Consider the following 72,089-nt stretch of genomic DNA (forward strand, 5'->3'; position numbering starts at 1 on the left):
ATCAGAATAAGCTGTTTACCAGCCAACAGCATGTGGTGTAAATATCACAAAAATGACTGTCTATACTTTACATGGTAAAGCATTTTCTATAGTCTTAAATGTACAAGAACATAAAATCCTATTTAAAAAAAAGTTATTAAGCAGCTTCATAATCAAGTTGGGTTTCATTACCGTAAGAATTTGGCAAATGTTTCATTCCCTGTAATATGCCTTTTTTTTTTTTTGTAAGAATTAACTATACAAAGGAAAAGAAAAACAAATTGAAAGCAAATAGCCAATATGCTATTAAGTTATTTTAAACTGAAAGAAATAACTCTCCCCATGAGGTAAGGCAATTAAGTAATTTGATTGTATTAAGCTGCATTAAAAATAATCTACTTGATTTTAGGTATAAAGGTATGACTCTTAAGAAATCTCACAATGATGAATGTTTAAATTAGTTCAGAGAGCACAAGCAATATTTTACCTTGACAAAAATATTTGCTTTGTCATTTTCTTCTTACATGCTTTCTCTTTAAAGAATGAAAAAAGAATCTCTACCATATAACTCCTGTGTAAATTAGAACTTTTTCCCCCCAAAATTAGTTATCCCCTCAGCTTTGCATACGATTCCTTTTATATCACCCAACAGATATGAGAGCTGATGATGGAGAGGTGACAATTAAGGTAATCCAAATGTATGTTAAATGTCTAAAGGGCTGTCTTTGATGTAGGTGATCAGAAAATGCTTTGTATTCAGCTACTACTTCTGTACAGTGGTGGTCCCCAAAATGCATCTTTGCTTTCACCTATAAATGCGACACTGTCTCCCATAGCATCCTCACAGGCAAGCTAAGGAAGTGTGGGTTAGATGAGAGGAGAGTGAGGTGGATAGAGAACTGGCTCAACAACAGAGTTCAGAGGGTTGTGATCAACGGGGCAGAGTCTGGTTGGAGGCCTGTCACTAGTAGTGTTCCCCAGGGGTCTGTACTGGGTCCAGTCCTGTTCAACATATTCATCAATGACCTGGACGGAGGGATAGAGTGTAACCTCAGCAAGTTTGCTGATGATACCAAGCTGGGAGGAGTGGCTGATACACCAGAAGGCTGTGCTACCATTTAGCGAGACCTGGACAGGCTGGAGAGCTGGGCCGAGGGGAACCTGATGAAATTCAACAAGAGCAAGTGCAAGGTCCTGCACCTGGGGAGGAACAACCCCATGCACCAGTACAGGTTGGGGGCTGAACTAGTGGAAAACAGGTCTGTTGAGAAGGACCTGGGAGCGCTGGTGGACAGCAAGCTGACCCTGACCCAGCAATGTGCCCTTGTGGCCAAGAAGGCCAACGGTACCCTGGGTTGCATTAAAAGGAGTGTGGCCAGCAGGTCGAGGGAGGTTATCCTCCCCCTCTACTCTAGTGAGACCACATTTGGAGTACTGTGTCCAGTTTTGGGCCCCCCAGTTTAAGAAGGACAGGGAACTGCTTGAGCAAGTCCAGCAGAGAGCTACCAAGATGATCAGGGGACTGGAACATCTCCCTTATGAGGAAAGGCTGAGAGACTTAGGTTTGTTCAGCCTGGAGAAGACTGAAGGGGGATTTAATCAATACCTACAAATATCTAAAGGGTGGGTGTCAGGATGATGGGACTAGGCTCTTTTCAGTAGTGCCCAATGACAGGACAAGGGGCAATGGGCACAAGTTGGAACACAGGAAGTTCCACCTCAATATGAGAAAAAGCTGCTTTACTGTGAGGGTGATAGAGCAGTGGCACAGGCTGCCCAGAGAGGTTGTGGAGTCTCCTTCCCTGGAGACATTCAAAACCTGCCTGGATACGTTCCTGTGCCCCTTGCTCTAGGTGTCCCTGCTCAAGCAGTGGGGTTGGACAAGATGATCTCCAGAGGTCCCTTCCAACCCCTACCATTCTGTGATTCTGTGAAACAATTGTTCTGACAAATCACCTGCATTCTTGTCTACAGTATTGTGATGGCAAAATAGCAATAGAGATCATGTAAGATTTAGCTGAAAATTAGTAATAGCACATATACATTTCTAGAAAATACCTTTAAGAAGGCACTAAATCTTCTGTTTGTGCTCCCATATTTTTTTAAACAAATAAATTATTTTCATAATGACACCTGTACTATTTGCAGCTGAACAGACACACTGCAGTACGCCTCAAAACAAAGCTGTAAGTTCTAATATCATCATACAGATGTGCTCACTTCTGGAAGGACAAAAGCAAACAAAAAACCAAAACAACCCCAAAATAACCCAGTAAGTGAACCTGTTATCTATAACATGGCAATGTTCCTTTTAGGAACAGAAAAGTAGCATGCATTGTTCAAATACTTTAAAAGAAATATTCATTTTAGGGATATTAGTAAGAAATTGTTTTAAATAAAACCCAAGAATCTCAAGCAGTGAGCAAATAAAAAACAAACTAGTCAGTGGGCATTTAACCTAAGAACCGTAAAACTGTATATGTTTAAAAATCCTTTTTCTCTAGTTTTCATTTACAACAAAAGAAATTCTGTATATTTATGCACTATTTCCAAGCATATCAAACAATACGCACTGAGATTTTTGTGGATTTTTTTAACCCACAAATTAAAACAATACAAAATTCATCAACGAGCAGTATTTTAAACAACCTTCAATGCACATATTCAGCTTTTTTTTTTTGATAGTACAGGTCTACATCATTCATTTTCTACTTATTTGTAACAGCTTATTACAAAACTTAACATAAATCATTTTACAAATAAGTACAGCCATCATGGAAATAATATGGATTTTCAGAGGTGAATAGTTCTGATGGCATCTGCCTTTTCATGGTATAATTACTGGTCCGTACTCTCTTGCTTTACAGCAAGAAATCAACAAAGCTATCACAAGAACTGGAAGAGCTACTAGTACTATCACCATGTTCAGGTTGATTGCTTTGACATTTTCTTCCTCATTCTGGGAAATAAAAAGCTTTGGATTTCATTCCTTAGTTGAGTCAGAGGCCCATTCTTCACTTTAAATCTCTTCTATTTTAATTGAGAGGTTTTCGTCATTTGGTTGACAGTTCCCATTCTGTTGTAGTTTGACTTCATCTGTCCTTTGCTTATCTCTGTTGCCTGCTTCCTTGTCAGTTCCTGAATTCGGATCCTCTTTAGTGTGATCTTTGTCCTACCAAAGATGAAATTATTAAAAAAAAAAAAAAATCATACTCTTAGCATTACAGGATATGACTTCCAAACAATTTTTGGTATTTTGTTTGCCTCAATTTTTACATGCCTATCTTGTCTCAGCAATTTTCATAATAGAGGTATCAGGTTATTTTTTCTGTTGTGTTTTTTTTGTTTGTTTTGTTGTGTTTTCTTTTTAAAAAGCTTTCTTTTCAATTGGCTGAAGTTAGGTTCTCATAACAACCTGTCATCCAAGAAATCACTGCATAGTCATCTATCTTTATCATCAATATTCAGGTCAAGCAGAACAAGCAGCATCATGGGACCTATGAGAATCAGCTCCAGAAATTAAGACTTCACCATATTTTCTAAATAAAACAGGATTACAATTTTTCTTTCATATTTTTTGTCACATAACTGATAAATTTTAAGAGAGTTCTTGGGTAAGACAATTACTTAAGCATGTGGACAGAGTCACCTAAATCAGCTGTTTTATAACAGTTGAATAATTCTGAGTATCACAAACTACTCTTTAAAGGCATGCTGCTTTTCAAATTCTAAGATTAAACACTTTGAAAATGGTTCTTTTCTTAATCACACCACCTTCTATTTTGCAAGGGAAAAATCCCATACTACTCTTCCCCAAATCTTCAACTTTACTTCTGCAGAGCCCAATATGCAGCCCAGGACCAAAGTGACCAGGGAGAGGCAGAACTGAAGAGTGAAAGTTTATTAAAAATCTTTTCAGCTGTGCTGGTTTTGGCTGGGATAGAGTTAATTTTCTTCATAGTAGCCAGTATGGAGCTATGTTCTGGATTTGTGCTGGAAACAGTGTTGATAACACAGGAACATTTTTGTTACTGCTGAGCAGTGCTTACATAGTCAAGGCCTTTTCTGCTCCTTACCCCAGCAAGCAGGCAGGGGGTACACAAGAAGCTGGGAGGGGACACAGCCAGGACAGCTTACCCAAACTGACCAACGGGATATTCCATACCATATGATGTCATGCTCAGTATATAAAGCTGGTGGAAGAAGGAGGAAGGGGGGGACATTTGGAGTGATGGCGTTTGTCTTCCCAAGTAACCATTACGCATGATGGAGCCCTGCTTTCCTGGAGATGGCTGAACACCTGCCTGCCCATGGGAAGTAGTGAATGAATTCCTTGTTTTGCTTTGCTGGTGTGCACGGTTTTTGCTTTCCCTATTAAACTGTCGATCTCAACCCATGATTTTTCTCACTTTTACACTTCTGATTTTCTCCCCCATCCCACTGGGGGAGAGTCAGCGAGCGGCTGTGTGGTGCTTGGTTGCCAGTTGGGGTTAAACCACAACACAGCCAAACTAATCCTGAACCCTGCTGCTCAGTTACACAACCTGCTTCCTGCCTGCTCACACAGATAGGCAGCCAGCCAACTCCTAACATATGACACAGAACAGAAAAGAGAGCGAAACCAAACCAAAGTGTTTCCGTAACCGATTCATACAAGCTCCTATAGGTCCAGTAAGTTCAAACACACAGACTTCTCAAACTGGCCTACTAACATCAACTGGAGAATGATTTTCATGTCTCTGACTGGCAAAACCTAAACCCGAGTGGCAATAATTTGGTAAGGAAAACAGGAGAAAAAGGAGGGTGAGGAAAAGAAAAAAAAGAAAGGGAATTGCAATAATTGTTCCACTTGCAGCACTCCACTCCGCTTATCACTTGGTGACACAGCTTACCTTCAAAGTAGTAGTGCTTTTGTCAGATTTCTCTTTTCCCTCTATTTCTTTACTATTTTTTTTCTTGGAGGTTGAGTGTTCCTTTTCTCTTCTTTCGTTATTTGTATCCTTTTCTCTTTTTTTTTCTTTCTTGTTTCTGTTTAAGAAAATTTTTACTCAAATCAGAATTTGATCCAACAGCAACAAATGTACTACCAATCCATACACTGAGTGTACTGTACAGTAAATTGCACAGTACAGTAACTAAGAATGTTGGTATCGTGGTGTCTCTCATCTGGGGGTTTACACAAAAAAAACCAACCACCAAATAAACCATAAACAAAAAAACCCCAAAAAACACAAAACCCCCCAAAAACCAACAACAAACCCACCAAAAAAACCCCACACACAACCAAAACCAAAACCCAAAACATAACAAAAACCCCTTCATAAAGACAAGGGGATTTTTTGACTGGAGAGAGCTAAAGAATGCATGAGTTCAGTACACATGGTATTTGCAAAGAGAAAACCAAATTAGTTTGTATCCAGTGAAGGCCTTTTATTGATTTGAAGCAAATTTGCATCACTAACAGATTTAAAACTCTCTAGGGGAAAGCATACCAAAGATCAAATCTATGAAGGGTTTTTTTGTTTTGTTTTAAATTAGAACTGAATCATACTGACCAATTGAAATTATCTGAGGCGACTAGTGAAAAGGCAGTAAATCAATGAAAATACTTCCCAAATTGTTTTCAATATATGTATCTGTATCCACCTTCTAGTGTTCTGTTTATTGAAAAACAAACCTTTTCCTTAGAAAATTATTAAAGAGCTTCCTGCATAACAAAAAAAATCCACAAGAAACAAAAACTGAGTTAGCCCCTTTCATAACACTGATCTCTGTCACGTTTAAATTTAACAGAAATACTGTAACTTTTTCCTCCTTTACTGCTCATTAACTTTTATGTTTACATCAAACTGACCTTCTCTGAGGACTCTGTGAAGACTTTCTTTTTGTTGTTTTAGATGTTTTAGGAGACTTGGAGGGACTTCTGCTCTTCCTTTTACGCCTTTCTCTGGAGGACCAAGAAATTCAAGAAGAAAAATAATAAATTCAGGAACTGCATAAAAAACCAGAAAGCTCTTAAAATGATCTGACACAATTAAGTAAATATCCTTGAATTTAACATTATATATCAACAACAATATATTAACTGTACAAAGCAAAAAAAAAAATATTCATATGTTTCAGTTTGATGGGAAAGGGGAGAATGGAAGTGGAAAGTAGGAAAAAAAAAAGTTGTGCCCTTTCAGATTTTAGTTTTATGTTTATCCTCACATGCTTGTACTTATACCTGATAACTATGGAAACACACTGAATTCACTAATCCTGTATTAAGAGTTTCTTCTGTTAGGAAAAGAAGCCAATTGAATGAAAAGCCACGTTAAGACAAAAGGCATAACTTGAGCAATACAAACTTCAAAATGTAACATTACAAGCTTAAGATCGCTGGAATTTCAGCTCAGCGTGACTGAAGTTTAATTCCTGAACACACGAGCTAGCATTCCTATTGGTTTAGAAGCAAACAGTGCAAAAAGAAGCTCAAGCTGTTGTCAAAATCAAAATGAATAAGTTAATATCTATTGTTTTCCTAGCAGTCCATGCTCAGCAAACCTATAATGCACTGAAGAGCATTTTACAAAACAGCTGTTTTACACAGATGTATGGAATTTGAAGTTGCTGTTATGGAGTCTGAGCTCAATTAGAACAGAACATTAAATAACTGGTTGCAAACATACTGAGGCACATGTTAAAATAAAGTAAAACTGAGAAAGTAAAGCTTCATTCCACATAAACGTAGAACCTATCTCTGTCAAAGTAAGATGACCCTTTCCTATCACCTCTTCACAGAGCAGAAAAAGCAGACAGGAAGAACCATCAAAAAGAAAAACAGGGAAGTTAATAACTAATTGACAGGGTACTAAAAGATACAGCACAAAAGCTGCACTTATGCATACCAGCTTTTGCAATTCACACCTAATCTCTTTAATATTTAGAAAAGCCAAGAAAACAAGTTATTAGATAAATTACAAAAGGATATATTAAGATATACCTAGTATCACTATCTGGATTCATACTCTGAGAGTATCATCTAGCCTGACCTCCTGAAGCTGCACAGGACAAAAGTTCATAACTATTTTGTTCAGCAAGCTCTTAAGTTTATTTCATTCTTTGAGAAATAAAAATATAAAGTAGCCTCAAAATCATGGAAAAAAACTCCCACAATCATTGATCAGCTGTTCACTGGTTAACATGCACCTCATTTTGAACATCCTCACATTTATCATCACCATGGAAATGAATATATTACTCTGACAGTGCTCCCACTTGGTCTACATTGAATACATCCCCACTTTATTTTGCTTTCCTGCATACGTATCCGTGAGCAACCAAGTGCGTGCCTGTGGAATGATTACTGGGGGTGAGATTACTGAGGTTGAAATTATTGAGGCTAAAATTATATCCACATTTCATAAAAGTTAACTTCCAGGATGGAATGCGGTTGGCATGCTGGAAATTGGTTCAGTGATTGTCCCCTAAGCAACACCACCTGCACTCTTAGATGTTAGGAACACTGAGGGAGCTCAGTGTCCTAATCTAAGGGAGATAACTGGAGGAGGGAGTCAAGCGAAGGCTTCATGGCCAAACTCGTCCATAAATCACTGCAGATCTGGGGGCTGGACAGAACCATGGAACCATGCCTGGACATCATGCCCTGTGGGTGAACTTTGCTCATTATAACCTCATTATAATACTAAAACACACACCTCCATCCCAAAGTTACCTGCCTCCAAGGTACGACCACCCCTCACTGAGTGTGCCCTCTGAATTTCTTAGTCTATACCTTTAAATCGAAGCGAGGAATTTCTACACCAATCAATAACAAAAGTATGTATGACTAGAGTCACTCAAGCTCCACCTAAACATAAAATAGTATAAAAATGACCCCAAGAGAGAGGGACGTTAGGGAAGGTACCATTGCAGACTACTGGGATCAGTCGACAGGCTGAACCTCTCTTCTCCCCCATAGGGACACCTTTTGGGAAAGACTCGAACACTTGGTTATACTGAGTGATTCCCCAGGAAATTTAGAAAACAAGCTTGTTATCTTGTGTTTTAGCGCTTTATACTTGCACGTGCTTTGCAGACAGTGTATTTATCACTGGCAATCCGATAAGAACCTGTATCTCTGTTGCTTCAAATAACTGCACTATTAGTGAATCTGGCCATGAAGTGTTATTGAGCACGACTAGACTAATAGTGACTGTCCTGTTAGTGACTCCTTCGCGGACTAACAGTGCTGAATTGGGTATCGCTCAGAATCTAAGCCCAGCTGCCCCCAGCCCCTCTGACATCTGAGGACCAGCTGGATTGCAAGGGGGTTTATTTCCTGCCAAATATCTTCATCTATTAACACAACAGTGCCATAGTAATTGTGTTCAAACTAGAAGTTGTTTATTCATGAAATCTAATTTTTAGTTTCTGCTTTTCATGTTTCAAGTTGAAGAACTAAGCTGTGTCTGACAGCATTCCTCTCTGTTACATTTGTCTATACAAAGATTTTTGTGCACCTGTTTTTATTATCACTCTTAAGCAACAACACTAATACAGCAAAACTTAAGAAAAAGAAGTTTGAAAACTTTGATAGTGATCCTGTGTCTATAAATCATACACAGAACTAACATTCTTGTCTGAAAGGAAAAATCCCACAGGCTCATGACTGGAGGCAACTTCCTGTTGATTTAAATAAAGTTAACTAGAAACGGCTCCAAGCTTTGCCTTAGACCAACACTGGGTCTAGCATTGCTAGGATCTTTTAATTCTGAGACAGACAGAAGCTTTGGGGCAGAAAGATTTCTCAATACCTGTCTCCAACTAGCAGTACTTGGAAGAATGGTGGCAGTGTGAACTAACTTCCTGGAAAGAGAGGTAGCTTTCAGCCTCTTCATATTCTGTTTGCCCCTAATAAAGGCACATATTTTGGTTTTGACCCTGATGGAATCTGAGCCTTGCTAATGCCAGCAGAAATTGCCAGTGGAATATATGGGGGGTCCCTCTGTCTTCTTCAGGTAAAAAAGAAAAAAGCAAAAAATTAAGAAAAAATCCCAGACAGACAATATTAAATGGGTAAGACTGACTGGACTTGATATTACCACCTTCAGGTTGGGCCATTACTGGGTTATGAAGGAAGATACTGCTTCAGCCATCAAGAAGTCTTCTCTTTGGACAAAGTCCCTACCATTCTCCTTTGCTAGCCTGTAGATGTCTCTTGGAAAAGAAGCCTGATTCTCCTCTTCCTCTGGTCTGTGTCTCTTCCTTCAGCTAGGAATAAAAAATAGCCATCTGATTTCTAGTACTTGCATGCTGTGTGTCAGTAAAGCAAGGTGAGCTGCCACCTAGTTCTTAGAAGGTCCTATATGTTCTATTCCACCCTCTTCTCCAAAAAGACTAGAAGACTATTTGTCTAATATTTTACACTCTTCAGAAAAAGGATCTGCATCTTCAAAAACAGTCCCAACTCAATGCTGCAGTGTAAATCCAGACAGCTAAAATGCCAGGTTGTTGGATAATCTTCTCCTGAACAGTTTGTAACCATTTCAACTAGACCAAGTCAATCACCAAAGCAAACAGACACCCCTAAATACAAGCTAACCAGGACTTGGCAGGCCAACCTATTGACACATACTTTTCAGAATAACAGAATTATTGAGGTTGGAAGATCCCTCTAGAGAACACCTAGTCCAGACCCCCACCCTCCCAAAAGAGGATCAACTAGAGCAGGTTACTCAAGGCCATGTCCAGTCAGGTTTTTAATATCACCAAGGATGGAGACTCCATAATCTCTCTGTGCAACTGGTTCCAGTTTTCCCAGGAAACACACAATTTAAACATTAGAAAAAACCTTTCATTTCCCATATTTCAAAATACGCCCACTGCCTCTTGCCCTGTCACTGGCCATTACTGAGAAGAGTTGGGCTCCATCTTCTTCACACACTCCCCTGATAAGATACCCCACTTAGCTTTCTTTTTTCTCCAGGCTAAACAATCCCAGCCCTCTCAGCCTCTCCTTGTATGATGGATACATATGAAAAAACAGTGTATTTCTCTCATCCTCAGTCTTCAAAAAGAACATTGTCCCTGTGCAATAGAATCTGTAAAAAAAAATTAATTTAATATCAAAGTAGGGCTTTGCACTGTGAGTCCATTAGAAGAGATGCACTAAATTTCACTAGAATTCTCTGCCCAAGTACAAGACATTTGAGCCCTCTGTGACGCTTTCTTAAATAGTGGGATCTTAAAGGTAAGCATAACTGTTGCGAACTAGAGTATGAATTTTTTGTAGCATTCAGCTAACTACACTTGCTATTTCATATAAGGAACTGGGTCTTCTACACATTACTGTACTGGGTTTCTGTGGAAAGATTTTGGTAGTGGGGGACTACAGGGGAGGCTTCTGTGAGAAACTGCCAGAAGATGCCCACATGTCCAATAGAGCTAGTGCCAGCCAGCTCCAAGATGGACCCCACTGCTGGCCAAGGCTGAGCCAATCAGTGACAGTGGTAGTGCCTCTGGGATAACATATTTAAGAAGGGGGAAAAAAACTGCTGCAAAACAGCAGCCAGGAAAGAGGAGTAAGAATATGTGAGAGAAACAACCCTCTGCAGACACCAAGGTCAGTGAAGAAGGAGGGGGAGGAGGTGCTCCAGGCACTGGAGCAACCCCTGGTGAAGACCATGGTGAGGCAGACTGTGCCCCTGCAGCCCATGGAGGTCCACAGTGGAGCAGATATCCACCTGCAGCCCATGGAAGACCCCATGCTGGAGCAGGTGGATGTGCCCGAAGGAGGCTGTGAAACCATGGAGAGAGGAGCCCACGCTGGAACAGGCTCCTGGCAGGACCTATGACCCTGTGGGGGAAACATGCCGGAGCAGTCTCTTCCTGAAGGACTGCACCCCGTGGAAAGGACCCAAGCTGGAGCAGTTAGTGAAGAACTGCAGCCTGTGGGAAGGACCCACTTTGGAGAAGTTCGTGGAGGACTGTCTCCCGTGCGAGGGACCCCATGCTGGAGCAGGGGAAGAGTGTAGAGGGGGAAGGACCAGCAGAAACAACATGTGATGAACTGACCACAACCCCCATTCCCTGCACCACTCAGGGAGGAGTGAAGTTAAGCCTGGGAAGAAGGGAGGGGTAGGGGGAAAGCGGTTTAAGATTTGGTTTAATTTCTCATACACTACTCTGATTTGATTGGTAATAAATTAAATTAATGTCCCCAAGTTGGGGCAGGCAACACAAGAAGAGTACAGAGACCTCAATAGGTCTTGCAGGGAGAAAATTAGGCAAGCAAAAGCCCAGATGGAACTCAACCTGGCCACTGCTGTAAGGGATAACAGTGTTTTAACAAATATATTAACAACAAAAAGAGAACCAAAGAGAATCTCCATCCTCTATTGGACGCAGAGGGGAACATTCCCACCGAGGATGAGGAAAAGGCTGAGGTACTAAATGCCTTCTTTGCCTCAGTCTTTAACAGTAAGACCAGTTATCCCCAGGGTATTCAGCCCCCTGAGCTGGGTGGCAGGGACAGATCGCAGAAGAAACACCCCATAATCCAGGGCGAAGTAGTGTACGACCTGCTGCTCCACCTGGACACTCACAAGTCTATGGGGCCGGATGGGATCCACCCAAGAGTACTGAGGGAGCTGGTGGAGGAGCTTACCAAGCCACTTTCCATCATTTATCAGCAGTCCTGGTTAATAGGGGAGGTCCCAGATGACTGGAGGCTTGCTGATGTGACACCCATCTATAAAAAGGGCTGGAAGGAGGATCCAGGGAACTACAGGCCTGTCAGCCTGACCTCAGTACCGGGGAAGATTATGGAGCAGTTCATCTTGAGTGAGCTCAATAGGCAAGTGCAAGATAACCAGGGGATCAGGCCCAGCCACCATGGCTTCATGAAAGGCAGGTCTTGCCTGACCAACCTGATCTCCTTCTATGACAGGATGACCCACCTAGTGGATGAGGGAAAGGCAGTGGATGTTGTCTACCTGGACAAAGCCTTTGATACTGTCTCCCACAGCATCCTCCTAGAGAAGCTGGTGGCTCATGGCTTGGACGGGTGTCCTCTTCGCTGGGTAAAAAACTGGCTGGATGGCTGAGCCCAGAGAGTTGTGGTGAACGGAGCTAAATCCAGTTGGTGACCGGTCGCAAGCGGTGTTCCCCAGGGCTCAGTATTGGGGCCAGTCTTGTTTAATAACTTTATCAATGATCTGGATGAGGGGATCGAGTGCACCCTCAGTAAGTTTGCAGATGACACCAAGTTAGGGTGGAGTGTTGATCTACTTGAGGGTAGGAAGGCTCTACAGAGGGATCTGGACAGGCTGGATCCATGGGCCGAGGCCAATTGTATGAGGGTTAACAAGGCCAAGTGCCGGGTCCTGCACTTGGGTCACAACAACCCCATGCAACGCTACAGGCCTGGGGAAGAGCGGCTGGAAAGCTGCCTGGCAGAAAAGGACCTGGGGGTACTGGTTGACAGCTGCCTGAACATGAGCCAGCAGTGTGCCCAGGTGGCCAAGAAGGCCAACAGCATCCTGGCTTGTATCAGGAATAGTGTGGCCAGCAGGAGTAGGGAAGTGATTGTGCCCCTGTAGTCGGCACTGGTGAGGCCACACCTCAAATGCTGTGTTCATTTTTGGGCCCCTCACTACAAGGAGGACATCGAGGTGCTGGAGTGTGTCCAAAGAAGGGCAATGAAGCTGGTGAAGGGGTCTGGAGAGCAGGTCTTATGAGGAGAGGTTGAGGGAACTGGGGTTGTTTGGTCTGGAGAAGAGGAGGCTGAGGGGAGACCTTATCGCTCTCTACAACTACCTGAAAGGAGACTGTAGTGAGGTGGTGTTGTGGTTCAGCCCCAGTCGGCAACTAAACACCACGCAGCCGCTCGGTCACTCCCCCCACCCCTGTGGAATGGGGGAGAGAATTGGAAGAGCAAAAGCAAAAAAAAACCCAACCAAAACTTGTGGGTTGAGATGAGAGCAGTTTAATACTTAAAATAAAATAATAATTATTATGATATAAACAATTATGATAATATAATGAAAAGGGAAAAAGGGAAAAAGAAACACAAATTATACAAACGCTCACCACCCGCCCACTGATGCTGCCGGTCCCCGAACTGCGATTGCTGCCTCCCTCCCCTGGCCAGCTCCTCCCAGTTACATGATATGGAATACCCCTTTGACCAGTTTGAATACTCTCTCTTAGCTGTGCCACCTCCCCTTCCGGCTTCTTGTGCACCCGACAGATCATGGAAAGCTAGAAAAGTCCTTGACTAGTATAAGCACTACCCAGAAACAGCCAAAACATCAGTGTGTTATCAACATTATTTTCATACTAAGTCCAAAGCACAGCACTATGCCAGCTACAGTGAAGAAAATTAACTCTATCCCAGCTAAAACCATGACAGGTGGGTGGTGGTCTCTCCTCCCAAGGTACTAGCGATAGGATGAGAGGAAATGGCCTCAAGCTGCATCAGGGGAGGTTTAGATTGGATATTAGGAAAAATTTCTTTACTGAAAGAGTGGTCAGGCATTGGAACAGGCTGCCCAGAGTGGTGGTGGAGTGACCATCCCTGGAAGTATTTAAAAGACTTGTAGACATGGCACTTTCAGGGCATGGTTTAGGAGACATGGTGTTGTTGGTTTGACGGTTGGACTTGATGATCCTAGAGGTCTTTTCCAACCTTAATGATTCCATGATTCTAAGTTGAGTCTGTTTTGCCCATGACAGTAATTGCTGAGTGATCTCCCTGTCCTTGTCTTGACCCCTGAGCCTTTCATTATATTTTCTCTCTCCCTCTCCAGCTGAGAAGGGAGAGTGATAGAGTGGCTTCGTGGGCCCTGGCATCCAGCCAGCATCAACCCACCACAATTACTTATCTAATTTAACACTCCTGAGGCATACAGGCAGCATATGTTATGTTTTCAAAGTTGACAGAACTATCTCTACTCTGTGCAAATATTCAACCCATGAAATAATGTTAACAATGCATTAAAATAGGAGCCTGCATATGCTTAAAGAAGCCACAGTATTTTGCCCATAAACCTCTAAAACAACATGGACATTTCATATAACCCAAACAGAATGTTTAGAAACCATTACAGCCTTTTCTGCATTATATGAACTATGAACTCCTGAATTTTTAGGGCTATGGAGTTTTGCTTTTGTCCAGGGAAGTAATTATAATATGTAGAACTTTTCCCAATTCATCAAGCATTTCATTCTCTGAAGGCAACAGATAAAATTTGGGATCTAAATTTGACATGTGATATTACTGAACTCTGTAATTGCTGCAGTATTCAGAAAATAGTTTTTCCATCAAAGTTTCTGAACTTAAGTTTGCTGCAATGCTTTTAGAATATGCCTGAATGAGTCCACTTACAGAGCTTATAATCAATCTCACAGCCTCCTTTTCCTGTACTGAATTTATCCAGACTTTCACCCAGTTTACCCTCCCTCAGAGGCAAAAACAACAGCTAGATTAACCTTGACTGCTTTCCTGTTTACTATCAGCATGGTTAAGGAATGTTATTTTTTACTTGTTTCTGGGCCATCTAACCAGCTAAACAAAGTATCCTTATCTTCCAAATGAGATACATTCACTTTCTGAATAGCTAGCCAGCCAAGTGACATGCTTGCTTCATGCTGTTCAGCCATCCAGCCAAGAAAATTCATTATTCACCATCTTTAAGGTAGCCAAGTGGCAAATACTAACACCCAGCTGTTTGTAAGCCCAACAAATTGCTCTATAGACCAACACTGTACAGTATGTAAGTAACCAAGAAAGTATGTAACAGTGACTCAAACTTTCATCAGGACAAAGATGATGTTTCATGTCCCTCTATTGTAACTTTTGGATGATTCCAACACAGAGAAATGGCGTAAGAACCATCTACTTACTGTTCTCAAGGACTATACTATACAGTTATGTGAAAGGCAAGCACCAGCTGCCCAACAAGAAATTATTTTCTATCAAGCATCATACAGAGCTCTTTGTAATAAATTTTACTTTATAGGGAAATCTACAAAACAGAAAGAATACAAATTGAATTAATAAGTGACATGGTGATATTGATATATAAAAATTATGATGTGCATTTTTCATGGTGTGTCACTGTTCTGACAAAACCGAAGAAACATGAAAAAATTCTAAACAAACCTGCTGGAGCTACGAGATCTTCTTGAAGAGCTATAGCTTCTTGGGGGTGTTCTGAATCTCTTCTCTTTCTTCTTTTTATCATCTCTCTCTCTTTCTCTTTCTCGCTCCTTCTTCTCCTTATCCTCATCTTTTTCATTTTCTTTGTCTCTGTTCTTCTCTTTGTCCCCTACTTTGTCCTTATCTCCCTCCTTGTCCTTCATCTTCTCTCTGTCCTTCTCCGCCTCTTTCTCAACATCATCTTTTTCCTTGTTCTGGTTTACCTCTTCCCTGTCTTTTTCCTTCTCCTTATCTTTGTCCTTTTCCCTGTCCTCATCTTTGTCCTTATCCTTGTCTCTGACTCTCTCTCGATCTTTGTTTCGCTCTTTCTCTCTCTCCTGGTCCTTCTCCTTGTCTTTATCCCTGTTTCTCTCTTTATCGCGCTCTCTTTCCCCTTCTTTGTCTCTGTCCCGGTCTCTCTCCTTCTCTTTGTCTCGGTCTCTCTCTTTCTCCCTCTCTTTGGCCTTTTCTTTGTCTCTTTTCTTCTCCCTGTGAAAAGCCAAACACAAATCCATCAATTCATCTTTGAACTTTCCAATAAAAATTACAGATAACTCTTTAGCATACATTAATTGTCCAAGAGGAAATATGTGTTTCTGTTGAAAAATAGTAATTATTCAAAATTTTAATTATCCACCCCTCCACCCCTGTTTACCATTGTCGTGGTTCAGCCCCAGTCGGCAACTAAACAGCACGCAGCCGCTCAGTCACTCCCCCCACCTCTGTGGGATGGGGGAGAGAATTGGAAGAGCAAAAGCAAAAAAAAAATTGTGGGTTGAGATAAGAACAGTTTAATAATTAAAATAAGATAATAATTATAATAATTATTATTATAGTAATAACAATAATGATAATATAATAAAGAGGAAAAGGGAAAAAGGGAAAAAAACCAAAAACACAAACGATACAACTGCTCACTACCTGCTGACCGATGCTGCTGGTCCCCAAGCCACGATTGCTGCCTCCCTCCCCTGGCCAGCTCCTCCCAGTAAACATACCGGGCATGATGTTACATGATATGGAATCTCCCTTTGGCCAGTTTGGATCCGCTCTCTTAGCTGTGCCCCCTCCCCTCCCGGCTTCTTGTGCACCTGGCAGAGCATGGGAAGCTAGAAAAGGCCTTGACTAGTATAAGCACTACCCAGCAACAACTAAAACATGTGTGTTATCAACATTGTTTTCATAATAAGTCCAAAGCACAGCACTATGCCAGCTACAGTGAAGAAAATTAACTCTATCCCAGCTAAAACCATGACACCCATGGATGGAGAGGCTATATTGCTAGGAAAAATTTTGAAACCAAATAGGCGAAGGGGGGGCCAAAATCAAATCAAACTGTGATCTTCAAAGTTATGTTGTTACACTTTGAAAAAATATGCCTTTTCACCTCACAGCTATGTTACTATACATACATAAATTTTCTACATTTTGTCAGGAGTGAGACAAACTCTACAATTTGTAAATCCATTCTTTACTAAAAGTGTGTCCACGTAAAATTGACTGCAGATTAACCACCCCCACATGAATAATGACAGCTGACTGGACAGAAGTCTATTCTACAGTGTTCTTTCACATAAATATCCTGGAACTGCTTGGAAGTCCAACATCAATTAATACACAGAAACAAACAGGGATAAAATTTCACCAAATTCCCTCAAAAGACAAATGTAAGGTCAAAACTCAACCAAGACAATTCAATCATCTGTAATATCATTAGGAATTTGAAAATTATTGAAAAAATTGTAAGACATTAAAAACAAGCAAGGTAGCAGAACAAGTCAGCTTCTTTGGGATAGGCAGAATGATACATGTTCATAAAAACAGTGAGGAAAATTCCAATAGACGTTCTAGTAGTCAAGCCAAATAAAAATGTATTAGATCACATCTTTGGCTGGAAGATTATGTTTTGGTAAAGGATTATTTGAAAGCGTGAGACTCCGAACCATCTTTCCTTTCTAGCAAAGAGACACACAACTCCTAGACCTGCCTCCAGGACATGTGAAAATGAGCAAATGTGCAGAGAGAGAAAGAGGAGAAAGCACAAGAGAAGAAGTTGATCAGCAGACCTTTTCATATCCAAGAGAACCAGACTGACAGATGTTGCTGTTTCTATTGGTATTGGTACCTATTCTAGGATTTTTAAAGATTCTCAAAGAGACTCCTTCAGACATGAAAGGCCCTGCACACAGCCCCCACCTTTCTTCATTGGAACAAGTGTTTGACTACTAATAAATAGTAGGCTTGTTTCATGGTCTGTGACCTGAAGACTTTGGTTCCCATCGGGTTTTGGCAAATACCTCTTTAGATGTCTCACAGAAGGAATGTAAGATCATAAAGATGAAACAGTACACAATCCCTGCAATAGCAAGGGGTCTCACAATGACCCAAGAAGTACCTTCCAGTTATTTATCACAGAGATTTCATTAGACTTGCCCCTTCCGGTGAGCAGATATCTCAAAAAGCTACAGAAAACAGCAATAGATAATCAAAAGGATCCATCAACGAAGCCCAGCTACGTAGCCTACTCCTAACTGTTCCCACCGAGGTCCACGGATCTGCAGTCCTCTTTCCCATAAAACTTCTCCCCTCAGAAAACAAGAGACAACTGCACAACCTAAGTATGAAGCTCCCTTTAAATGAGTCAGGGGAATTACAGACATGAAGAAGGAAGAAAAGTACCAAGGCTTCTATTCATGAAGCTACTCTCATAGGCATTTTTGTTTTGTGAATATTCACTATTTCATCCCTCAGAAAACTACATTATCACTCAAGGAGATGAAGGAATTAACTTGTTGGAATTTCACAGTTCAATAATTAGATAATCAGACTTAATAGACTAGGCAAAATATAGATGTATTAGATCCTGAAATGTAAATATGCCACATAACAGATGTATGCATTTCTGCCTACAGCAGTGTATGGCCAATATGAAATAGCCAAAGGCAAAAATAAAAGCTCATGCTCAAAAACTTTACACATATTCTCAGAATGTGGGATCAAGTTCAGCCTGAACCCATCCTTCTCAACAGACACAGACTGAAGAAGCATTATCCACCTTTTTGTGCATTGCACAGGCTACATGGAACATACCTAATCAGTTGGTTAAAGTCTGACAATTAAAGTTACCTATTTTCAATCAGTTTGCATATTGGTATAAATGTAGACCAGATTTTGGTATCAAAGTTTAGGTACCTCAGTACTGTGGTTTAACCCCCGTAGGCACCATGTGAGTTACTATGAAGAAAATTAACTATATCCCAGCCAACACCAGTACACTCAGCATAAAAATTTACTTTCTATTATTCTGTCCCACAAACAAACCCCAGGGACAGGCTAAAGCATTTAGAGATTCCATCCTTTGCCATCACCTAAAATGTTTATTAGACTTTTCAAAAAACTTTGTACTGTGTGCTAAGAACAACAGTATTATTTCTTAGGAATGGAACTCACCGAGAATGAGAGCGACTTCTTGATTTCCGCCTTTCCCTAGATCTAGACCGTTTTTTCAGGGGACTTCTGGACTTGCATCTGTCCTTGTGTCTTGAAAGCGATCTGTTGCCAGATCTACTTCTATATGAACAACGCCAGAAGAAAAAAACTTTATTATTGAAATTTCATAAAACTTATGTTAACCAAGAAGGGAAGAAACCCACATAAATCTTGCCTCACTACTGTGATGGGTTGACCCTGATTGGATGCCAGGTGCCCAGCAAAGCCACTCTATCACTCCCCCTCCTCAGCTGAACAGGGGAGAGAAAATATAATGAAAAGCTCATGGGTCAAGATAAGGACAGGGAGAGATCATTCAACAATTACTATCACAGGCAAAATGGACTCAACTTGAGATTAGTTTATTACAAATCAAATCAGAGTAGGGTAATAAGAAAATAAAACCAAATCTTAAAACACATTCCCCCTACCCCTCCCTTCTTCCTGGGCTCAACTTCACTCCTGATTTCTCTACCTCCTCCCCCCAAGTGGCACAGGAGTACGGGGAATGGGGGTTGTGGTCAGTTCATCACACGTCATCTCTGCTGCTCCTTCCCACTCACGCTCTTCCCCTGCTCCAGCATGGGGTCCCTCCCAAAGGAGACAGGCTTCCACGAACTTCTCCAAAGTGGGTCCTTTCCACAGGGTGCAGTCCTTCAGGAACAGACTGCTGTGGCATGGGTCCTCCATGAGGTCACAAGTCCTGCCAGCAAACCTGCTCCAGTGCAGGCTACTCTCTCCATGGGTCCACAGGTCCTGCCAGGAGCCTGCTCCAGTGCGGGGTTTCCACAGGGTCACAGCCTCCTTTCGGCACATCCACCTGCTCCAGCGTGGGGTCCTCCATGGGCTGCAGGTGGATATCTGCTTCACCGTGGACCTTCATGGGCTGCAGGGGGACAGTCTGCCTCAACGTGGCCTTCACCACAGGCTGCAGGGGAATCTCTGCTCTGGTTGGTGCCTGGAGCACCTCCTCCCACTCCTTCTTCACTGACCTTGGTGTCTGCAGAGTTGTTTCTCTCACGTGTTTTCCCTCCTCTCTCCAGCTGCAACGGCGCAGTTTGGGGTTCCCCCCCCCTTCTTAAATATGTTATCCCAGAGGTGCTACCACCATCACTGATTGGCTCGGCCTTGGCCAGCAGCGGGTCCATCCGTCTTGGAGCCGGCTGGTATTGGCTCTATCAGACATGGAGGAAGCTTCTAGTAGCTCCTCACTGAAGCCACCCCTGCAGCCCCCCTGCTACCCAAACCTTACCATGCAAACCCAATACATTCCGCCCCTCACCTCTGTGAATCACATAATTAAGAATTATCATTAAAATGCACACTCATCACAGTCTTCCCAAACTTCACTCACATCAAGAAAAAAATAATTCCCCACATGAAAATCAAAATAACATCATCACAGCACCGAACCAAAGTGGACAATTTACACACAATCCACCCCTTGTCCCTTCACCACAATTACAACAGAAATTCCCCACGACCATTCCACTTTTCACACTCTAGCTTTGTTCAGCCCATGTTTTGCCTGTTGCTTCTCCCAATTACTATCCTATCTTGAATTCCTCATGCTCCACATCAGGCACCAAAAAGGACTGCGGTGGTTTGACCCTGGTTGCACACGAGGTGCCCACCAAAGCCATTCTATCACTTCCCCTCCTCAGGAGGACAGGGGGAGAGAAAATATAATGAAAGGCTCGTGGGTTGAGATAAGGACAGGGAGATCACTCAGCAATTACTGTCACGGGCAAAACAGAACAGAGTCAACTTGGGGAAATTAGTTTAATTAATTACCAATCAAATCAGAGTTAGGTAATGAGAAAATAAAAACTAAATCTTAAAACACCTTCCCCCCCACCCCTCCATTCCTCCAGGGCTCAACTTCACTCCCGATTTTCTCTAACTCCTCCCCCTCAGCAGCGCAGGGGGATGGGGAATGGGGTTTGCGGTCAGTTCATCACACGTTGTCACTGCCGCTCCTTCCTTCTCAGGGGGAGGACTCCTCACACTCTTCCCCTGCTCCAGCGTGGGGTCCCACCCATGGGAGACAGTCCTCCACAAACCTGCTCCAGTGTGGGTCCTTCTCATGGGCTGCAGTTCATGAACTGCTCCAGCATGGGTCCCTTCCACGGGGTGCAGTCCTTCACGAACAGACTGCTCCAGTCTGGGTCCCCCACGGGGTCACAAGTCCTGCCAGCAAACCTGCTCCAGCATGGGCTCCTCTCTCCACAGGGCCACAGGTCCTGCCAAGAGCCTGCTCCACTGCGGGGTCTCCACAGGGTCACAGCCTCCTTCAGGCATTCACATGCTCCTTTGTGGGGTCCTCCACAGGCTGCAGGTGGATATCTGCTCCACTGTGGACCTCCATGGGCTGCAGGGGCACAGCCTGCCTCACCATGGTCTTCACCACGGGCTGCAGGGGAATCTCTGCTCTGGTGCCTGGAACACCTCCTCCCACTCCTTCTTCACTGACCTTGGTGTCTGCAGAGTTGTCTCTCTTACATATTCTCACTCCTCTCTTCCAGCTGATGTTGTGCAGTGTTTTTTGCTCCCCCTTCTTAAATATGTTATCCCAGAGGCACTACCACCATTGCTGATTGGCTCAGCCTTGGCCAGCAGTGGCTGTGTCTTGGAGCTGGCTGGCACTGGCTCTATTGGACATGGGGGAAGCTTCTGGCATCTTCTCACAGAAGCCACCCCTGTAACCCCCCACTACCAAATCCTTGCCACGCAAACCCAATACATCTACATAAAATTATATAGGGAGTTTCACCTCTACTGAGGTGCCTACCAATATTTTTGTAAATATGGATACTTTAAGCTTCACCAGGTGCACATGCTCTCCTTTGAAACAATGCACTATTTAAGTAACACTAATATTTCATAACTTCCACAAATATCCCAGAAAATATAAATTCATATCTTATTAGGATAGCTGCTCTTAGTAAATCAAGTGCATAAAATATAATCAGTTACATTTTTCTTCTTTTCCAGGCCCAGTCACTTATTGCAGTCTTGGTCAATGAAGAAAGATGGCTTTAACTGACCTCTTTGATCTCCAGCCTTACAATTTAATTGAATTTTTTAAAAAAAAAAAAAAAAAAGAACCCCACTATCTGTGTTTCAGCATTTAGTCAAGTTACCTTTTCAGTTGAAAGGATATGTTAGCATGGATTTCAATTATAAGAGTTCTCAAGAAAAGGAGTGAGCATTTACCATACAATAAATAAGGAATGCAAATAATGTGCAGATATTCTAATACAAATCCAATTAAAGTCTTCTGATAAACATATATAGTATAGTCTTAGATTTGACTAAAAAACCAAGACTTTTAAAAATTATTATACTCTTTTTTTTCCCCAAATATTCCCTATATTTGGAAGGTCATATTCCCTAGGAAAACAAAAATAAAAAGCTGAATTTGAATATTAAGTTTCAAAAGAACATATCATTCAATACTTTGCCTGAGAGGTTACGGTACGATGAAGTTAAATTTACCAAAGACAGAAATTCATGTATATTAATAAATCCTGAAGAACAGGGGGATACAAAAAATACCAGCTCCACCTGTCTTCTGCAACTCAAGATACACAGAGTAAGATGTACCAAGAGGAGAGGAGAGGCAATAATTTTTATCTACAGCTTTGCTCCACATATCAGTGCAGAAATATAAACTAATTACAGGGAAAAATAATTAAAATTTAATCCAAATAAGTGGTAAGGACAGTTTATTCTTAGGGATGGAGTTGCCTCAACAGATCAGACTGGCCTTTTTTCAGCATGTTTTCAAAACTGACAGTAACAGTGGCAAAATCATTAAAATATATATATATATAACCATCAACAACTGTTTAAAGAACAGGTTTTCTGCAACTAAAAAAAAATCAAATTTATCTTCTAAAAATCAATTTGGTTTGTGTCAGTACAAAATAGCACTGAGATTACTGCACTGTTACACAAAACAAAGACTGTTTTTCAGTTATGTCCTGAGTTAGAGAAACAAAAGAGAAGCAAGCAATAAGGAACTGAACAAATGATTCTTCTTGCATTAAAAAGGTATCCAATGTTTTGATGTCATTAGAAGACATGTACAGTGTAACACTATTACAAAACTGAAGCCTGCACATAGATCATATTTGTTTGGTAGTATAACTTATGTGGTGTGTCCCTCTGGCCAGCTTTTCTGCATGTAAAAGAACTCTAGTTGCCCTGTTAAAAGACAATGGATGAAAGAATGCAACCAGTGCTGCTGCTGCAACACTGACAACACTTGCCTTTTTAAAGTGTAAGCTATCAAATACATTTTGAGGTTTTTGGTTTGTTTGGGGATTTTTTGTTTTTTGTTTTGTTGGTGCTTGGTTTTTGTTTTTTGGGGTTGAGTTTTGGGTTTGTTTTTTTTTTTGATACTTAATATATCTAAATGATCAGAAGACATTCCTGACATGGAACCATTTCAGGAAGCATTTGTAGGTCTCACATAGCAAGACTGTGTCATTCTTGGAAAAAAATCTTATTGGGTAAACTTTAAGTGTGATCTAGTAATTTTATTTCCTCCTATATTTTGAAGCCTGTTTCAGAAATGAACAAATTCGCAAAGCAAACAAACTCTGAAGAATGAAAAACTGCCCCAAAAGCCTTTTTCTTCTGTCTTTTAAAAAATATAGCTTTACATTTACAGTACGGTAAATAAAAATACTGTATTTGTTACCTAGATGTTTAGAAGTTCAGGACAGCAGGAACATTCTACTAGCAAAACCAGCCAGCCTATCTGTTCAGAGCGTTAACAGGAAACTAAATGTTCCATCCATAAAACACAGATAACTATTTCTTTTTAAAATACAGAGGTCACAAAATTAAATTATGCTAGATGGCACAAAATGTGCCATGAAACCACAGAAGTGTGTTTTACCTGAAAGTAATCCTGAAAACATTTAGCATTTAGAGGGAAAGAGTATCTGTTCAGAGACAAAGTTCCTAGTTACTCCGATCTGGTCAGTGTAAGTTACTAATCTTCTCTACAGGGATACTTGTCTCATAACTTAGTAAGAAATGTCAGCAACTAAGCACCGCACAGCCACTCACTCACACCCCCCACCCCAGTGGGATGAGGGACAGAATCAGAAGGGCCAAAGTAATAAAATTCGTGGGTTGAGATAAGAACAGTTTAATAATTAAAATAAAACAGTAATAACAATACTAACAATAATCATATGGGGGGGACAGACACGACCAAACAAGTGATGCAACTGCTCACCACCCGCCGACTGACACCGCTGGTCCCCAAGCCACGATCACTACTTCCCCTGGCCAACTCCCCCCAGTTAATATACTGGGCATGATGTCATATGATATGGGATATCCCTTTGGCCAGTTTGGATCAGCTGTCTTGGCTGTGCTCCCTCCCCTCCCGGCTTCTTGTGCACCCAGCAGAGCATGAGGTTGGAAAAGTCCTTGACTAGTATAAGCACTACTTAGCAACAACCAAAACATCAGTGTGTTATCAACATTGTTTTCATACTAAGTCCAAAGCACAGCACTATACCAGCTACACTGAAGAAAATTAATTCTATCCCAGCCAAAACCATGACAAAACCCCACACCAAAAAGCCCCCAGTATGATCTCTTAGTCCAAAATAAAATACATACCTGTGTTTTGAGTGTGATCTTTTCCTTCTAGATCGGGACTTTGAGCTAGACCTGGATTCTGAACGAGAATGGGAACGAGATCGACCACCTTTTCTTTCACTGTTCTTTCCAGACTCTGAGAGGGAAAAACCACTTTGCAGTGTAAGCTCAGAACACTTAAAGAGCCCAGTTAACAATCTGGCACAAGTGGAATGTACCACACATATAGTGCCAGAGGCCTATGCTTTGCACATCTTCCTTCCTTATAAATATCCTTCAGAAACATCCAAGAAAGTAATTGCATATACTTGTTGAGTGCAACCATCCTGCAGCATTACACATAAACCAGGTAATCATAAACAGCTGGCTCTGTTAGGAACAGGATTTATGTTGCTGCCACAATGCACGAGATTACAACATGTTCTCCTCCGGTATATTATGTAATAGAACTGTGGGGTTTTTTTTAATAACCTCAGAAGAATAGAATAGAGTAAATTTAGAAGGCATAAATTTGAAAACAAGCATAAAATGTAAATAATAATAATTAGTACTTTGTATACTTTTAGATATTCCAACCTGTACAAATATGGAAATTCTGTTCCTCAAACGCTGTTTTGGGGGAGGAAGTGATGGAGAGAAGGGGGTGAAAAGTTTCATCCAAAGGCCAGGAAGTCAACAGACAGTTCACCAGTGACCTCAGCAGACTTTGGTTCAGACTCTAAAATATTATTATTCTGCTGCTTAATACTGAGGAAATGTTAGAAATATTTTTCTCCCAACCCTAAAAAACAATAGAAAATACCCCCACGCACACCCCCACACAAAAAAACCAAACCCATACCTCAAGACCCTCCACTATCTAACCTACATAAGTCAATGTCTGGGTTTCTTACTAAGAATGACAAAATCTTGCTGATGATAAGAAAAAGGAGGATTTCAACTGCAGGTTTAACGAGTTAAGAATTTTTTATGCTGTGTTTTTGCGATCAGTTTAAGTCAGCATAAATCAGCACTGAAATGTCTGTCTAACCACTCAGCCCACCAACACCTTCCTCCTTGGCATGGCATTTCAGTGTTAACAGGGATCAGGGAACCAATCTGGATGAAAAAAAGGTCCATTACAATATGTTAAGTTTTATCCCAGATTCATTTTCTGATGCCATTTGCTATGATGATGCACATAGCCTTGAGCCAGCACAAAAAAGAGCATAGCACAGTGACAAAACTAACCTGCTGAAGGAACGCATAATGCTGCTTTCAGCAGCATGCTAGCTCCCTCTCATAATGAAACTATGGCATTAATGGGTGCTAGAGAACAAAACAAAATATAAAGCATCTTTTTTAAGTTTGTAAGCACTTCAAACTTTGAAAGCACCAACATTAAGTATTAATTTAATATTGATTTCATATTTTTGAAAACATTCAATGAGCATGTATCTGAAAATAAGATATGATGAAATAAAGTCAGCTTCATTCCACTGCTTTATTGCATGAAGACAATTTTGATTGTTTTGTTTTCTTTTTCCCCACACATGTTGTTCACCTTTGAGTACCCTTTTCCTGTTTCTGAAAGTGCTCTTTAAAGCATGTGCCAAGGTACACACAGAACATGTCTGTTAAGTAATGAAGATAATATACCTACCTGGCTCAATAGCAGCAGATATGAAAGACTGGGCTTCCCTTACTCTCTTCATCACTTCTTCCAGTTCCTTGGCAGCAGCTTGTGGTGTCATTTCAGGAGGCTTCACTATTGCATTATTGGAGTGATTTATTCTAAATTAAGGAAAAATTAAACTTTAACTCCCAAACACTTGAAAAGGGAAAATTAAAAACAAATAAGAAAACATCTCAACTTCTATGTATGACTAAAAACTTCAAAGTTCAGCAAAACTAGTTTTTTCCTAACACTCATCTGTTCTAAGTATCTGAAATGTCTGCCTTTTATTGCTTTCAAATCTTACCACTTTTAAAAAAATGCAGCACAATATTTCTGTATTAAAATATTTTGTAATAGAAGTCTAGAAATCTGTTTATTTCAAATCAAATCTCTACATTAAGGCCTACTAATTACCTACCCATCATATATAAAGCTTAATTAGTACCAAGGACATTGCAGATTCTCTCACTGTTATAGCTTTCACTAACTCAAGATTAAATGTAGAAATATTTTACTCGATGCCATCCATATTGTTCTCTGGGTACCCAGCCCACTGAGCTGAAAGACAAGGAGCAGAATGAAGCCCCCATAATCCAGGGGGAAATTGTTAGTGACATGCTACACCACCTGGACACTCAGAAGTCTATGAGGCCAGATGGGATCCACCTAAGGGTACTGAGGGAGCTGGCAGAAGTGCTCACCAAGCCACTTTCCATCATTTACCAGCAGTCCTGGATAACTGGGGAGGTCCCAGTTGACTGGAGGTTAGCAAACGTGATGCCCATCTACAAGAAGGGCCGGAAGAAAGATCCAGGGAACTACAGGCCAGTCAGCCTGACCTCGGTACCGGGGAAGGTTATGGAACAGATCATCCTGAGTCCCATCTCACAGCACATACAGGATAGCCAAGTGATCAGGCCCAGTCAGCATGGTTTCATGAAAGGCAGGTCCTGCTTGACTAACCTGATCTCCTATGACCAGGTGACCCGCTTAGCAGATGAGTGAAAGGCTGTGGACATTGTCTACCTGGACTTAAGTAAAGCCTTAGACACCATTTCCCCACAGCATCCTCCTGGAAAAACTGGCTGCTCATGGCTTGGATGGGCATATTCTTCGCTGGGTAAAAAACTGTCTGGCTGGACAGGCCCAAGAAATGGTGGTGAACGGAGTTAAAACCAGTTGGCAGCCAGTCACGAGCAGTGTTCCCCAGGGCTCAGTATTGGGGCCAGTCTATTTAATATCTTTATCAATGATCTGGATGAGGGGGTCGAGTGCACCCTCAGTAAGTTTGCAGATGACACCAAGCTGGGTGGAAGTGTCGATCTGCTGGAGGGCAGGAAGGCTCTACAGAGGGATCTGGACAGGCTGGATCCATGGGCCAAGGCCAATTGTATGAGGTTTAACAAGGCCAAGAACTGGGTCCTGCACCTGGGTCACAACAACCCCATGCAACACTACAGGCCTGGGGAAGAGCGGCTGGAGAGCTGCCTGGCAGAAAAGGACCTGGGGGTACTGGTTGACAGCTGCCTGAACATGAGCCAGCAGTGTGCCCAGGTGGCCAAGAAGGCCAATAGCATCCTGGCTTGTATCAGGAATAGTGTGGCCAGCAGGAGTAGGGAAGTGGTTGTGCCCCTGTACTCAGCACTGCTGAGACTGCACCTCAAATACTGTGTTCAGTTTTGGGCCCCTCACTACAAGAAGGACATCGAGGTGCTGGAGTGTGTCCAAAGAAGGGCAGTGAAGCTGGTGAAGGGTCTGGAGAACAAGTCTTATGAGGAGAGGTTGAGGGAACTGGGGTTGTTTGGTCTGGAGAAGAGGAGGCTGAGGGGAGACCTTATCACTCTCTACAACTACCTGAAAGGAGGTTGTAGTGAGGTGGGTGTTGGTCTCTTCTCCCAAGTAACAAGTCATGGGATGAGAGGAAATGGCCTCAAGCTGCGCCAGGGGAGGTTTAGACTGGATATTAGGAAATATTACTTCACTGAAAGGGTTATCAAGCATTGGAACAGGCTGCCCGGGGAAGTGGTTGAGTCACCATCCCTGGAGGTATTTCAAAGGTGTGTAGATGTGGTGCTTAAGGACATGGTTTGGTGGTGAACTGGCAGTGTTAGGTTTACAGCTGGACCTGATGATCTTAAAGGCCTTTTCCAACCTATATGATTCTGTGTATTCTGTGTGTAAACATAAGTCTGAGACAATTCTTTTTTAATGAAAATATTCTTCTTGGAGAAAGTTATGCCCAACCTTGAAATTAGAGTTTGTAAAAGTGTTCCAGTTTACTAACAATAGGTCCTTATATTTAAAAAATATTCATCACAGCAGGTTCCTGCACTTCAGAGTCACAGATGTATAAGGATACTAAGAAATCTCTCATTCAATATTGTCCTGGTTTCAGCTGGGATAGAGTTAAATTTCTTCGTAGTAGCTAGTATGGGGCTGTTTTGGATTTTTGCTGGAAACAGTGGTGATAATGCAGAGGTGTTTTAGTTGTTGCTAAGTAGCACTTACACTGGTCAAGGACTTTTTTTAGCTCCCCGTGCTCTGCCGGGTGCACAAGAAGCTGGGAGGGGACACAGCCAGGACAGCTGACCCAAACTGACCAATGGGATATTCCATACCATATGACATCATGCTCAGTATATAAAGCTGGGGGAAGAAGAAGGAAGGGGGGGACATTTGGAGTAATGGTGTTTGTCTTCCCAAGTAACCATTATGCATGATGGAGCCCTGCTTTCCTGGAGATGGCTGAACACCTGCCTGCCCATGGGAAGTAGTGAATGAATTCCTTCTTTTGCTTTGCTTCTGCATGCAGCTTTTGCTTATTCTAATTATTAAACTGTCTTTATCTCAAAACAAGAGTTTTCTCACTTTTACCCTTCCGATTCTCTCCCCCATCCCACCAAGGGGGAGTGAGCAAGCGGCTGCATGGTGCTTGGTTGCTGACTGGGACTAAACCATGACAAATATTCATATAGATAATTAATTTCTTACTTCAGTGGCCTGTCTCCAAACATAACTCCATTAAAGGCAAGAGCTCGAGGTACAGAATTTTGGTCTGCAAATTCCACAAAAGCAAATCGTGTTGGTTGTGTCTCATCACCTGCCATTCGCACAAATTTGACTTCTCCAACTTGCTTAAAGAATTCAAGCAGCTGATCTGCTGTTGTAGTCTAGAAAAAGTCAAAGAGCTCAGCTGAAGTAAAATATATAATGAAAACCACTTATCCAACATATCAGGTAATCTAAGAGCTACAGATTTTGGAAAGACATCTCACCGTTATTACACAGGTGATATGAATTTGGTAACATTACACTTTAAGAGAGAGAGATATTTTTTCCTCCATTAATCTAAATAATATAAAACAATTTAAAATAGTGCAACCACAAGCCCTGAAGTCCTACAACTAGGTTAAAAAAAAGCACTTACACATGATTTTGCACTTTTCAGGCAACTCATTTGAAATAACTGATGAGGAATTTCCTTATACAACTATGTCTAAGCTACTCATTATGAACTGTGATCAATTTTTAAAAAAAAACAACAGTATTACAAGACTTCACTTTTATCTGGTTTTCTACTAGCTTCCAGCTTGTTTTATTTTATTGTGATCAACAGAACTTTTACACTCTAGTAGCTACTTTGGCAGTCAAAATAAAAAACCCAAAAATCAAATAGTTATATTGCCATCAGTCAACAGCAAATTGTTTTTCACGGAATTCAATCAATTGCTGAAAAAAACAAATTTCTGAAAGACCTAACTTTCCTGTCAGAGAAACTCAAAGGTATTTAAGCTAATTTTGCAACTTCCACTAGGACAAATCATTCCTTCTTACTGTACTTGAGCAACTGCAGTGTTCAGGGGGACAGCTACCATAATGTCATGACTTTTGCAGCACTGTTCAGCTAACACAACCCAGATGGACATTTGATCAACACATACAATCATAAGTATGTTTCTTGAATTCAGCTACAGTGTGATTTCTCTGGTATCCTGCTAGAATGAATTCCAGTCTGGTCTGATCTGATTGGCAAAAGAGCATACTAATTTTGAAATATCACAAGTAACCAAAAAGGGGTTTTTTTTGTTGTTTAAATTCCTATTGGCATCAACTAACAAAAACTCTTGACATGTAAGATTATAATTAATGAATTACAATTGTGCATCTTCCATTATTATTGCCAACAACAACAAAAAAAGCTACCTGTGAATTCAAGTTTCCAACATAGACTGTTCTTCTGATTTCATCAATTTTGGATGGGTCCACATTCCCCATAATTGGTGGCTGTGGTATTTCTCCCAGTGCTGCAATATTAGAGTCCAATGCTGCTGCTGGTATAGCCCCCAAAGTGCCAAGTGAAACACCAAGCTGGAAAACACAAAAATAAAATATGCTTTCAACCAAGCACTGGTGGGAGATACGGCACTTGTTAATACTTTGCTCCCTCTGTGCATTTCTATAAAAATAAATCTAATGAATATAGGCAAGACTTTAAACTGTAAGGTCCCAGCTAAGTACTGTATTAGGTTTACGTGGCAAGGTTTCGGTAGCGGAGGAGGGGGCTACAGGGGTGGCTTCTGTGAGAAGCTGCTAGAAGCTGTCCCCATGTTGGACAGAGCCAGTTCCAGTCAGCTCCAAGATGGACCCCATTGCTGGCCAAGGCTGAGCCAGTCAGTGACAGTGGTAGCGCCTCTGGGATAACATATTTAAGAAGGGGAAAAAAAAAAACTGCTACACAACAGCATCCGGAAAAGAGGAGTAAGAATATGTGAGAGAAACAACCCTCTGCAGACACCAAGGTCAGTGAAGAAGGAGTAGGAGGAAGTGCTCCAGGTGCCAGAGTAGAGACTCTCCTGCAGCCCCTGGTGAAGACCATGGTGAGGCAGGCTGTGCCCCTGCAGCCCATGAAGGTCCACAGTGGAGCAGATATCCACCTGCAGCCTGTGGAGGACCCCACAAAGGAGCAGGTGAACATGCCCGAACAAAGCTGTGACCCTGTGGAGAGCCCACACTGGAGCAGGTTTGCTGGCAGGACTTGTGACCCCATGAGCGAACCATGCTGGAGCAGTCTCTTCCTGAAGGACTGCACCCCGTGGAAAGGACCCACACTGGAACAGTTTGTGAAGAACTGCAGCCCATGGGAAGGACCCATGTTGGAAAAGTTCGTGGAGGCCTGTCTCCCATGGGATGGGCCCCATGCTGGAGCAAAGGAAGAATGTGAGGAAGAAGGAGCAGCAGAGACATGTGATGAACTGACCACAACCCCCATTCCCCATCGACCTTGCACCACTTGGGGGGTGGAGGAGGTAGAGAAAATCAGGAGTGAAGTTAAGCCCGGGAAGAAGGGAGGGGTAGGGGGAAAAGTGTTTTAAGATTTGGTTTTATTTCTCATTATCCTACTCCTTTGTTAATTGGCAATAAATTAAATTCATTTCCCCTAGTCAAGTCTGTTTTGCCTGTGACGGTAACTGCTGAGTGATCTCCCTGTCCTTAACTCGACCCACAAGATTTTCATCATATTTTTCTCTCCACTGTCCAGTGGGAGTGATAGAGCGACTTGGTGGGCACCTGGCATCCAGCCAGGGTCAACCCATAAGTACTTTTTTTAAAGAACAAAAATCTACCCATAAATAATCTTCTATAGTTAACATTTTCTGTGTGCTATCAGTTACCACCTTATCAAAGAGGTCTGGCCAGGGACGCAGTACATCAATCAGAAAACTTACAGTCAACTGAATTGATTAAGATGTCTTCAAACACTGCTAATATTCTTATTTTTTGCCACAACAAGTAGTATAAGTGGATGAGGAATTGCTGAGGCCTTGCCCAGAAGGAAAGATGGGAATTTGCAGTGTCCAGGGCCAATTTGGTCCATAACAGACATCAGTCCATCAAAGGGACAGATAAGGTACATTTTGAACAAACATCACATAAGACAAGATTAATTACAGTTGAAATGCAAATGATATTAAGTCTAAGATCTTTCCCTACAAACACAGTCACTTCCTAGAGATTGAGGACAATATAACTCTCAATTTTAGGACTGGGGATTGAAATATCTCCTGGGGAATGCTATTTAAAAAAAAAACAACTGACTTAACAATCACTACTAAATTGGTCTGCAGAGTTCCTGGTTTTATTTTTTTCTCCACCAAAACAAGCAACTGCCTTTCCAGCAAATAAAGTTTCTAACAAGTCACCAGTAAATTTTCTTTATGTAACGAGAGAACTACTCGGTCTTTACTTGAAATGAGCCTTTTATTACTGAACAGACAGTTATACACCTTGACTTACTCTTTGATATTCTAAAATCCACAGATAATTTATTAAAGATGTATTAAAGATGTATAAAATTCACAAAGTGAATTTACCTTAGAAGGTTAGTTTAGAAACAAATGTATCTAAACACAGATATTACACCAGTTCTGTTTAATATCTTTCTAAATGATCTGGATGGGGGGATTGAGCGCACCCTCAGTAAGTTTGCAGACGATACCAAGTTGGGGTGGAGTGTTGATCTGCTTGAGGGAAGGAAGACCCTATAGAGGAATCTGGACAGGCTGGATCCATGGGCAGAGGCCAGTGGTATGAGATTCAACAAGGCCAAGAACTGGGTCCTGCACTTGGGTCACAACAACCCCAGGCAACGCTACAGGCTTGGGGAAGAGTGGCTGGAAAGCTGCCCAGCAGAAAAGGACCTGGGGGTGTTGGTCGACAGCCAGCTGAACATGAGCCAGCAGTGTGCCCAGGTGGCCAAGAAACCCAACAGCATCCTGGCTTGTATCAGGAATAGTGTGGCCAGCAGGAGTAGGGAATCGGTTGTGCCCCTTTACTCAGCACTGGTGAGGCCACACCTCAAATACTGTGTTCATTTATTTATTGTTCTCTGTCCTATTTTTTGCTGGGATAGAGTTAATTTCCTTCACTGCAGCTGGCATAGTGCTGTGCTTTGGACTTAGTGTGAAAATAATGTTGAGATAACACACAGATGTTTTGGTTGTTGCTGGGTAGTGCTTGTACTAGAGTCAAGGACTTCTCTAGCTACCCATGCTCTGCCAGGTGCACGAGAAGCCGGGAGGGGAGGGGGCACAGCCAAGACAGCTGATCCAAACTGACCAAAGGGATATTCCATATCATATGATGTCATGCCCAGCATATTAAATGGGGGGAATTGGCCAGGGGAATCAGTGACTGCAGCTCAGGGACCGGCAGCATCAGTGGGTAAGTGGTGAGCAGTTGCATCGCTTGTTTGTTTTTCCCCTCCCGGGTTTCATTCTCTCTCTCGTTATTTTCCTTTTCATGATATAGTAATTGCTATCATCATCATCATCATAATCATTATCATTACCATTATTACTGTTACTGTTTTATTTTAATTATGAAACTGTTCTTATCTCAACCCATGAGTTTTCTTGCTTTTGCTCTTCCGATTCTCTCCCCCATCCCACGGGGGGATGTTTCTGAACAGAGAAAGGCTACTGAGTATAGAGGAAAACCATAAATCAAACAGGGACTGAATTTTACTTACTGTAGTCAAAGGGGTTGGTGTAGGTATAGGAAGCAACCCTGCACCAGGCATCAGGCTTGTCAGAGTAGGAGCAGGTGCCAATAGAGAAAGGGCTTTGGCTTCATCTGGGATTTTACCTGAGGAAGCAAATGAAAGCATTACACAGAGCTGGAACACTACACAGATGTTACTCTTTCTATGATTTTACAATTAACCCTTGCATTTAAAAAAGTAATAAATAAGAAGGAATCTATCTACCAGATCCTTACAAAGAAATAAATATAAACTTAAGTATTTCCTTTTACCCTGCTCTACTAGGAAAAGCAAGTGAGCAAAACTTCAAAGACCAGCCATCTCATTAATGGATTATTATTTTTAAAACTGAATAATGTACACAATTATTTAACACTTTGAGCTATGGGTCACCTGTACTGGAAACTTAACGTTCATGAACCAAACGATATCAAGCATGGACGCTTTCCCAGGGCGGTGTTTTCACGGTGATCGAAAGTTGTTTTACACATGACAACCGTTCGTGTTGGCTGCATCACTAATAGCACACAGAACATCAGATACAGAAAAGAAGAACATTTTTTAAAGTTTAATCCCCAGAAATGGCAAATAACCAAATCAGTATTAAAAAAAAAAAAAACAAAAACCACCCCACCCCAAGCCCAAACCGAGTATGTGCTAACTGGAATTAGTGTGCTTTTTCCCCCCCTAATGTTACCTACTTTTGATGTAAAAATAAATAAAAATAAAATAAAGACTACTGTGACTCCACACAAGACATATTATAAGTAAAGTTGGGAATGGAGATGGGGAGGGCAGAAAAATTCAGATTTGTACTGTCTTACATTCTAAGTCACCTCAATTTATCTGAAAATTTGATAAATTAGCTTTAAATTTACTGAGATTGAAGAACATCATAACTGATCAGGTAAGCAAGCTATATTTTCCTAAAATATGTATTTCCTACTATTTCAACCATATTATATTCCCCATCATGCTAAAAGTTTAAGTAATATCTAATCTGAACTAAACACAAGTTTCATTCAAAATTAGTTACAATTAGACTGCTAAATGAACCCCAAAAATCTTCAAAAAAATCAGAAGATAATAGTTAATTATGAATACAATTAAATATATGTATTCAATTTGAAATAAAGGGATTTAAACTGGTACAAACATTAAACACTAAACTGAAAAACTACAGAAAGGAAGTTCATAATTATACTAGGTATCTATGATCTATTCAAAATTACTGGCATAATTGTATATATGCTATCCAACTGAGCCCTTTGGTATTACCCCATGCACTTTAATAAAGTAAATGTTTTTATTTAAACATTGTTTTAAAAGTCAAGGTATATACAAATATTGTGCCAGTGGCTTTTACTGCTTTGGTTCAAACTGTGTATGTTTTAACTATAAAACCCCTAACTTCAGGATTTAAAAATTGATATATAAATATTGTTATCAAAAAACAAATATATTATAAGTTTCAAAACACTGTGCTATTTTAGCTATATGAGTTCCAATAAACCCTACAGGAACAGGAATCATACTATAAAAAAATAAAAAGACAAAAGCATTGCAAACCTGTTCTACAGATCTGCAGCAAGGACTGGGTTACAATTGGATATGACCAAAGGTCAAAACAAATCTAAACGAAAATTAATTTATATGTAGCACGGGTGGAACAGAAAAGATAACTACTCTTTTTTTCCTCATGCCTCCTGTTTAGATTTATGTTAAGTTTTGAGGCACCTTGCTCCTTAACATGTAACAAAACACTTGATTTTGCTATCTAAAGGGGAAAAATAGGAAATTAGCACTTAAGAATTAACTGTGCAATTGCATCTTCCAGGGCTTTTTTAAAAACATGCATGAATAAGTCATTGTCACAATGTTCAGCACTCTACAGGTCTCATTTTGAAGTCAGGCATGCAATAACAGGTGTACCTGATTTGCCTGACTGATCATGAGAATCAGGTACTTTGCTGCACATCCTGCCTACTATATAGCTAACTAACATACAGTTCCAGCAACTGTGCATGCAAATTAAGCATACAATTATATACCAGTTCTTCTGAAAATCAAAATACTTAAGTGTTTTCAAATGACTGATGAACCAGACCTTATGCTGAACAGCCATACTCATACATGTTTCTACAGGATCAACAGACATGGCTCAAGTAAATCCAATGGCAGAAATGGCCCCTGAAGTGGTGCATCTGCATTCTAATTTAGATCCTTGGTCAGTAATATGCATACGCCTAATTTAAGTATGCACTTACAGCCAATTCAATATACACTTAACCGCCCTTTTAAACAGGAATCGAGTTATGCACATAACTAAACAGACAGGGAGTCAAGTTCAGAAAGGTACTTAAATACAATTCTAAACTTTAAGCATATAGGTCATCTTACCGAAATAACTGGAATTATTCATTTGCTCAAACATTGCTTAAGGAATCCACTGAACACTTTCAGTTAAGTAAACTATTATAGCGGTTCAAAAAATGAATAACATGCATATCTAAATTATAAAGTTAGCAGCATTATTTCCAGAATAATTTGGTCCCTCAACAGCATCATGTTTTATTTTAAATAAAAAAATCTAGTTGGTCAGTTCCATGCCACAAACAATGATCTGCTCGTTTATTTTATTCAAGAATGAGGAATCCGTATCTCTACGGACAGAATCCTGAAAATTTGCCTGTATTTTCAGAGATACTCTTTTCAAAAGATCCTCCTCCAGTTTTTAAGATCAGGTCAAACTTTTTAACAATTCTATAGAAAATAAATTGTTGTGGGTAAAAAAAAAACAAAGCCCCAGAACCTGAAGCATCTTGCAAATTTACTTCCCTGTTCTTAAAACAGTTTTGAAAAACAAATTAATATGTGAGGCCAAATAACCTCACAAGTTACAGCCTTTAAGTTTTGGAATATTATCTCCATGATTTTATTTATAAAAGTAATACAAGCCCACAAAGATACAACAAAACATGTGGGTAATGACATAACAAATTAGGACACTTTAGTTTAAGAATAACTGTTTCGGGTTTTAAACTCATGGTATTTAACAGCTGAATAGAAATGAGGTAAAGATATTTGTTTTCTAATAAGGGAAACAGATAAAATAAATACGCCACATCTATACCACATCCTTAGAAGCTTATGAGTGTTTAGTAAATTACAGATTCTATGATCATTTATTTATTTATTCTTTGCTTTGCAAAGGAATCTGGAAGCATATGTAGATTAGCTCTGCATTGCCTAGAGTTACCTTATGCTTCTTCAGAAATGTACAGCTGTCCTAAATATCAGTTATGATTGTTACTTTTTTGTGCCAAAGGGCTTAAGAGCCCTAGTCAACCTAGTCCATACCAGAATCCATTTTTCTAAATGCTGAACAGGAGTATCTGTGTTAAGCAGGTAGTGATCACAGTATTTTTATCCTTCTCCATGTGCTCAGAAGAAATTAATTTCCTACTCTTTGTACTGAAACTACATGGTTAATCCTCCCCTGCCCCCAAAACTGCTTCAGCAATAAGTAAGTATATTTGTTTTAAAAATACTTTCTGGTCACATCTACTCGAAACGTAAAGGAACTGTTATTTTCCTACTATTTTAAATCAATGGAAAACACACACTTACAAATAAAATAATTTCTGTGTGATCCAATTCATGATTCTTACTGGATTTAGCAGCAGAGATTAAAGATATTACAACTACTGGTAATTAACTCAACTGGCACAGCTAAATCCAACAGAGATCACAAAGCAAAGCTCTTCCCAGCTGCAGTTCACAGCCTGGTGCATTACCAGTGAAACCAATTGGTCCTAATGCAGCTTGCTGGGAAGAGCAATGCCTGAGGACTAGACACACCACCTGGTCCAGCACTTCCGTTTCAGGGCTTCCATTTCACAAGAAAGAAAAACAAACATCATTTAGGGATGAGAACCTTCTCAATTGCTCCAGCATGAGCTGCCAGGGCTTCTGAGATTGTGAGATGACAGTTTTGTTTGGTTTTTTTTTAAACTCTTCTATAAATAATCACCACTGGAGCATGTAAAAGTGCAATACACACATACATACACACAGAACTTTTCAATCTTCCCACAAATAACAGTGTTAAAAACCAATGTGCCTCACATAACACTTTCCAACCAAAACCTCAGGCTGCATTTGTACTTATGAGTGGTAAACAGTTTTTTCTAAAAAAACTACAAAAACAAAAGGATGAAATCTTACTGCCACTGACCTCACTGGAACAAAGTTTAATCAGAAGCAAACAAATATTTCGTGACATTCAATATTCATGAAAGTTCTATATCAGAAATAATTCTTTTAAACTCTTCCTATTAGACATAAATAGAAAGCTTTCTTTTAAACAGACTATGCAACCTTAAAATAATACTCTGCTGAGAAGAGGAAAAATAGCAAAGATCGTGATTTTACTTTGTAAAGTTAATTTCTCTAGAAAGTAAGAGTTTCAACTGTCCTCTTCCAAGATATGCTCATGAAGCATAACATATGAAAGACTGCATTTTAAAATTATTTTTAAAAACTATTTTTAAAACTATTCCATTCACTATTCCAGTCTGACACAATGTGCTCATCTGTTGAATTTAGATGCTTAAATGTATTCCAAACCAAATTTATCCATAATTCACAGCATAAAACTTAGTTAAATATATTCTAAATTTTGTGTATACCATCCACAAGCAGCTCCAGGTCAACTTCAAAATGAAACACTGTGAACCCTTTACAAAACATCATTTTTTCAGAACTGAATTACCAGTTCACAAGTACAAGGAAAAGAGATTTAACAGAACAAAACAAAAAAGGAAAAAATAAAAATAAAAGAAACAAAGGAAAGAAAGCAAAAGAACATAAAAACAGAGACAGGGCGTCCATCTTCAGCAGGCCAGACTTCAATCTCATTTCCCCCATGAAGGTTTCACTTGGCGGCAGGTTTAGTGGCATGGCAAACAATGCCTAACTCAGGCAAGTGTAACAGGTCTGCCTTGGCCAGTTTAGTCATCTAATAATGCACAAATATCACACAGAGAAAACATACAAAACCAAATTAATAGTCAAAATCCATTTACTAGGCAATGTGGACATAAAATTTAGAATTATTAGGGTGGCATCTTTGTTTATCTTTCAGCCTTTGCATTCTCAAAGTATAATGTTTAAAGAAAAACATACTGATACACACAAAAGAAAGTAATATTTTCACAAATCCATGTTACTTCATTTACATTTTTGTTAAATTGTTTATTAAATGTCACAAAATTAATATTGTTTTCATTGTGTAGTGATTCCCTCGTCATACTCCCTTGATTTACCACTGTTTAAATACACTCCAAATTGCAGATTTTATTCTGTTTTTAAAACCAAGTTTTCAGAGTTCCATTTTACCTCTCTTCTATGTTTGATGCAGCACATGAAATGTTTTATTACTGGCACTGTTGGCCATGGATATAATTTAATCTTCCAGTAGAATATAGCCATTGCTACTTTTAAAGCTCGTGATACAATCCACTGACTCTGTTAACAATGATACATAATGAATCAAAAAATGTTGCGCTGTGATCTCCAAAGCCATGCTTATTCCACAGAATAAATTCCTCAAAGTTAAACCTATATGAATTCATACCTTTACAAATTAAAATTAGTGATTCTGTTAGAAAGTTACATGGAAACAGCATTCTGACTTTAAAACAAAATTTGACCTCACAACCCAATCACTTGTTCACCTAATTATGCATAAATCTCTGTGGAGTCCAAAATGATCTAGAATAGTGACGATTTTTCTGTAATACATTTTCTCACAAACACCTAATAAGTCAGCTACAAACAGGGTTGGAACAAGATTTCTCAGAACCTTGATTTCATTCTCCTTCCACTCATTGTCTACCATCAAGAGACCCAGGAAAATATAGCTTTACCTGCCTATTGCCATATCACGTCAGGCAGCGATCTCATCACAAGAAAAACACCAGGAAGTGTTGTTCATTCATTAGGCAGCAATCTTTCCTCTCTGGCAGTACTGAACCAGTGTTAAGGTCTTTTCAATGACACATAAAACTAAGATCCTGAAGAATTTGTAGTCAATTATTTAAGGGCAATTTTTCAATAAAGACTCTGGCCTGATACATTTTGCCTACCCAAAGCCTCTACAAAACTTCAGGTGGATACAGCAATATCTTCTTTGTAGTTTAAGAACAAGTCAAGTTCCAAAAATAAAACCAAAAAGCCTCCAAAACAAAGCATAAAAGCAACTAAAAATCTAGGCTTCACAAAGACTTGTTAATATGCCCATATTAACAAGGCTACAAGAACAGACAGTATATTGTAGGTCATTTTAGAGTCTATGTAATTTTGGAGACTTGTCAGAGTTTGCTAGGAACACCCCAGACCATTATTACAGCAGCACTAATCTCATACTCTCCAGATCATGATGTGGCCAATATGCCAAAAAATGGTACTCTGGGACTACTGTTAACAAACTCCAAGAAGTCAACAGTATTTTTTGAACCAAAACCTGACTCTTGCAATTAGAAGAGTCCTGTTAATAGGAGATATTTCTGGACTTGCTGCAGTTTATGGATCAATCATTCTAAAGAATGTTGTTCATGGCAAAACAGCTACCGTGTTCAAAGTAAAGTTAGCTTCACTCCACCAGCTGGAATGTTTCCACTCCAAAGAGGCAAAAAGTCCAGATCCAAATAGGCAGACTCAATTCCCACAATGATCCCAATGAAGTTAATGGGGCTCTGCCTAACTCTAGCAATCTGCCTACAGTAGAGCCATGCCTCATAGAATTGTATTCAGATCTCGGACAGTATACTAATAAGAATAACCTTGTATTCAACTCATCCATAAAAGCATGACCTCAAAGCTAGTTAAAGGAACACTTGTAGATTTAGTATTCACCAAGCATTTTATTGTATTAAGAGTTATAAAAATATTTTACACTAGAAGCATTTCTGTACAGCTGATAGCATTTTTAAAGAGATATCTAAAATCAAAAAAGAGTACCAGTATGCATAAGAAAGCCTTTTTATTGCATACAAAGTAAAATTTTCCACAGGAACAAGAAAAGAAAACTGATTTTTTTTTAATTAAACCAGCAGACAAACATTTATATTCAAACAGAAGTTATCACCACAATGAAAAATATTTTAGATTAGATTAATCCAAAATGGTCAAATGCATATATCACATGTCTACAAGACAAAATTTGGATTCAGGCTAAAAAAAAAGGAAAATATAATTAGTATCTTAAAAAAAATTAAAAAAAACCCCACCGCACCAAGGGCGATACATTAAGATCCAAACTGCTATGTTATCGGTGCTAGGAAATTGCCTAATCTTTCCAGTGCTCCATTGACTTCAGTGAGAACTTTGTGTGGGAATAAGCTTACCAACACAAACCATATTGAAGGGAATTATTTTACCTTCTTTTCCCCCCAAAAATGTAATAATTATGGAAAACTGAATTATCCTAATTTAAATCAACTGATTTTTTTCTAATGCTGAATTTCAATTAAATCTATACAATTGGGTTTCTTCATTCAATTTTCAATTTTGTTTCAAGACTTTTTTTTTCAAAAGCAATAAAATAAAACAACAGAGCACCACCTCCTTACATAGAAAGCTTAAAACAATTAGCAGACAGGACAAAGACCAACATTACACAAGAATGTCTGAAATACCAACCTTCTGCGCAGGGCACAACTATCAAAGCTCTGTCAATAAAAACCGTGTTAGTTAGATGCTGGGCCACACCAACACTTGATGCTTCACGAAACTTAATATAACATACTTTGGAGGAAAAAGCAAGAGGTGCGTTGCTGCAAGATAAAAGGAAAAAACCCAGTTAGCCATATTAAATAATTGTATGCATGCATTTTCAACTATTATTTCTTAATTAAAAAAAAGAAAAGTTTTAGACTTCCTGGAAAAGTCACCCAAAAGACAAGAATATAGAAATTTACTAATTTGCCCACTTAAGTCACTAAAAAAAAGCATAGCATAGCCCCTCCTCCTTTTAAATGGAAACTTACAGAAGCCAAAATCCCAAATTAACAAGTCTGATTTTCTTTACAAACCTTGCTAAATGGCATTCACCAGTACATTCAAAATTACTATTTTAAGTAGCACATTTACTCAACACATTTGTCAAGTAAATAATTTATAGTTTACCTTTTATCCTCAAAATAATCCTTGTTTAAGGATTCAAACAATAAACCCAGTCATTTTTAGTGGGTCCTTCAAATATTAGCCCATATTAACCGAGTATCTTTCTTAGGCCTTCACAAAATAAGTTTTGTTAATTCATATTAAGATAAAAGCAGTTCTTGAGAGTTCTTTCAAATGTTAGGTCTTAGATCACTAATGTAACAAAAATCCTTTTTATCATCTGCCTTAGTTTAGTATAGTGTAGTACAGGATAAATCAGAGGAGGTAGAAGGAATTCACTATTAAGCTAGAATAAGGAAGAAAATTATAAATATGTTGGGTAATTTGATTTTCCATTAGAAAGCACACCAACAGAGGTCAGAAAGCACAATACGTAAGCTTGAACAAAAAAATCTTGATACAAAAAAAGTTTGCTTTAAAAAAATGTATTCCCCCTAACCAAGGTTTATACTCTTTATACAAGCAGTTTATTTCTTCATATGAAGTAAATACAGGTGAAACCTTAAAAGACAATATAATAGGGTATTGCTGGAACATCAGCAAGTTCCATTTGAAAAAAACATCTGTCTTCTAGCAAAGTAGTAAATCATGGAAAATACACTGCATCAACTGTTTAATACTGACCCTCCCTCAACTGAAACAGAAACATTTGACAACTTTCTGGAAGTACCAGAAGCAGTTCAAGTTTAGCCCAATCCATCTTGTAGTCCCTCAAATTCCAAGCAGGTACTCCCAAAGTAGTTGTATGGAATTAGGCTTTAGTATTTAAATACAAACTCAGAAGTTTTAGTTTTATTATTTCATCATAAATGAACCAAGAACTTAGACTAAGGCAGGCAGATTGGTATGTTTCTGGCTACCAGAAAGGTAACATCTAGGTAAAATATCTAGAGAGCTAGCCAACTTCAGAATGGCAACCAGAAACATTTATGATGGAATTCTGTGAAACCAAAGACATTGAGGAAGCAAAAATAAACGGGGTGGGAGAAACATAAACATGAAAGTCAACCTTATATGATTTAGAAAAACATTGCAAGATGACTACATTTCTTCTGTCTGTTTAGTTTGTCTGTAGCGGACAATGTTTTCACAGTTTCAAGTTTTCATGTTCAAGAAGGAAATAAATGTATGTCATGGTTTCAGCTGGGATAGAGTTAATTTTCTTCACTCTAGCTGGTATAGTGCTGTGCTTTGAAATTAGCATGGAAAAAAAAACCCGTTGAGATAACACACAGATGTTTAGGCTGTTGCTGGGTAGCGCTTATACTAGTCAAGGACATGTCTAGCCTCCCATGCTCTGCTGGGTGCACAAGAAGCCGGGAGGGGAGGGGGCACAGCTAAGACAGTGGATTCAAACTGACCAAAGGGATATTCCATATCATGTAACGTCATGCCCAGTATGCTAACTGGGAGGGGCTGGCCGGGGGAGGGAGGGAGCAATCGCGGCTCAGGGACGGGCAGCGTCGGTCGGCGGGTGGTGAGCGGTTGTATCGGTCGTGTTTCTGCATTTTTGTTCCCTGTTTTCCCTTTCCTTCCTTTTCCCTTTTATTATATTAACATTATTGTCATTATTATCATAATCATTTATCATCATCATCATTCTATTGTAGTTATTAAACTGTGCTTATCTCAACCCACAAGTTCTTTTGCTCGTCCGATTCTCTTCCCCATCCCACAGGGGTGGGGGGCGGGGTGAGTGGGCGGCTGCGTGGTGTTCAGTTGCCAGCTGAGGCTGAACCACGACAATGTATAAAATAGCTTTTGAGCCATCTGTAAGGTCTTGGTTCAGAACAGTTTCTATCAGAGCTGACAAAGAGCAATGACTTTCTCAGTACTCAGCAGAAATGTTTGCATACAACTTATGATCTTACATATTCTGAAGAGCCAGACTGCTCACTGCAAAGATTTTTTTTTTTTTAATGGCCATAGGGTTTTTTCATTTGTTTTGGTTTGGAAGGTGAAGGGGGTGGAAGGGAGTCTGTGTGCATGGGTTTGGGAGGGAGGATGTTTTGGGTTTTTGGTTGTTGTTTGGGGTTTGTTTGTTTTTAAATACACATGCCACTGTTACAACCCAAATGGCTGAAGCCTCCACTGAAGATTCTGTGATCCACACTTCTAACATCTCTTCGCTTTTTCCTTTTTTGTTTTCATTGCTAACTGTGCTGGTTTTGGCTGGGATAGAGTTAATTTTCTTCACTGTAGCTGGCATAGTGCCGATGACACACTGATGTTTTATTGTTGTTAAGTAGCACCTATAGTAGTTAGGGACCTTTCCAGCTTCCCATGCTCTGCTGGGTGCACAAGAAGCCGGGAGGGGAGGGGCCACAGCCAGGACACCTGACCCAAACTGGCCAATGGGATATTCCATACCATATGATGTCACGACCAGTATATTAACTGGGGGAGTTGGCACATGCGGGGGAGCCGTTGCACCTCGGGGACTGGTGGCATTGGGTCAGCGGATGGTGAGCGGCTGCGTCACGTGTTGTTTTTGTTGTTTATTCCCCCTTCCCCCCGCCCTGGGTTTTGCCTCTTTCTCTTGTTATTTTCCTTTTCATTACATTATTATTATTGTTATTATTGTTTTATTTTAACTATTAAACTGTTCTTATCTCAACTCACGAGTTCTCACTTTTACCCTTCTGATTCTCTCTCCCATCCTGCTGGTGGGGGGGTGACTGAGCAGCTGTGTGGGACTTAGTTGCTGGCTGGGGCTAAACCACAACACTAACTCAGTAGGCTTCATAAGAAGTCTTTCTTAAAGCAGAGAAGTCCTATTCTGTTTTAATTCCTTTTGTTCCATTTTTTCTGCCAACCTTTTCTGAGGCTGAATTGAGGTAGTCGTAGTCTTCTTCCTAGGGTTACAAAGCATGGATGCAAAAAAGCAAGTCCTACATCTCTGATTTAAGGTTACTATAATTTAGTTTCTTTAGGAAAGCAAGAAAACTAAAAAAGGAAATAAAGATCTGAATAGTATTCAGATGTTTCTGCCATTTTTGTTTTCCTTTGTAGGGAGACAGTAACATTCATCTCCCAACAGAACAACCACCAACCAAAAACAGAAGAACAACCTATTCAGAAAGCTACAGTGAAAAAAAAAAAAATCAAATAAAAGGCTACAAAACATCCCTCTAAGGGTCCAAATTTTCTCAGGGTGGTGGTGGAGACAACAACAGAAATTAATAACCTATCATAAGATGTTCTGGAATAATTGTGCAGATCACATTTAAATAAGGCTCTGTATGTTTTATCCCAAAGTCACTGCAGGATATAACTATGTCTAAGAAACACTTGTCTGTACTAGCCTCCAAGACCACTCCAGAACATCCAGAAGCAAACAGTATTATAGCAGAGCTTTCAACACCTAATGTAGACAGTTTGTGCCTCCCTGCTTTCAAATAATTCATTCTGCAAAAATTCAATTGTTGCTCAATAAAGCTTATCAATATTTAACTGTTCAAAAATCCTCTTACAGCCACATTTGAAGCTTATTGCTATAATTTTGAAGCCTCTGAAACACAGACTTCAACTGGGTGACAAGCATAATGCAAAAGCATGATTAGGACTAAGAATCTGATTACAGATGTCACTGGTCTCCTAGTGTGCCAGAACCCAATTCTAAACTGTATGAGTAGTTAGCATACTGGAGTACATACCCAAGGCAAAAGACCTGCCACACCTGCAAACCAGCCTCAGATTTGAAATGTACTGCAAACTGAAAGTAATCTATAACTACTGGTCTCGGTCTTGTTCGGAACTGTGAGAAAAAGAAGCCATACTTCATCTTCACACAAAAGTCTATTTAAACAACCAACAAAAAGGTACCAAATTAATACTTTCTTGGACAACACATTTTGTAAGTTTAAGTGCAAGTAATTTTAGGCTGATTAAAAAAAAAACACCAACAACAAAACAAACAAAAAAACCCCACCCAAAAAAAATCATGCAGCAAGGAGACAAAAGTTTCACAGAATATTCTACAAAGCAGGGAATACAGCATACCCTCTCATGCTCCTGGCATCACCACACAAGCGTGGTTTCTCAGAGATCTTTTGCACACAGGGCTTGGAGGATGCCTCCCTCTTACCTCCTTAATGGCCTCTGTGTATTCCCACTTGAGAAAACTCAATAAGCACTGAAAGTTTTGCAAATAGCAAACTGAGGAGCACTTGTTAAACAGCGACAGCAATTCTCCATTCTCAACATAGGAATTCAGATCTCTAGCCAAATCAGGACCATACACAGGTATTCAAAACTTCAGGAGTTTTTCCTCAGACTGATGACAAAATATCACTGAAGCTGACAGCAAAGTCCCACTAAAGCCACCCTCTTCTACGCAGAAGTGGCAAATCCACGCTGAAGCCCTGACATAGTAACAACTGTTAGTACATAAACTAATTGTCACAGACTGCAACTGTAATAATATTTTCTGGTCTTGTTGACTGTTTCACCCTATCTAACCATAATTTTCCAAGTCATTCTCATATACACCTTTAACTTTTCCTTACAATATTTAAATCTTTAGCTTCAGGAAGAAACCAGATCTCATTTGGTAAAATGAGAAACCTGCAATTCAGTCATCCTATTTTCCTCAAGATGTAAGCAAAAGGGAAAATACTATACGTACAAGTAAATTAAAAACCCAACAACATCGAAATCCTATTTCCTGAAAGGATTTTACAATCATCCCTTACTTTCCTTTCTGAGCAGTTGGTATAAAAAAAAAAGTGCAAATTCACTGAATATCCTTCTTCTCAAGACTAAAGCCCTGTTTATGGGACAGGGAAGAAGAGGTGACCAAAATTCTTGGAAATAGTAATGAAATGGAATGAAAGGGGTCTTTGAGCACTGAAAACTACCTACAGCACTCTTTAAGAGACAAGTCTTACAAGGAAAGGGTTAAAAAAACCTCATGAAGTCAAAGTTTCTTGGGCAAGTTTTTGATGCCAACTTTAAATCAATACAGCAGACAGTTGTAGCATGATAAAACAAACTCAGCTAGTCTCTTTAAGATTTGATAATCAAATACAAATTAAGAGTAAAATGAGTGGATAAAAAACCCTACCTCTTCTCCTACCTCCACATAACTTATACTTGTCTACTGATGTTATTCATCAAATAGGTGCTTTCAATTTTTAGATTAAAGTTTCAATGGAAAGCCTTCCAGAGAGCAGAACAGTATATAGCTGTACAATCAAGTCAAATTTAAAATTTTCTTGTAAGAAAATATTTAAATACAAACAGCCATCAGTAACAAGCGTCTCTGACCCACTGAAAGATGATTCACATTAATGGCTTTCCAATAAAAAGAAGTATTGCTTTCAGTGCCAATGAAGCCTCACTGACAAGTAGCTAAAATCAGGATGATGACTGTATGGAAATAACTTCTTTAGTGCCAAGAGTTTCCAATGCCCTCAACACTGAATCTGAAAGTGGGCTACTCGCAGTCACACAGGCCTCTGGAAAATAACAGTAATAATAAAATAGCATTTACTGCCACCTGCATAAAGCGTGAAAGTCTCTAATACACGAGATAGACACTTCCTCATGGACAACTAGGCTTTCAGGAACATGACAGGTATGAAATCCATCCTTCTTAAAGGGACATCTGATTAGCAGTGACTGAAGAAACTGAAGGGCTTTGGTGAATGAAGATAAAACATGAAGTGACAAACTACCAAAGAGCATAGTGTGATTTGACTCAACGTTCATAAAAGTCTTCCCAATCAATTCAGTATACAAAATAAAGGACCTGAACAGAAACTGCTCCTTTAAAAATCACAGTCTTAAGATATTAACTGCTGGGAAAAGTCACCAGGTTCAGGAAGCTTGCTAGGAATACCGAAGAGTCATCTTAAAGAACCTGCATTTTATTTAACGCATTAAGAAACAGAGGTGATTTCTCTCTCTTCCCCTCCACATTTCACATGCTTACAAGAATTTCAAGTGAGCTAATCTAACATTAATATGTTTTCTATTTATTGAAATCTGTAAGTAATTATATTCAACAATTGAGACTTCCTGTCAGTTTTTTTTAAAGAAATTATCTGTTGCGCTCTATAAAACCAAGGGACATGTTAATGACAGGAGACTGGAGAAATGCAGAAATGGATAAAAAGGATCTCTCCTCTCTTATAATGCTAGTTCAGACAACCATAGCATAGCCTTATACTTTGTTCTACAATCATTGAAAAGCCTATAGGTGCCAGATACATCATCCTCACTGCCCAGTAAGTCATAAACATTCTCTTTTTTTCATACAAGTCAGCAGTAGCGTACTGCACAACGAATTATAGTGAAACGGTGTTATCAAAGGAATTTCCTATAAGGTTGAAATGATCACCTGATCAAATTCACCACTTCTACAAACCTCTTGAATTCTTCTGACAGAGCAAAATATCAGAGGATTAGGAAGAAGCAAAAAAAAAAAACCAACCACCAAAACAAAACAAAAAAAAACATCCAAAGCTAGCATGTAATGCTGCATCTTCCAAGAATGGGGAAAAGTATTTCAAAAAGAAATTAAATTATCAAGAGCAATGCTCCAAAATGATCCGTGCCCTTGACCAAGTTAATTCACAAATACCAGAATGAGATTTATTTCATTATTTCATTATTTCATTCAATTATTTCATTATTTCATTAAAAAACCAAAAGGCAGTTTTGTTATTAAAAAAATTGAGTATTTAATACAATCAGATTTTATGGATTTTCAGCAGATTAAGGGAAAAAGTAGAAGGCTGACAAACATGAATGACTTGGAAGAGGTGATGGATAATTTATACTTGTATTTGGAAAGACCATAATGCTGGATTAGAAAAAGGGGAGTCTATATGCTTTATAAAGTGTGTGTGTACGCATGTACATATACATACATATGTCTATATATTTTGTTTACTGTTGAGCATCAACAGAACTAGAAGTTCATATCCATTAGAAATAAACATGCCCAGCAAAGGCAATGGGATTACAAATATTACAGTAAATCTCTTAACTTGAATGCCCTTTTTTTTTAACACATGAGGATGCATACAGAAGAGAACACAGCTTCGCTCTGCTCTGCAAACTCATGCTTGACTAAGTAAAAATATTTTGTGTGTAGGCTGAATATTTGCAATACAGAATTAGAGAGAAAACAAGTTACAATTCTACACAATGCGACATGTAACTTTATTTCACCACATCACTTTATCTATAAAAGAGTTAGGATAATACTCTTAATATTACACTATATATTATTCTTGAAACAAGAACTGTTGGCTTTATTTTTTTAACTATGTGCTTCTACACAAAGGCTAGCAAAGGGGGTCCCAGTCTCGGTGAAAACCTTTCCTTAACTTAGGTAACACAATTATTCTCGAAAAACTGAAAACTACCATGTTACCTTTCTCTTATTCCTCAGCATTAAATAAATTTAAAGGAGCATATTAATATTTGTCATTCAGTAGTCAATATCCATGAGATCTGTAATTCACTAATTCAATTTACTGAATTATGTTTTTCAGCTAGAAACCAGACTGAAAAGCGGGTTTCCTGCTGTTCCATGAAGGTAGCAAAATTCACGCTCTAGAATACATCAGAAGTTTGGATTGCTTACAGAAATGTTTTTAAACCTAAGACTAGGATGACATAAATTTTTGTATGATGTTGACTTTAATGTAAAAAGCAAACTTCCTTTTTAATTGAATTACTAGAAATAATTTTTTTAAATTAAGCCTTAAATTGTTAAATACCTAAGAAAAAATAGGAGCAGAAAATAATTTTAACAAATTGCAGACATCTATTGTAGCATCTTTTTGTTTGGGATACCTTTGCTACCTGTGCACTTGTCAATGAAACACTATTTTCTGAACTTATTATTAAAATATATTTTCAGGGGTCAATAGGAAGCATGTTTTTACTGTTTCACAAGAAGGGCATTAGATTTAGATTAAATTTTTTTTTCTCTCTCCAAGGTAATAATTTCAAAGTCGGGTCAAATGTCCAGAACTATTTGGCAAGGAAATGCATATTTGTAAAAGTTATGCATAAAAACTGTAAATAGAACCAAGAGTAAAGTAAGTAATCACAATCCCACATCCTATCTCTGAAAACTAAAGTAATCGTTTAGAACTGATGTTTACTGCATTATAACCCTGACATTTCCAAGTCAAAACCAGCTATGGTACTGGATTTTAATATTTTATGTGTATACACAGACTGGCAAAATTTTATACATAGGCACAAACATTATTTGCATACGAATGTCAAGAAAATATCTATTTGCCTTAAAATCTGCTATATAACTTAGTGAAAAATAAGAGCAACAGCTATAACAAAAAAATATACTAAGTCAGAAGAAAACAAGTGTATTAAGTATATTGTGGAACAAGTCCAAAGTAAAAACCTAGAAAACTGTACAAAAATCACCATAAATCTATTAAAGAGTGTTTAAAACTTGGTAAGGCTGTTTTATCTTTACATGATTGAATGCCTATTACATATACTTTATATACACATTAAAATCACATTTAATTTTTTCAGAATGGCCCCATTCAAACGTAGCCAAATATAATCGAGTAACAGATAAAAATAGACAAATACTAACTTTTTTGCTATTTAGTTTTTAAGAAATTGAATTTTTATTCCTGTCTTCTTTGTATTAAAATTGAAGTATGGATGTGAATTACTCCCTCTGTCCCTTTCTGGTATTCCTATTTAATTTTCATAAGGAAAATGAAAAGATAAATAGTTTGAAAGAGCACGTCTGTCATTCACTTCCTAATACAACAGACGCGTTAAGAAAAAAATATTTCTTTTCCTCCCCTGTTCTGTTGACCACCAACTACTTAAAAGAAACATTAAGGTTAGCAAAATAACAATATTATCTCCCATCTCAGTGGATCCCTCGCATGCAGCTAACATAATGAGAACACCTACAATTTAGAGAAACATGTAACGTCCATTATTATCTTTTATTTCCTGCAAACGTCTTATCGGGGGTATTTCTGAGCACAGGGCAGGTACCGTTCCTCTGTTAACAGCTATGCTGGCTTCTGTTCGAGCGGCCCTTTCTCAAAGGAGAAAAGAGCCCTTCGAACAAAAAGAGTTGGTCCCGCCGGTACGCATCGCCCGGGTGGCACGGCCTAGCAGCCAACCGGGCGAGGGTCGAGCCTGGAGCACTCCCGCCCGACCACCCTCCGCTTGGAATAAGTCCGAGCAAAGAGAAAAGTGGGCCACAGAAAAGAAGTTTACAGGAAAAGGGGGGAAGCGCTTCGGGGCAGGCGGGGAGCACGCTTCTACAGAACTGTGTACAGTTCTGGTCCCCACTATACAAAAAGGATGCGGACAGGCTGGCAGGGGTCCAGAGAAGGGCCACCAAGATGATCAGAGGACTGGGGAGCCTGCCATATGAGCATAGGCTAGGAGAGCTGGGTTTGTTCAGCCTTGAGAAAAGGAGGTTTAGAGGGGATCTCATTACAATGTACCAGTACTTAAGGGGTAGCTACAAAGAAGATGGAGACTCCCTTTTTACAAGGAGTCACATGGACAGGACAAGGGGAATGGACACAAGTTGCTCTTGGGGAGATTCCGATTGGACACCAGAGGAAAATTTTTCACATTGAGGACAGTCAACCATTGGAATAATCTCCCCAGGGAAGTGGTTGACTCAGCCACATTGGACACTTTTAAGATTCGGCTGGACAGGGTGCTGGGCCATCTTGTCTAGACTGTGCTCTTCCTAGAAAGGTTGGACTAGATGATCCCTGAGGTCCCTTCCAACCTGTGATTCTCGCCAGGCCTTAGGTTGTGACTCAGTGCCAGCAGTCTCCACCGGGTGGCCGCGGCCCTGGCCGCCGCCACCACGAGAACACAAAGCCCGTCGTGTTTCTACAGGCCGCTCCGGAGATACCGCAGTTACTCCCCTCCTCCGGACCAGGGCCGCCATCTTAGGTCCGGGCGAAGCCTCTTTTCCCTAACGCTCCTGCCCCATACAAAGGGGTGCGACCACGTGATTCCCCTCCCTGTGGGGGAAACTCTGGTGCCCACACTCAAGATGGCACATAAGGCCTTCTCTCTCTCCCCTTCCCTCTATCCTCCCAATCCCTCTAGGCCTCTCCCTCATCCCAAGTCTATCGCTCCAGAGGCCAGCGCAGGCCCTACTTACTCTGGAGGGTAGAGGCGCAACTCCTCGATGTCTCCCAGGAAGCCGAAGAGAGTCCGCATCTGATCACTGGTCACTGTTGAGGACAGGTTCGTGACCTGGATGACAGACGTAGGGCCCAAGGGGAAGCCAAGCGGTACCCCGATCCCTCCACTGCTCATCATGGCGGAGCCCGCGCGATCGCTACCCTTGTGGCAGTGCCACACAGCCGGAGAGGCGGGCCTGACGACAGAGAGGAGCGCGCGGTGTCTGCCAGAGCGTCCTAGCGTGCGGGCGCTCTAGCGGCGAACTCGACTGCTCCCTGGGGGTATTTCTGGGCGGGCAGCCGTTCTTCCCGTGCCGGCTGGGGCTCGTGGGGGAGCGGGCACTCTCCCTCCACACAGACAAGGCTTCGAGCTCAGCCGTGAGGGCTCCTCTTGTGGGGGGGACGACACGACCTCACCTCACCTCTTTCCTCCGGTTTCTCAAGGAGTTAGCCTAGCCGCCGTTGCCAGGGCGGGACCAGCGTCCCTCCCTTCATGCACAACGCTACCCGCCCTGAGCTGCCAGGGGACCGAACCGCAGATCCTGCGGAAGAAGCGAGCACAATGGCCCGGACGCCACACGCAGCGCCCTGCTAGGGTGACTGAGGCAGTTAGATAGCTCCATCACACATGGGGAAGGTGTAGCTGTGAGCGCATCTGACTAATCCCTGCACAAACGGAGCCTGAATACCTTGTTAACTTTAGCAAGGACAAGGAAATTTTAAAACCGGGATACCAAGTCTAGGTACAAAACCCCACCTTTAATAGGTCAGGTTTAGCTCTATTAATCAGTTTGGCATGAAATACACTGAATGTTCTGCCATCAAATTAAAATATGCCCACAAGAAATAGAAAGGAAAAATAGATTTCCAATTTAAATGCTCTTTTGGTAGCCAAGTTCAATAAGAGGCAGTTTAATTACCCTAGGGAATAAACCCTTGAAAACTTACCCTAACAATGTTTAAACAGGAAGGGTTGTAATGGAATAATAGGTTGTTAACAGTTTTGTTATAACTTCACTGGGGATCTATACCAATTAAATTGATTTTACCTGGAGTTACAGTTCAAGTTCTCTTTAAAAGTTAAATTGACTGGAGAAAATGAGACTGAGCACTATGCATCTGGGTGATCAGTATTAAGGATCTAACTGCAGTATTTCTTAGGTGATAAAGAACTGTGTATCTTGGTACTGAAAGACTTAAGTTTTCAGACATGGATGTTTTAGCTTTTAAGACCTTCCATACCCCAAACCTGAACTGAGAAGGGACTGAAGTATTTTTTAAGCTATATCTGGACTGAAAAAGATTGAAAATTTGTGATGTTTCCCTAAACAAGTAGGTGAGTTGTTATGGAATCTCCATAGATAAGCCTGGGTAGTGCTTCCTTTACTGATGCTTAATATGTTACAGGATTTTAAGTAATTCCAAGCAATTGTCAGCTCACCTGTTTTTATACTTTCAGTAACTGGATTGTTGCACTTAGATTCAGTAAATAAATTCTTTCATTTTACCTTTACCTTACTTGTATAAGCAATAATGTCAGGTTAACTAGCAAAGACCAAGGTATTCCATGCCTGCAGTGCAGAAATCCTTAAACTTCTCCCAGCTGGAGATTCCGACATCAGTCTCCTGACAATCCAAACAATAGATTTTGACTAAGCTGCAATCCTGGAACTCTAACCATGATTTCAGAAAGCCCTTTGCAATTGCAGAGTTATCCAGAGTTGATGGGGTGCTCAAGAGAACAGCTTTACAGTCATTGCATTAAATTCTCAAAAATATGCATTAACACCTTTCCTGGAAGAGCAAAGTTATTACTTAATGATTCCTATTCTTAATGTGTAAAAACAGGAGCAAACTATGCTTCAGAGAGAACTGATTTATCAGCAACCATTGCGAAGTCAAAACACATACATTCCCTTTCTTCTTTCCCTTTCCTTCAAAGTTGCTCCAGAAATTAGTCTGACTGGGACTTTGCAATTCATAGGGCATCCCTGGTGAGCACAGTTTTCAGATACTGTGAAGGCGAATGATAAATGATAAACCATCCATGCATCAACAATATGAGTGTTCATGAGGACAAATAAGCAATCCTTTCTGAAAACAAAAAAGTGGGGTTTTTTTAGAGGTACAGGGCAAATCTCAGAATGTGGAGCATTTGTTATCCTTTGTCCTGGTTTCGGCTGGGATAGAGTTAATTTTCTTCACTGTAGCTGGCATAGTGCTGTGCTTTGGACTTATTATGAAAACAATGTTGATAACACACATGTTTTAGTTGTTGCTGGGTAGTGCTTATACTAGTCAAGGCCTTTTCTAGCTTCCCATGCTCTGCCAGGAACACAAGAAGCAGAGAGGGAAGGGGGCACAGACAAGAGAGCGGATCCAAACTGGCCAAAGGGATATTCCATATCATGTAACGTCATGCCCAGTATGTTAACTGGGAGGAGCTGGCTGGGGGAGGGAAGCAGCAATCATGGCTCGGGGACCAGCAGCGTCTGTCGGTGGGTGATGAGCGGTTACATTACTTGTTTTTCCTGGTTTTGTTTCTCTCTGTCTTGTTTTCCTTTTCATTACTATTATAACTATTTTTATTATAGTTATTAAACTGTTCTTATGTCAACCCATGAGTTTTCTTACTTTTACTCTTCCAGTTCTCTCCCCCATCTTACTGGGAGTGGGGGAGGGTAAGTGAGCGGCTGTGTGGTGCTTAGTTGCTGACTGGAGCTAAACCACGACATCCTTACAACAACATACTTTTTTTTTGTTTCATTTATCAGCTGAGTTTTTCCTGTGTGTTGAAAATAATCTTCCCCTAAAACTGCATCATTCCCTCTTCCTTTTAGCTTCTGAAAAAACAACAGCAATATGTTACCCTTACAGAGATCATGAAACTTAAATTCCACGTTACCTATGTGTAAAAAAGTAGTCTTCAAACAAAAGCAACTATTAACCTTTTGTCTAAGATTGTATTTCCTAGTCTTTCCACAGGGTTTAAAAAACATTTACTGGGAACTGTTAATTGCAAATAGCAGTAGAAAAATATTTGCAATTCAGAAGGAGGTTACAGTAAAACCTGTTTTAAATGATCAGGAGAAGAGTCTTTTTTCTTACAAGAAGTCACCTTTAAAGTAGACAGTCCGTTAGAGGTGGACATCAGTATGGCATTTAATGCACTTCCATGCTTAGGGAATGGAAATCAAATGAGGTGAGATAAAGACAGAAACATTAGAAAGCCTTCTTTAAACAGAGCCTTAAAGACTTCCAAAAGAATATTATCCACAGAGTGCATATATTTGATATAACATCAAGCACTTCTAAGTCTTGAGCAATTTACAAAGGGTAAAATTTAACTTCAGATTCAACTACTCCTGGAGCACTTAAGGCTGCACAGCCTAAATAAAATGACTATTAGATGGTGGGGTTCGGGTCCTGAGAGGCGGGAACAAAGCAGGATCACAACCCTGGACTTCAGGAGAGTAGACCTTTGCCTGCTCATGGAGCGGCCTGGAAGAATCCCATGGGAGATGGTTCTGAAAAGAAGGGCCCAAAAGAGCTGGGGGGGTTTTAAGGATCACCTCCTCCAAGCTCAGGAACAGTCCTTCCTGATGTGCAGGAAGTCAAACCTAGGTGGCAGGAGGCTTGTAGAAGTAAACAAGGAGTTCCTGACAGAAGTAAAACATAATAAAGAAACATACATGAGGTAGAAGCAGGGTCAGATCACCCAGAAGGAATACAGAGACAAGGTTAGGAAAGCCAAAGCCCATCTAAAGTTGAATCAAGTGAGGGAGGTGAATAGCAACAAGATGGCCTTCTACAAACATAGCAGCAGCAGAAGGAAGACAAGGGAAAGCATGGGCCTGCTGCTGAATGGGGCAGGAGTCCTGGTGACAAAGTATATGGAAAAGGCTAGAGTACTTAATGCCTTCTTTGTCTCAGTCTTTACTGGTAAGACTTGCTTCTAGAAATTGCAAGCCCCTGAGACCAGTGGGGAAGTCTGGAGCACAGAAGACATACCTTTGACAGAGGAGAATCAGGTTAGGGAATAAGCTGGCTGCTCACAGCTTGGACAAGTGCACTCTGCGCTGGGTTAGGAACTGGTTGGACAGCCGAGCCCAGAGAGTGGTGGTGAATGGAGTCAAATCCAGTTGGCGGCCGGTCACGAGTGGTGTTCCCCAGGGCTCAGTGTTAGGGCTGGTTCTGTTCAATATCTTCATTGATGATCTGGATGAGGGGGTTGAGTGCACCCTCAGTAAGTTTGTAGATGACACCAAGTTGGGTGGAAGTGTTGATCTGCTGGAGGGCAGGAAGGCCCTACAGAGGGACCTGGACAGGCTGGATCGTTGGGCCAGTGCTGGGTCCTGCACTTTGGTCACAACAACCCCGTGCAATGCTACAGGCTTGGGGAGGAGTGGCTGGAGAGCTACCTGGAGGAAAAGGACCTGGGGGTGTTGGTTGACAGCCGGCTGAACAGGAGCCAGCAGTGTGCTCAGGTGGCCAAGAAGGCCAACAGCCTCCTGGCTTGTATCAGGAATAGTGTGGCCAGCAGGAGTAGGGAGGTGATAGTGCCCCTGTACTCGGCACTGGTGAGGCTGCACCTCAAATGCTGTGTTCAGTTTTGGGCCCCCCACTACAAGGAGGACATCGAGGTGCTGGAGCCTGTCCAAAGAAGGGCAACAAATTTGGTGAAGGGTCTGGAGAACAAGTCTTATGAGGAGAGGTTGAGGGAGCTGGGGTTGTTTAGTCTGGAGAAGAGGAGGCTGAGGGGAAACCTTATCGCTCTCTACAACTACCTGAAAGGAAGTTGTAGCGAGGCGGGGGTTGGACTCTCCTCCCTAGTAACAAGCGATAGGACGAGAGGAAATGGCCTCAAGTTGCATCAGGGGAACTTTAGGTTGGATATTAGGAAAAGCTTCTTCACCAAAAGGGTTGTCAAACATTGGAACAGGCTGCCCAGGGAGGTGGTGGAGTCTCCATCCCTGGAAGTATTTTAAAGAAGGGTAGACGTAGTGCTTGAGGATATGGTTTAGTGGTGGACTTGGCAGTGATAGGTTAGCGGTTGGACTTGATGATCTTAAGGGTTTTTTCCAACCTTAACGATTCTATGATTCTATGAATATTGAAACAAATTGGTCCATGGGACCAGATGGGATGTTCCTATGAGTGTTGAGGAATCTAGCCAACATCACTGCGAGACCACCATTAATTATTTTTTAAACATTGCGGTGTTTGGGGGAGGTCAATGTCACTCCTAGATTCCAGAAGGAGCATCTGGAAAACTACAGGCCAGTCAACCTCACCTCAATCCCCAGGAAAGTGACAGAGCAAATCCTCCTGGAAGCCATTTTCAAGCATATTAAGGATAAGAAGGTGATTGGGAGTTATGAGCATAGCTTTATGAAGAGAAAATCATGCCTGACCAACTTAATAACCTTCTACAATTAAATGACTGGCTCCATGAATGAGGGGAGAACAGCTGATCATGCTTATCTTGACTTTAGCAAGGCTTTATGACTGCATCCCATAACATCCTCATAGACAAACTGATGAAGTGCAGACTAGATGAGTGGGCAATCAGGTGCAATGGAAGCTGGCTGAACTGCCTTGGTCAAAGTGTTGGGATCAGTGGCACAAAATCCAGCTGGTGATGAGTCAATAGTGGTGTACTCCAGGGTCAATATTAGGTCCAATACTATTATATCTTCATTAATGTTCTAGACAGTGGGGCAGAGTGCGACCTCAGCAGGTTTGCAGATGATACAGAATTCAGAGAAGCAGCTGATACATCAGAGTGTACATGCTGACATTCAGTGGAACCTCAAAAGACTGGAGAAATGGGCTGACAGGCATCTCATCTTGTTGAGCAAAGGGAAACGCAAAGTCCTGTACCTGGGCAGGAATAACCCCATGCACAAGTACATGCTGGAGGCCAACTGGCTGGAAAGCCAGCTGGCAGAAGAGGACCTGAGAATCCCATTGAACAAGTTTAACATGAGCAAGCAATGCGCCCTTGTTGCAAAGACGGCCAATGTGGAGTAAGTGAACGTGGCCTCCCGTGACAGCACCGGAGGTCTCATCACCCTTATTGGATGCAAGCCATGGGGTAGAAAAACAACCCAAAAAACACAGAACTGAGGCCTTGATATGTGGGACAGAAGGTCAGGGGCACAGCTGGAGAACCAAAGCAGGAGAGCGCGTTTATCTATGTTTATACCATATGTGGAGCTAGTGTGATGGAACACATTCAGAGGCGGAGAGAAGGGAAAAATACTAGCTCAGGAGGCAGACTATATTAAGGCTGTTCTTTTGTTAATAAACAGCTTCAGCTTTGCTTGTGCATGAATACGGCGTCCATGTCATGAATCGCCACAAATGGTGCCCTGTGTGAGGAGTGACAAATCGACCTAAGAAGGTGAACCAGTGGCAAGCCCCACAGGACTGAAGTGCTGCTGAAAGGAAGCAGGAGCCGGCTGGAATCCCTCATCAACTGAGGTGAGCTGTGGGGAACTGTGGGGAGTAATATATCGTCCAAGGAGAAGTCAGTACTGAGCCTAATGGAGGGACTCCTATGAAAGCACCAGGTTGATATCGACCCACAGTCATTAAAGAGAATTTTGAAGTGGGTATCAATAAACTGTGAGGGGGTCGACGCAGTTAACATTTTTAACTCTGAAACTTGGGATGAAGCAGGAGTTAAATTGTGGGATAGAGCAACAAGATCGGATAAAATTGCAGCAGAGCTCTTATCTCCCTGGAGACAAATATTAGCACTTATGCGCAAGCAGGAAGCTAGTTACTGAGATGCCAGAGAGTGCAAGTCCGCCACTCCCTGTGACGCCGCTCTACCCACTGCCCCCCCAATGCCAGCTAAATCCGAGGTCCCAGAAAAAAGGAAAGGCACCCGATGTAAGACTCAAGTTTACCTAGGGTCCTCGAACAGTGATGATGACCCTGATTACCCATTAGATCCTGGACCCATTGACCCAGAGAAAGAACCTGATTTGTACCCCCACGACCCACATGATCAATGGCAAGTGATCCGTAGAGAGGCATTAGCCGCTGGGGAGCATGAGCTGGCCGCAAAGATCGTAGCCCCTGTCATCTATGATCCCAGTCAACAACCGAGATGGGAAGGACTTAACTTTTCCATTATTAAGGAAATGCGATGAGGAGTGATAGAATATGGACTGGGATCCCCATATTCAAGGAACATGTTAGGGTCAATCATGAAATCTTTTACCCTGGTGCCCCATGATTGTCTACAACCCTGCAAGGGTGATTTGTTTTACCTGGTGTTATTGATTCAGATTACTCTGGTGAAATCAAAATTATGGCCTGGACTCCTACCCCGCCCTGCACTATTTTGCAAGGCTCACGAATAGCTCGGTTAGTCTACTTTAATGCCCACCCCCCACAAACCACTAACACAGTACAAGGGTGTCAAGGCTTTGGATCAACAGGAGCCCCGCATATTTTGTGGGCCCAAACAGTGAGTGCTACACGCCCCATGCTGCACTGTACCCTGACAACGAAAGACAAGAAATCTATCTGATTAGCCAGTATTATTGACACTGGTGCTGATGTCACCGTCATCTCTAAAGAACTGTGGCCCAAAGACTGGCCTCTGATGCAACTTGGGGAAGCTGTAACTGGAATTGGTGGGAATGCTTTACCTTTTCAGAGCAAAAACATGATATTAATCGAAGGGCCTGACAAACAGGTAGCGTCGGTGCGCCCATTTGTATTAGCAACAACAATTACATTATGGGGACGGGGCTGCATGAGTCAGTGGGGAGTGCAGATTGGGTCAAATTTATCCTGAGGGCCACTGTGGCACAAGCCACCTTAGAATTGACATGGACAATACAAACCCCAGTATGGGTGGAACAGTGGCCCCTGCCTGTTGTCAAATTGCACCAGTTACACGAATTAGTTGATGAACAATTATGTGCAGGACACACAGTACCTACCACTAGTCCATGGAATTCACCTGTGTTTGTAATTCAGAAGAAAAGTGGTAAATGGCATCTCTTACATGACCTAAGGAAAATTAATGCTGTAGTGGAGGATATGGGTGTGCTACAACCAGGCATGCCGTCACCTGCCATGATCCCCCGCAATTGGCATCTTACTATTATTGATTTAAAAGACTATTTCTTTACAATTCCTTTGCATCCTAACGATGCCCCTAAATTTGTGTTTTCAGTCCCTTCCATTAATATTAGTGAGCCCTGCAAACGCTATCATTGGGTAGTGTTGCCACAAGGTGTGAAAAATAGCCCTACGATATGTCAATGGTTTGTAGCGAAAGCCCTATTCCCAGTATGTGAACAATTTGCTGAAGCACTTATCTATCGCTATGTGGATGATATCCTTGTAGCCGCAGAATCTGAGGAATATATGCAAATTACCTTAGTGTTTGCATCCCACCAAATAAAGCAGGCCAGTCTGGAAATTGCACCAGAGGAGATTCAACAGGCGAGCCTATGGCAGTATTTAGGGTAGAGAATAACAGAACAAAAAATCAGGCCACAACATGTAAAAATCCACACTAATGTCAAGACACTTCATGATTTACAAAAACTCTTAGGTACTATTAATTGGGTTTGACCTCTGTTAGGTATTACGAATCATGAATTAAGCCCTTTATTTTTCTCTATTGAAAGACAACCCTGAGCTTTTATCACCTCACGTTTTAACCCCTGAAGCGATGGTGGCACTTACAAAGGTTTCTGACTCTATCACTTCGCATCAAGCAGATCGCGTCTGTCCTGAACTACCCTTTCAACTAGTCATCTTGAATCCATCTACCCAGCCATATGCACTGCTTTATCAGTGGGATGTAACACGCAATGACCCCTTAGTGATAATCGAATGGATATTTCTTGCTAATCAATTACATAAGACCATCGTGACGCCTCCTGAAAGCTTTGCCCTGTTAATTATGAAAGGACGACAACGCCTCAGAGTATTAGCAGGACAAAATATTGCCAGAATCATTGTACCAGTGTCATCATATATGTTACAGTATTTGATGCAAACTTCTCTAGACTTTCAAACAGCTTTAGTAGACTTTCCTGGTCAGCTAGATCAAACACTTTACTTGTGCCTTTGCATCCTTAGGTATCCCGCATATAATTAAGACCGATAATGGCCCAGCCTATATCTCACATCGTCTACTAACCTTTTTTCAAGATTGGGGGGTGAAACACATCACAGGTATTCCTCACTCCCTCACAGGGCAAGCCATCGTTGAATGAGCACATAATGCCTTAAAACGCATGTTGTTACAACAAAGCAGGGGAGCTGGAACCTTAAATCCACAAGAGCGTTTAGCAAAAGCACTGTATGTCCTTAACTTTTTGAATTTTTCCGATACAGGTCCCCCCATTAGCCGACACAATCTCTCTCTGCAAACAGACCAGCAGAGCATTGAAGGAAAGGCACAGGTCCTCGTACGAAATTTAGAATCTGGAATAATGGAGGGTTCCTTCTCCCTAATAACATGGGGGAGAGGTTATGCTTGTGTCTCCACAGGGTCAGGACCTCGCTGGATCCCAGCCCATTGTGTTCGGCCGTATCGGTATCAACCTTCAACAGAAAATTCTGCATCGGAAGAACCAAACCCTACTGAAGAAAAATGAAGACACTGTTGATTGTATTTATAATTTGTTCATGTAACGGGGTATGTTCTTGGCCAGGGTTACCCAAGCTACCATCGTCTAATAATATTTGGGTAACACTGGCGAAAGCCATAAATCAAGACTCTCTCATACTGAAACAATTCACAAAAGCATTCAGCAGCCAGAGGAAAAAAAAAAACCTGCAGAAACTGCAAATAGATAATGATTGGAGTTGGCTTGATCAGCTCATTAGTAAGCTATGCCTGGGCGGATGGGTAAAAATCCTTGTGAAGTATGTAATTGTCATGGTTTTAGCTGGGATAGAGTTAATTTTCTTCACTCTAGCTGGCATAGTGCTGTGCTTTGAACTTAGCATGAAAAAAATGTTGAGATAACACACAGCTGTTTTGGGTGTTGCTGGGTAGCGCTTATACTAGTCAAGGACTTTTCTAGCTTCCCATGCTCTGCCGGGTGCACAAGAAGCCAGGAGGGGAGGGGGCACAGCTAAGAGAGCGGATTCAAACTGACCAAAGGGATATTCCATATCATGTAACGTCATGCCCAGTATGTTACCTGGGAGGAGCTGGCTGGGGAAGGGAGGCAGCAATCGTGGCTCGGGGAGGAGCAGCATTGGTCAGCGGGTGGTGAGTGGCTGTATCATTTGTGTTTCTGTGGGGTTTTTTTCTTCCTTTTCCATTTTATTATATTATCATTATTGTAATTATTATCATAATCATAATTATAATTATTATTTTATTGTCATTATTAAACTGTGCTTATCTCAACCCATGAGTTCTTTTGCTCTTCCGATTCTCCTCCCCATCCCACAGGGGTGGGGGGAGTGAGCGAGCGGCTGCGTGGTGTTTAGTTGCCAAATGAGGCTGAACCACGACCGTAATCTTTTGCATTGAAATGTTTTTGTGTACTGTTATCTATATCCCATGCTTATTATAATGCTTACAACGTTTAATAGATAAATCTCTGAAAACCATATTGATAGTTGAAAAAGAAGGGGGAATTGTGGAGTAAGTGAATGTGGCCTCCCATCACAGCACCGGAGATCTCATCGCCCTTATTGGACGCAAGCCGCAGGATAGATAAACAACCCAGAAAAACACAGAACTGAGGCCTTGGTATGCGGGACAGAAGGTCAGGGGCACAGCTGGAACACCGAAGCAGAAGAGCGCGCTTATCTATGTGTGTTGGTTTTGGCTGAGAAGGGGTTAATTCTCTTCACTGTAGTGCCTGTGGTGGTTAGGGACCTTTCCAGCTTCCCGTGCTCTGCCATGTGGGCAGGGTCTGGGAGGGGCAGGGCCACGGCCAGGGCAGCTGACCCTGCTTGGCCAATGGGATGTTCATTCTATACCATGTGGTGCCATGACCATTATATTAACAGGGACAGTTGGTGCATGGGAGGTGGCAGTTGTGGCTTGGGGACTGGCGGTGTCAGGTCAGCGGGTGGTGAGCAGCTGTGTCGTGTGCTGTTTCGGTGGTTCAGTCCCCTTTCCCCTCCCCACCCTGGGTTTTTGCGCCTCTCATTGTTTTCCTTTCCATTGCATTTTTGTTGTTGTTTTATTTTAATTATTAAACTGTTCTTATCTCAACCCACAACAACTTAGCAACAACTAAAACATCAGTGTGTTATCAATATTATTCTCATATTAAGTCCAAAACACAGCACTATACCAGCCACAGTGAAAAAAATTAACTCTATCCCAGCTAAAACCATGGCAGTTGGCCAAATGACTGATATTCCTTTCAGTGGATATATACCATTGCATAACCCAATTTGAATTTAGGGAACTTGTGACATGCCTCATGAAATATATGCAGTGCAGTGCCATACTCCCCTTTGTGTTATGCAGCTGCAAAAATAGGTGTTGCAGACTACTGTATTTGGAAATATAATTCCTGATGCTCAAAATTTCAGGTCATGCAGAAAAGCTACATAATTTCAGTAATATGACCTTTAGCATCGAACTGTTCTTGGCCATCTTGGGACCCTTGCCAGCCACGTCACATTACACTTATTCTCTTGCATCTTCTTACATCTCTAAAACCTTTAATCAGTTATTCATATAAATGTGAATGGCTGAAAATGTCCTTGCTCAGCCATTAAGATAGACAAGCTACGTTAATTGAATCTTTCACAGCTCAGTAATATTTATCCATAGCTACTTAATAGCTTTTTCCCTTAAGTGATATAATTGCAACCTACTTTTGAAATGCACAAAATCTTGTGCAGAGTATTTCCAATGTAGTCTAAAATATGTAGGTTGTAATGCTTATTTCATGTTTTCTCCTCTTTTAGGCCAAATAGATGCTTCTTTTTCTATACTTCTTGTCCTTGATACAAATCAATATTTCAAATTGCAATATGGAAATACAAGTCGTTCTTGCCGACAATATCAGGAAAAGCAAACGCAAGAAGGCAGAGAGCCAGAAATCAGGGAGTGTGATAGAGGAGAGGGGCTGAACTGCAAGGAGTGGTGATGCCATATTTGAAATGAGACTCTTAGAAAGTGGTAGAATAGAGGGAACTCCTGGGAACCCTCTCGGAAACTTGAGGGTACCACCTGCTGCCGGGTAAGGACAAAGCAAGGGGAGCCACAGGGCTGCAGGCCTAGGGAAGCTCTGGTGGCTTTTAGCAAGCATGGTCAACTGCCCTTGATGCAGGATGCCTGAAGCCTTTGTTGCAGCTGCCTCTGCTTTGGGAGGGTGAAGCTCCCACCCTTTTAGCTGGCGCTAGGGAGAAGCCTGTCTCAAAGCTTGGTGGATCAGAGGGAGCGTCTGGGGCCTCTCCCAGACCTTTCCTGCAGGAGGTGTACTGCTGTTGGAGAGCTGTGCATGCCAAGTGAGGGAGTTATGGAAGCCAGCAGGCTGCACAGCATCAGAGACAGGATCGCCTCAGAGTCCCTACAGCTTCAAGAGCCCTGGACCCCCACCACACTGCAGACTTGGGCAGAGCCTGTCACTAGCAGAACCACAAGTGGAAAAACCTGTGGAAAGTGATGGCTGGAAGCTGGTGTCTTCCAGCGCTATTTATCAAACATATATAATTGCATACATGTTCCTCATCTGGGTTAAGTAAAGGTGGCCCATCCACCTTGGAAAAGTCCAGTAGTGATTGTCAAATTTGGATGGAAAGATGATGCATCATGAGTACAAGTCCACTATAGTCCCTACATACCCTCCCCCCTCCCTAACTGTCATGAGACAAGGTTAGTTTTACCCACCTTTGATGGAAACAAAAAGGGGAGATCAGTTTATTATAATTTAATAATACAATTACATTCAAACATTACAGTTTTACAACAGTTGTTACTTTACTAACAAACATATGTACAATATCTACTGAAGAAGATAAAGCATGATTTGATAATGGCCAAGCTAGTGTCTCTTGTTGTGAATTAGAGAGCCCAAGTTCTTTTAGTAGTTCATAATTGTCCGGATGCCATTTTCCACGTGCTCCAAGCAGAAATCCTATGAATTTGATAGTACTAGCATTTGTTAATTCCTGCACTTGCTGATGGAGATGTTGATATTTCCTCACTTTTTCCATTGCTGCATAGGCCAAAGATGTTGGTTTGCCTTTATATCGCACAGTGATGTCCACAACTAGGGCTTGGGTATCTTTCATGAATACCAAGTCCGGTTTATATAATTAATTTTGTTCGTCTTTTATCAGCAGTTCTTGGAATACTACCCAGTCTTTCTTCTTTGCCTCCACACTTAGCATTTCACATAACTGATTGTGTGTCTTAATTCAAGCTTCTTGTACTGCTGGGCAGTATCCAATGATGTGTGCACAAGATTCAATTTCCACTTGGCAGTATCAACAAGATCTTAATTGATTGTCCTGTCTACCCCTCGCTAAGAACTCCCTTGTCGGGTAGACATTAGCTCTCAGTTGTAGTGCAGTGATGAGCTTTCTGTGGGGAATCCCTCTATAAAATTCAAGCCAGTTGTTACTGGTCTTATCCCTTTCAAATTTGGAAATACGATGGCCCTGACACACCAGCCTGGTCCAGTTTTCAAATTCTCGTTTCCTCCAGTTGCAAGGCCTTGGAAAGATGACCTTAGGAGTGGGAACTTCCCAATCCAAGACCATTTCTTCATCACTGCCCAGCACCTTGGAAACCACCACAGCTGATTTGGGGTCCCAGATAGATGGCATGTTACCTTTATCGCCACCCACTGCAACCCATAGTTTCTCGAAATCCTTCTAAAGCCCTTCGTCTCTAGTTACCTCCCTTGTTACCTCACAAGTCTGTGCAAGTCTTCTGACCTGTAGACTGGGAATCAAACCTGACAGCCTAGTGATACCGAGGCCACTATCCCACATTTTAGAATATAGGATAGCATCACATGTACTAGCTGGTAGAGGTAACCATTCCTTGATAGTGGATCGAATTGCCAAATCACGGGTCTCTAGGTATGTGGCTTTCACATCAGCCTGGTCTGCCAAGTAGATTAATCAAGGGATAGCATACCCCTTCAAGATGTCTACCTTTTGAAATGGTTTTAAAGCAGATATACCAATCTGTTACATATAATGCTCCTGCTCCACCAGCAGTTCATGCCCTCAAATCTGAGGAAGACCTGGGGTGCTTTCAAGCAAAGCATCTGGACAGACTGACCTGATCCATGTCAGACACCCAGAAGTGTGTGATGTAGTGGGTGACTCCCAGCTGTAGGGCAAAGAGGCACTGTCATAGTTTAGCCGGCAGCTCAGCCCCACACAGTTGCTCGCTCACTCCCCCACCGGTAGATGGGGGAGAGAATCAGAAGGGTAACACTCATGGGTTGGGATAAGAACAGTTTAATAATTAAAATTAAAAGAAACAACAACAGAAATGCAATGTAAAGGAGAAAAAGGAGAGGTGCAAAACCCCGGGGGAGGGGGGAGCAGAACGAACCGCCGAAACAAACCACACGCAATGCAGCCGCTCACCGCCCACCAACCAGCTCCCGAGATGCAAACTGCCCCCCCCTTAATATAATGGTCATGGTGTCACATGGTATGGAATGAACCTGCCATTGGCCAGTCGGGGTCAGCCGCCCCCACCATGGCCCTGCCCCTCCCAGCCCCCTGCCACGCGGCAGAGCCCGGGAAGCTGGAAAGGTAGCCGACCCCCGCCGGTGAGGAGAATTAACCCCTTCGCAACCAAAACCAGCACATTCTCCACCCCTTCTTCCATACCATTTACACCATGCCCAGGTCCCATATGATGCAATACAACCTTACCAACCACCACCCCTCCCCTTCCCATCCTTTAATATAATACACAGACATCATTCCCTTAGCTTATGGTCCTTCCCTGTAAAAAATCCATTAAAACGTCCATTGAGTTCACCCAGTCCATGACTCCGGGCTCCATCTGTCGTATCAGTCTTTCAGGGTGGGAGAGATGGTGTGTGTGGCGTTGGGTTGCTGCATACCGAGTCAGTCATCATTCCATCACTGCTGCACCGCTTGTTTCACAGTCTATCTTCCATGGGTTGGGAGGCTCGTACTCTGATATCATTGATACAACACAGAGGTGACAAAAAATATTATATAGCAGTTCACATTGTGCCATTCAGTTCATTGACTGTTTTCACCCAAAATCAAATCCCCTTGAGGCACACATTGGATTTCTCCATCCTCCCGCATCACCCACCAAGTGCACCCAGGTCCTCGAGCAAAAGCAATCCCACGAATGGGTTTGCCTTTGCCTGAGGCAGGAAGAACCCAGACTGTTTTCCCCAGCATATTTTTATGTGCACTACAGGGACTCTATCCCCTTCCACAGTATGTAGGATTTCTGACTGGGCAGGGCCAGATCTATTGGTAGAGCCCCTAGTGTTGACTAACCAGGTGGCTTTTGCTAAATGTGCATTCCAGTGCTTGAATGTTCCACCCCCCACATTGCTCTCAGTGTAGTTTTTAACAGTCCATTGTATCTTTCAATTTTCCCAGAGGCTGGTGCATGATAGGGGATGCGATACACCCACTCAATACCATGCTCTTTGGCCCAGGTGTCTATGAGGTTATTTTGGAAATGAGTCCCGTTGTCTGACTCAGTTCTCTCTGGGGTGCCGTGTCGCCACAGGACTTGTTTTTCAAGACCCAGGATAGTGTTCAGGGCAGTGGCATGGGACAAAGGATATGTTTCCAGCCAGCCAGTCGTTGTTTCTACCATTGTAAGCACATGGCGCTTGCCCTGGCGGGTTTGTGGGAGTGTGATATAGTCAATTTGCCAGGCCTCCCCATATTTATATTTCAGCCATCGTCCCCCATACCACAGAGGCTTTACCCGCTTCGCTTGCTTGATTGCAGCGCACGTTCCACATTTGTGGATAGCCTGTGCAATAACACCCATGGTCAAGTCCACCCCTCGATCACGAGCCCACCTGTATGTTGCATCTCTCCCTTGATGGCCTGAGGTGTCATGGGCCCACCGAGCTAGAAATAGTTCACCCTTATGTTGCCAGTCCAGATCCACCTCAGCCACTTCAATCTTGGCAGCCTGATCTACCTGCTGGTTGTTCCAACGTTCTTCAGTGGCCCGACTCTTGGGGACGTGAGCATCCACATGACATACCTTTACAACCAGGTTCTCTACCCGGGCCCTATATCTTGCCGCAGTGTGGCAGCCCAGATGGGTTTACCTCTACGCTGCCAGTTGCTTTGCTTCCACTGCTGCAGCCAGCCCCACAGGGCATTTGCCACCATCCAGGAATCAGTATAGAGATAGAGCACTGGCCACTTTTCCCGTTCAGCGATGTCTAAGGCCAGCTGGATGGCCTTTACCTCTGCAAACTGGCTCGATTCACCTTCCCCTTCAGCAGTTTCTGCTACTTGTCGTGTAGGACACCATACAGCAGCCTTCCATCTCCAGTGCTTTCCCACAAGGCAACAGGACCCATCAGGGAACAGGGCATACAGCTTTTCATTTTCTGACAGTTTGTTATAGAGTGGGGCTTCTTCAGCATGTGTCACCTCCTCCTCTGGTGATATTCCAAAATCTTTGCCTTCTGGCCAGTCCATGATCACTTCCAAGATTCCTGGGCGACTGGGGTTTCCTACTCGAGCCCGCTGGATGATCAGTGCAACCCATTTACTCCATGTAGCATCAGTTACATGGTGTGTAGAGGGGATGTTTCCCTTGAACATCCAGCCCTGGCAGTCAGGGTGCCAGGAGCAGCTGTGCTTCCGTGCCAACCACTTCTGAAGCAGCTCAAACCCCTTCATATGCTGCCAATATCTCTTTTTCAGTTGGAGTACATCAGGCTTCGGGCCCTCTGTATCCCCGACTCCAAAAACCTAGGGGTCGACCTCGAGTCTCCCCTGGCGCTTTCTGCCAGAGGCTCCAGGTAGGGCCATTCTCCCCGGCCGCGGTGAAGAGCACATTCTTTACATCTTGTCCTGCCCTGACTGGCCCAAGAGGTACTTCATGAACTATCTCTTGTTTCATTTGTTCTTCAAAGGCCTGTTGTTCCTCAGGGCCCCATTTGAAATGATTCTTCTTCTGGGTCACTTGACAAAGAGGGCTTATAATCAGGCTATAATTTGGAATATGCTTTCTCGAAAAACCTAGAAAACTCTAAATACCTTGTGTTTCCTTTTTACTAGTTGGTGGAGAGATGGCTGCTATTTTGTTGATCACATCCATTGGGATCTGACGACGTCCATCTTGCCATTTCATTCCTAAGAACTGTATTTCTTCTGCGGGTCCCTTCACCTTACTTTGTTTTATGGCAAAACCAGCTTTCAGAAGGATTTGGACTATTTTCTCTTCTTTCTCAAAAACTACTTCCGCTGTGTTGCCCCACACGATGATGTCATCAATGTATTGAAGGTGTTCTGGAGCTTCTCCCTATTCCAGTACAGTCTGAATCAGTCCATGGCAAATGGTAGGGCTGTGTTTCCACCCCTGGGGCAGTCGATTCCAGGTGTACTGGACACCCCTCCATGTGAAAGCAAACTGTAGCCTGCATTCTGCTGCCAGAGGGATTGAGAAGAATGCATTAGCAATATCAACTCTGGCATACCACTTGGCTGCCTTTGACTCCGGTTCGTATTGAATTTTAGCATGTCTGGCACAGCATCACTCAGTGGTTAAGTGACTTCATTCAGGCCATGATAGCCTACTGTTAACTTCACTCTCCATTAGACTTCTGCACTGCCCATATGGGACTGTTAAAGGGTGAGTGGGTCTTACTGATGACTCCTTGGCTCTCCAGTTGAAGAATGAGCCCATGGATGGGGATCAGAGAGTCTTGGTTGGTGCGATATTGCCGTCGGTGCACTGTTGTGGTGGCGATCGGTACCTGTTGTTCTTTGACCTTCAGCAGCCTGTCGTGGTTCAGCCTCAGCTGGCAACTGAACACCACGCAGCCGCTCGCTCACCCCCCCCACCCCTGTGGGATGGGGAAGAGAATTGGACGAGCAAAAGAACTTGTGGGTTGAGATAAGCACAGTTTAATGATTACAATAAAATGATAATGATAAATGATTATGATAATAATGACAATAATGTAAATATAATAAAAGGGGAAAAAAAGGGAAAGGGAAAACAGGAAAAAAAAACCACGGAAACACGAACGATACAACCGCTCACCACCTGCCGACCGACGCTGCCCGTCCCTGAGCTGCGATTGCTCCCTCCCTCCCCCGGCCAGCCCCTCCCAGGTAGCATACTGGGCATGACGTTACATGATATGGAATATCCCTTTGGTCAGTTTGAATCCACTGTCTTAGCTGTGCCCCCTCCCCTCCCGGCTTCTTGTGCACCCGGCAGAGCATGGGAGGCTAGACATGTCCTTGACTAGTATAAGTGCTACCCAGCAACACAGCCCTACATCAGAAAGGTCCTTCGAGAGGCCAGGCAAGGTACACAGTTGTTTAGTTTCCTCCGTCTCCAAGGCAGCTACACCAAAAGCCCACCTGTACCCTTTTGGGTCCTTGAAATACCCTCTCCTGAGGTATAGGCCAGTCCACCTCACCTCCATCCCTGGAAAGGTGATGGAGCAGTTCATCCTGGAGGTCATCTCCAGTCATGTAGAGGACAAGAAGGTTATCAGAAACCGAATCACAGAATCACAGGTTGGAAGGGACCTCAGGGATCATCTAGTCCAACCTTTCTAGGAAGAGCAGAGTCTAAACAAGATGGCCCAGCACCCTGTCCAGACGACTCTTGAAGGTGTCCAACGTGGCCGAGTCAACCACTTCCCTGGGGAGAGTATTCCAATGGTTGACTGTCCTCAGTGTGAAAAATTTCCCTCCGTCATGGATTCACCAAGGGAAGATCATGTTTGACCAACCTGATAGCCTTCTATGATGGCGTGACTGGCTGGGTCGACGAAGGGAGAGCAGTGGCTGTTGTCTATCTTGAATTCAGTAAGGCATTCAACACTGTCTCCCATAGCATCCTCACAGGCAAGCTAAGGAAGTGTGGGTTAGATGAGAGGAGAGTGAGGTGGACAGAGAACTGGCTCAACAACAGAGCTCAGAGGGTCATGATCAACGGGGCAGAGTCTGGTTGGAGGCCTGTCACTAGTAGTGTTCCCCAGAGGTCTGTGCTGGGCCCAGTCCTGTTCAGCATATTCATCAATGACCTGGATGATGGGATAGAGTGTAACCTCAGCAAGTTTGCTGATGATACCAAGCTGGGAGGAGTGGCTGATACACCAGAAGGCTGTGCTGCCATTTAGCGAGACCTGGACAGGCTGGAGAGCTGGGCTGAGGGGAACCTGATGAAATTCAACAAGAGCAAGTGCAAGGTCCTGCACCTGGGGAGGAACAACCCCATGCACCAGTACAGGTTGGGGGCTGACCTGCTGGAAAGCGTCTCTGTGGAGAAGGACCTGGGAGCGCTGGTGGACAGCAAGCTGACCCTGACCCAGCAATGTGCCCTTGTGGCCAAGAAGGCCAACGGTACCCTGGGTTGCATTAAAAGGAGTGTGGCCAGCAGGTCGAGGGAGGTTATCCTCCCCCTCTACTCTAGTGAGACCACATTTGGAGTACTGTGTCCAGTTTTGGGCCCCCCAGTTTAAGAAGGACAGGGAACTGCTTGAGCAAGTCCAGCAGAGAGCTACCAAGATGATCAGGGGACTGGAACATCTCCCTTATGAGGAAAGGCTGAGAGACCTGGGTTTGTTCAGCCTGGAGAAAAGAAGACTATGGGGGGATTTAATCAATACCTACAAATATCTAAAGGGTGGGTGTCAGGATGATGGGACTAGGCTCTTTTCAGTAGTGCCCAATGACAGGACAAGGGGCAATGGGCACAAGTTGGAACACAGGAAGTTCCACCTCAATATGAGAAAAAAACTTCTTTACTGTGAGGGTGACAGAGCAGTGGAACAGGCTGCCCAGTGAGGTTGTGGTCTCCTTCCCTGGAGACATTCAAAACCTGCCTGGATACATTCCTGTGCACCCTTCTCTAGGTGTCCCTGCTCAAGCAGTGGGGTTGGACAAGATGATCTCCAGAGGTCCCTTCCAACCTCTACCATTCTGTGATTCTGTGATCACCAACAAGGAGGCCTGACTGAAATCAGCCTTGCTGTGCAAATCTTGAGAATTGTGCTAGGCTGTATCTTCTCAGGAGACACGGAGCCTAGACCACATCTTATCAGGAGCTAACAGTACCACCCT

General features: G+C 41.7%; 1 protein-coding gene across 4 annotated transcripts; it reads right to left on the reverse strand.

Moving 5' to 3' along the window:
* Positions 1-2,010: 2,010 nt before the first annotated feature.
* On the reverse strand, positions 2,011-52,032 carry LOC135310820 (splicing regulatory glutamine/lysine-rich protein 1-like). 4 transcript variants are annotated; one of them, XM_064439832.1, is made up of 12 exons: positions 51,809-52,032; positions 41,179-41,312; positions 33,463-33,578; positions 30,138-30,302; positions 28,926-29,104; positions 25,920-26,050; positions 24,299-24,356; positions 18,614-18,733; positions 15,128-15,652; positions 5,834-5,926; positions 4,872-5,007; positions 2,011-3,151 (listed from the first exon to the last, which is right to left on the reverse strand). In XM_064439832.1, the coding sequence occupies exons 1-12, from the start codon at positions 51,967-51,969 to the stop codon at positions 2,999-3,001; spliced, it is 1,971 nt and encodes a 656-aa protein (XP_064295902.1). In that variant the 5' UTR covers positions 51,970-52,032; the 3' UTR covers positions 2,011-2,998. The 4 variants fall into 4 exon arrangements, with proteins under 4 accessions (XP_064295902.1, XP_064295901.1, XP_064295905.1 ...); XM_064439831.1 differs by having other exon boundaries at positions 24,299-24,413; XM_064439835.1 differs by lacking the exon at positions 51,809-52,032 and adding an exon at positions 33,868-33,991 and having other exon boundaries at positions 24,299-24,413.
* Between the last annotated feature and the right edge of the window lie 20,057 nt (positions 52,033-72,089).

The sequence above is a fragment of the Phalacrocorax carbo genome (assembly GCF_963921805.1).
Source record: "Phalacrocorax carbo chromosome W unlocalized genomic scaffold, bPhaCar2.1 SUPER_W_unloc_10, whole genome shotgun sequence".
Taxonomy (NCBI): Eukaryota; Metazoa; Chordata; class Aves; order Suliformes; family Phalacrocoracidae; genus Phalacrocorax; species Phalacrocorax carbo.

Excerpts from the sequence above, each read along its gene's own strand:
- LOC135310820 (XM_064439831.1), bottom strand. The coding sequence starts at position 51,969 with ATGATGAGCAGTGGAGGGATCGGGGTACCGCTTGGCTTCCCCTTGGGC. Across the intron at positions 41,313-51,808 it reads TTGCGCCTCTACCCTCCAGA|CAACGCACCTCTTGCTTTTT; the intron begins GTAAGTAGGGCC and ends TTTATCTTGCAG. Across the intron at positions 5,927-15,127 it reads AGATCTCGTAGCTCCAGCAG|AGAAAGGCGTAAAAGGAAGA; the intron begins GTTTGTTTAGAA and ends TTGGTCCTCCAG.